This window comes from Lytechinus pictus, chromosome 5 (assembly GCF_037042905.1).
Source record: "Lytechinus pictus isolate F3 Inbred chromosome 5, Lp3.0, whole genome shotgun sequence".
NCBI classification, from domain to species: Eukaryota; Metazoa; Echinodermata; class Echinoidea; order Temnopleuroida; family Toxopneustidae; genus Lytechinus; species Lytechinus pictus.
In genome coordinates, this window is record NC_087249.1 from 25,512,984 (window position 1) to 25,578,709 (window position 65,726).

Consider the following 65,726-nt stretch of genomic DNA (forward strand, 5'->3'; position numbering starts at 1 on the left):
TCGCTCGCAACTTTTGATAAATTTTACGCTATACGCCATATCTAGCCCCCTCATTTTTTTGGCTCAGTATACACAACTGCTTATCATCCACTACTGGTAGGGGTCTACTAACTGTACAATGGTCAAGTGCCTTTATGGCCACATCCAAAAGAGACCCTTGGCCCCCCTTTGAATGATGTCAATAATTATTCATGAAACCACGGAATTAAAAAAAATATCAAATATACCCCTATCACCCCTCCCCACTCACCTCCTTCTGACGGCATTAAAGGATAATCTTGGAACCATTTCTTCGATTTGTCGCTAATTGATGGTTCGACTCTGGTTCGATGTCATTCACCATGTTAATCTCAAACTATTGTTGATTAACAAGTCAACCCACTAAAGTAAATCCCCAATATACAAAGGACTCTTTCGATATCATCTTCGATCTTGCTTCGATCATGCCCAATGATCTGCTTCCAATTTTACCCTGGGATCGGCGCGCCGTCCCATAACAACAATTGTTTACAAATTAATTGGGTTCCTATTTACAATGGGGTGCATAGAATAGTTCGAATAGTTAACCACAATACACCAATTATTGTTACAGACGCATTCATTTATCTGTTGAACACGTCTTCCCTATTAATGTAATGCGGGATGTAATGACAGGGGGGGGGGGCAAGCTATCCCTTGCCTGTATACCTGATTGCAGCAGTCACCCATGACCATCCTTTGACTCAAGAGAATCGATGAGTGGGTAAGATTTGTCCGAGGTTCATGCTCAGTCACAGCAACGAAACTGAATCCAAACCGAATGATCGTATGCCATTGGAAATAACCTCATAGCTTTGATTGATCCGCGTTATAGTGTCGCGATTGTGACTGTAGCATTACGTAACATGAAAGGCCCTTGATGATCATTCGAGGGTTCTTTTTACATGGTGTAACACCTGCACTAAATGTGATGCGTGCTAAAGGTCGTTGTTAGCAGTGACAGGCATATGGGACACCCAATCTTGATTTTTACCTCCAAGTTTAAATCTCGGAGTCATCGTGATATTTTGTCGGTATTGGAAGGAAGGTAGGTATGGGATTTACGTAATATAATTATCTATCTCATATTCATGTGAGATGATTTCCCGATTTGGCGTTAGTTTCAGTTTTAGGCAAATAATGAAAATAAAAAATTGAAAGACTATGGCTGTTATGTGAAAGAAGATTTTTTTTAAAGATGAAATCACTTGCTCACTGCAACCATCCTGCCTGTGTGGAATCTACAGGTAGGACTATGGTATTCCAATGCTGTACAGAGCACACACTATAAAAATAATTAAAATATCACTTTTGTGACCAAAAATTACTAATTTCAATACAGTTGCAATTCATTTTCCATTAATAACTTGGGAATAATTTTTGTATTCACCGAAGCGCTCAAAGACTTGAATTTTTGGGCATATTTTGGTGGAAAGTAATATGGCAAGAAAATTATCATTTTTCAATCTCTATTTTTAATTAAGAAAAAATAATTTAAAGAATCAAATTTACTTAAGAGCCAGGTTATATAATGAATAGCTGTAATAGAAACTGACAGTGTAAAAAAATCAAGCATTTGTCACAAAGAAAAAGAGAAGAATAAGCCAAACATTGCCAACCTTATTTTGCCACACATGGAGATGTAACAGAGAACAAGGTTATATCATAACCTTTTTCATTGAATGAGAGGTAGGAATTAATTACTTTCGCTTTAGAATTGGTAGATGATAAGTCTTTTTATACAGACATCAATTAGTTTTATGATATTTACATTATTATCTTGAGCTACATATTGAAGCATGGGTATATAAGGAAGTTTGTTGCTGCATTTTTATATCGACCTTTAAAGGAAAGAAACCATTATTTTGATTTAATTATTCAAAGCATTTCTCATGTCTTTCGAGTTTTCTTTTAATATCTGTACATTGGATCATGTTTCATCTATTTAGTTTATATATTATTATTTTAAATAAAAAGTATGCACATTATATACATGTAGATAACACCTGTCATTAGGGTAGCTTTCATATTCTTTATTTTTCTCCCTCATTTTCCCTCTCTGCATGATGCCACTGAAAGGATTTAATTTTGCCATGTTTAATCTAATTGACTATTACACTTTGCTTCCCATTCTTCTCTTCATTTTCCATTTCTATGCCATTGTCACTCTTGTTTCTATTTGTTTCTATGTCAGACATTTCCATTACCATTCTAACTCCATCCAGCTCAAATTAAAATGTTTCTAATGTCTCGTTCTCATTTTATATCCAGAATAGTTCCCTTCACTCACATTATCCTATATCATCATTATTTTTTTTCACCTTTCACTCTTGGTATTTCCACCTTTTCGCGTTCTTCTCTATTCCCTCTTTCTCTATTGTTTAGATTGATCATGTGACACAATTTGTGAATATACAGGTATTTGAACATATAATGTTTAAAACCAATGCCAAGTGAGGTATGGATTTCAGGCCAATAGATCAGAGCATCACTGGACTTCATTTTTGTCGACATCTTTATTTTGAATTCTTCAGTTCAGCCGCAATTACCTTCTCCATATTAATTGGTGTTTTTGTTTTCCATATAGCTGTTTAATTTGATTTGAGTTTGCTTGTTTATGGATGATTTTTGCGAGGTGTATCTATACGAACATTCGGCCACCCTGCACTACTCTTTTTAATTAACTTGATCTTTTTGCCGACCATTGCTTGAAATTAGGGATGGATGATTATATAAGACCAGTAAAAGTCAATCCAGGCGGAACAGAAATCACTAGTCATAGAATAGAGTAGTGCTTATAGCCCAAACAAACCCGCATATTTTGTCTACACCTGGAGAATCTCTTTACTACTGCTCTTCCACGAAAAACGTATTTTGTCATGGCTACCTTTTCGAATACCAACATGTAACGCTACTAGAATTTGTTAGAAATATGAATGACAGCCTTCCAGTATACAGAATAATTTAGAAAGTGCATATTTTCAGCGAAAAAAAGTGATAACCCTCTATGCATACATGCTTTTTAACACTGGACTTGGACGTCTTGTTGTTTCTAAAAAGAGAATGGGTCAAGTATTTTGTCCCCATTGTCGTAACAACTGATTAACTTTACACAAAGTGATATGTGTGATGAAAGAATTCGAATACTCTTGATATAAATATTTTTTTCATAGGCTATTAATAAAGGTGAAATGCAAACTGTAGAAATATATACAGCATAAAACATAAGATAAAAAGAAAAAGAGCTCTAATTCTGAAAGCAAAAACATACATTGTGTTCGACCCCCCCCAAAAAAAAAAACAAGAAAGGTAGCATGAATATGTTATTAAATTCAGAATAAAACATTGGTGAATAACGAGAAAGTGGGGCTTGGATAATATAAAGCGCACTGCAATGATAATTTTTCATATCGCTTTAATCGCGCTTTAATAGTTGTCAAAGCACCCACTCTTGAATTTATTTACTTTCGATGTTCTGTAGCGAAACCATTAATGGCTTTATGTGCAGCTCTATAGTGAAAGGGTCAGGTGCACTTTCTGATTTCGTCAAGGGATTTTATCATATCATTATCAATGGATTTGTATTCTATTTCAACATGCTTTTACGGATGCCCCCAAGAAATTTATCTTAATTATTTGTATGGATTTCTCACCCTCTTGCCGTCACGTCCAAAACAAAAATAAAGAGAATCTGAATTTTTATGCCCAGCCTGGTTGACCTACTCAAGCATTGTCTGAGTAGAACTTTCCGGACTATGTCGAACAATATTGCACAGTGCAATGATTTATTTCATGCGAATGAAATAAACAAAGGACACATGCAGAAATAAACAATAACACTTGACTAAAAGTTTGCTGACCCCAACGAAATACCATGGCCTCTCGCCAGACAAGCTTGAACAAGGGACTGCAAAATGCTTAGTGTGTAGTACGTGCAGTAGTACCCACCGTACGAAGCAATCTAGCCCATCGTGAGAATTTAATTGTTGCATCAGACGTTCTTGAATGGGGGAGAGCGATGGAACGTTCATTATAGAAATAGGGGTAACAAAGGAACATTTTAGCCGGTCCCAAAAGCAAAATAAGGTTGGATAGATAATATAGAGGATTGGTATTCATTTACATACCCACTTTTCAAATGCAAATTATCATGAATAGGTGATACAAGTTGTATATTCGCAGCCGATTATGAAAATCATATTTCCCCTTTCACAATAGACGCGTCCAGCGTAGGCGGAGCGAATGCAAATGAGCCGGTTTCTCTGCGACGTTGGCTGACCCAGTCAATGGAATGGGTGTAAATAATAACAAATGATAGTACGCACTATACTACTACAAATTTCACCGGTAAAATTCCGCCGGTTCTCGTGGTGCTTCAAAACAAAACATTTCGATCACGCCGAGAAGACGTATTGATTTGGTATCCACGTTTCTGTAAATCTCTCTGATTTTCTCACAGACCATCATCAATCTCTCTTCTGTCCATATTTTTTTATCATAAAAAGTTGTTTTAAGGGAAATTAGATTGTCTACAGATTGTTCTTTTATTAACCCTCTTCTATACTACAGGGAGACAAGAGCAGACAAGATACGGATAACATTTCCAGTGCCTTGCCGAGGGACAGAATACATTACAGGTAAGAATAAAATTCGCATTTATTGTGAAGTTTGTTTAGGAAATGTTGCTATAATTTATAATTAGTCAAACAATTATGAATGCTGTTAAATTATGGACAAAGTTCTCATAAGGCATGTTGTTAAGCAATTCGTAGAACATCTGGACAGACGCAGGCCTATGTTTTGGCATTCAACATATTTTAATCACATTCTAATATTTATTCATTTTTTTTCTCGATTTTTCTATCTATTTCTCTATTTGTTTTTTTTTAGGGGGAAGGGGTGGGGGCAAGTAGGGCCTTCAACTTATTGATATATTCGGAACAATAACATAGCCCAAACGGGAAAATTTGGATCGAAAATTAGAAGTGTGGAAAGAAAAGCAAATAGATCTAAAGGAAACGTTCCTCTCCACAGAGAACTAATTATTTTATTGTCATTAAGTTTCGTAATTCAATGTTTCCCCAATTTGTCACAATTCATGGCTTCATTCATCACCGAGATAATTTGAACCATTTCCCAACACTTGAGGACCATCAATAATAATTTTCTATTTCAGAATTCCAATACAATTCGAAGTACAATATGAAAAAAGTAAGATAAAAATTCTTATGACAATGATATTTATTTTCCCTTTTTTTCAGTGGCTTGCAGTGTGGAGGAGAGCTTTTAACATGGCGTTGCTATTTCATAGGGCAAGTTTTGTAACAGGAATACTAACAATCATTGGGATTTTAGGAGAATTCGAGATGACACAATGCGCTGGTAAGTTTTTCTTCATCAAAACTTCAAATATAATCATGTGAACACCACAAAATCCCAGTTAAACCATTATCTTGGTAAACTCTTCGTCGCCGACCAAAAACATCCGAGAAAAAAACCCTCATTCGATGCTACAAAAAAACATAATTATTGTATCCTGTGCGGATACGGATAAATAAATTGACAAAATAATATTCTACTATGCAGGGGGAAGCATAGAATTATTCCTTTCATATTCGAATTCACATCCTAAAGTTTATTAAAAGCCACGTGGTTTGCATCCTGGTTTTGTGAAGTTGGCGCGGAAACTTACCCCCCCCCCCCCTCCGGACGTTGCCATGCCTCTGCTTTGGCTTGACTTTCAAGATGAGAAGGTCGTTTTTGTATACAAACAATCGAACTGCCACACACAAGCGTGTCGTCTGCAATTTTCCACGAAGGTACTTCGCGCGCGAAGCGAGCTTGGCGCGTAAATAAATGCATCAAAACGAAACTAGCTCGAGATGCACCAGCGCCAAATATGTCTATGTGGTCGTCCCCTGTCGTGCAAGCGACTGAATAGCGAATACATACCATCCGGAAAATGCTTTGTTAATCGTAACCACAAGTATGTCTAGCTGTCTATACCGCCTGAGAATGTACGACTACAATGGGATAGTTGCATCATGTTCGATTTTACCTTAGAGCATGCTTCGGATCAAATAGTTCGGTCAATACATTGATCATATTATAATCCCCGATGACCGCTTGTTCCCCCTTTTCATTGATTATTTGAGATTTTGGAACGATAAATTCTTGTGGAAACGGACAATTATATTATATTTCATTTAGATGAGTATTGATGAGTGGGGTTGATAGGCCTACACAATGGGTTATGATATCTCATTGTCATCTCAGTGGAATATTCGCGCCATTTCTGCACGCAGATGAGAATTAAAAAAGAGAAATAATTTTCAGATAAACTCACAATATCTTAGCCAAGGTAGTAAAAGTCCCCCTTTTATAAGTAGATAGTATCGGGAAATAAGATTATTATAACTGATGATAATATTCATTCCATGATTATAATAAAATCGGCTTTACTATAATAAACTGAATCTGAGTATTGGTTTCAAACTCATGACCCAATCCTGATTACTTGTAGTATATCTTTTCTTTTTATTCCACCATGACATTAGATCAGAACGGCGGTTGCCATGGGTACTATACGGATTTAAGAGCTTATATGGAAAGCAAAAATATCACAAGATCTCGGAAAACGTTATTTCTCGAACCTATATATGGTTCACTATTTCAATGATAATAGTGAGAGAGAGAGAGAGATAGATCTAGGTAGAAATAGATGTTCATTATATGAAGTTATAGACAGAGAGAGACAGGCAGAAAAAAAGAGGAAAAAAAAGAAAGAGAGGTAGAGAGGGGAGGGGGAAAATTACGAAGGCAAGTAGATGAGAAATGGTTAAGAAATTATGCCCTCCCGAATCGAGTGACTTTTCTAAAACAGAGAGTCAAATAAAGAATCTTAATTATTTTCAAATGCTTGTATACATACTGACATGCTTAAATGTTGTGCTAATTTAAATTAGAAATAATTCATAATGCTACATGTACGTATAATATAAACAAAAGAAAAGAACAGAAATCATTTAACAAAGTACAATGCACTTTCCCTACTTGGCAACACTTGAGTTTATGATGTAAATGGTGTACATCTAGTTTGAAGGGAGTCGTCCAAGATAAGGGACTCTCCGAAGAGATTGGGGGGGGGGGTGGCTTACAATCTTTAAAGGGGAATGAAACCTTTTGAATAAGTAGGCTTGTGTCGAAACAGAAAAATCTAAGAATAAGAACAAAGAAAGTTTGAGAAAAATCGGACAAATAATGAGAAAGTTATGAGCATTTGAATATTGCAATCACTAATGCTATGGAGATCCTCCCATTGGCAATGCGACTAGGATGTGTGATGTCACACATGAACAACTTTCCCTTTGATGGACTATAAAATACCCTCAAAATGTCTCTGTTTGCTTTTTCTTATGCTGATACAAACTCTTTATCCATGATGTATTCTTTAAAAATCTATATTACATGCCCTCCTATAGAAAGAACACATGATCTACTGATAGATGTGATAAAAGAGGCAATTTAAGTGAATTATATACTAAAGTAATGGGGAAAGTTGTTCACAGGTGACATCACACATCTTTGTCGCATTGCCAATTTGAGGATCTCCATAGCATTAGTGATCGCAATATTCAAATGCTCATAACTTTCTCATTATTTGTCCGATTTTTCTCAAACTTTCGTTGATCTGTTTCTTTGATTTTTCTGTTTTCACACAAGCTATCTTGTTCTAAAGGTTTCATTCTCCTTTAATGGTGAACAGAGTGACGGGGTATATGGGTTGTCTGCGCAACGTCATCACATTTGCATGTGCGTCATCGGTCCTGCATCATTCTAAAACGAGAGGGAGAGAGGGAGAGAGAAATACAATTGCATTATGCGAGCTGTGAATGTGCCAAAGGAAACGTAGCCTTGTGAAGACATTGGAATATTATCTCCGTTCTGTTGATTGGAAACATAATCAAACATTGTCACTTCATCCTCAAATCAAGTGCAATTCAGGGTGTGGTCGTTTAGAATTAAAGTAAATGCAAGTGCATACTCGGGCCAGTGGTAAAGCACCTAAACATGAATCTTGATAGTAGTTTCCCTCATCCAACCTAGACAGCTCCGTTCGATATAAAACAAAACATTACGAGGCCCTATTCGTCTCATATACAGCAAGTGCGTCTTGCCTTACCCCCATCCAACGGTAAATAGGACACATATGCTGACGATTTCTCGTCGCCCACGTTCTATCATGGGTAGATGTAAACATAGTAGATGAGGCCATACTATACGCCTGATGGACGAGGATGTTTCGAGGATGTGATGCGAATGATGAGGTGGGTGGGAGAGAGAGGGGAAAAGAATAACCGGGGTTGTGTGTTTGTATGTGTGTGTGTGTGTGTTTGAGAGAAATGGATAGATAGATAGATGATTATATAGAGAGGCATCGTTGGTTGTTACTGGAGTAAAAACAATAAATTGTATAACGGGCGTCTGATTTTCCAAATGAAAATTGTAGAATTTAGATTCATTATCATTTTCTTTCAAATCTAATTAAAAAAAGTAACGTCTTCCTATAGTGCTATACATTTTGCTTCTGTGGAAGATATTGACCATAATTGATACGTTACATTGTTCCTTTTTTACAATGAAGTATTGATATAGCATATCGATATTATTTTTGGCTATAATAAGCTGACGTGGTGGCTGACGTGGGCACGATTCTCTGAAAAGGTCCCTTTGCAGTCCATTATCAAAATCCCCTAGCAACGCTTGCAACTTGTGTCTAGTCTCAGACGATATCAAAGAAAATTCAAAACATGACGAGTGAACAGAGGATGACATAAAACACTATTCATTCCTTATTCCATTCCTTGTTTCATCTGTATAATGCTGGAGTGAAAATGGCGCCTTATAGTATAAAGTTGTCAGCTCACGTAGTACATTGCCATTATTTTTTCGTGCCATTACAACTCCCTGAGAAAAGGAAGTTTTATCATCACAATCATAATGATAATAAAAGTGATAAACAGTTCTTGTATAGCGTATATCACATTATCATTATAACGTCTCTATCGCTTCCAAAGGATTATTATGATTATGATAAACATAGAAAATCATCAAAAAAAATTGTTATTTATCGTGATTCCGTTTTCTTTTTTATTCACCATTCCTTTTTTTTTAATGAAAATGTTACTTCATTTCAGCATTATATTGATTTAATTATTAATGTATTAATAATCAAATCAATCATATATTCCAGTTCGATCAATCATCTGTCATATTTGTTAGAGATTATTTTATTTTTTCAACGTTATTAATAATATGTCCTACATTATGGAAACATCGCAAAGAAAACCTTTTCCTAAATATCCCATGATGTGCGTCACCAACTTGTAATTACAGCTCACGAGATGATTTAGGAGTAGATAGAGAGGGAAGAAGAGGGGGAGAGAAAGAGATAATGGAAAAGAGAGGGGGAAGAAAGAAATAGAGAGAGAGAGAGAGAGAGAGATAAAGAGAAAGTTGGATTGTGGGATTATGCAAATGAAATGCTTGCTGTTAACCTGACGATCGTCTTGTCTGGAATTGGGCTTCTGAGTTCGACCCATCTTATACATGTATTTCATCAATTAATATCGAATTATGCTGATAATAATCAATTTCTTACCAACACAGATAAAAAATGTGAAACATTTATATTTTTTATCTATATCGCTTGACAATTTTTTTTAAGTATTTATGTTTTTATTCAAGAATCGTACAATACATTAAACTTGACAATTTTTGACCAATCATACACTAGGATTATATGGATATAAAACATTTTAACAGACATAGTACTGCCAAACCTAGGTAATAATAATAACTGATTCTTTTGTATGGGTTTTAATGATACAGTTACAAGAAGAGGAGCTTCATCGCACTGCCCAGACGAGAAACCATTCATGGAATCTGGACATTGTACCCCAGACTGCAGTCCAGGCTTGTATGGTGATGATGTCACAAGAATGTGTGAAGCTTGTGACCCTTCTTGCAAGACGTGTCTTGAAAGTGCAGACAGGTGCACAAGTTGTCCTGATCCATTTTATTTGCTCGGGAACAAGTAAGTGATTAATAAATATTAAGCTCAAAATCACATTATTGAAGTTAATTTGTGATGTATATACAAATGCAGGAAAATTAAGCAGAACATTACGTCACTTCTGGAAGGACAGAAAGTGCATATCAATTTGAGAAAAGTATATATGGATTGATATAGTTAATATATTTTGACTTCAATTTCTTGTATTTTTATAAAAAAAAACATTAGTTTAATGGTAATGGTAATTAAATTACAATGATGTACTTGAGCTTGCACCTGAAACATTGATTTTTCGTCTCAACTGTTTACATTGAGTTTGCATTACTATAAATAAGACACAACATCGAGTACACATAAATCCCACTTTAGGTAGACGGGTAGTGCATGTAGACGATTTTGTATCTGCTTGAAGTGTCATGGAGAGGCACGTGAACCATGTAAACATGATGAAGAGGAGGAACATACCGTAGAAGATGGTGGTGTGGGTGGTTATTCTGAAGATAACGATGATAGAATACATGTATGTTCTTGTTGATGATAAGTAGGATGATGATTGTATGTTTGTATATAGGCGTATCCCGCCAGAAGCCTCAGCTTTTAGGGTATACGCCTTCTTCTTTAAACCCAACATGTGCATATTTGTATTCTTCATAACAAATTGATTTTTGTATGAATTAATGTTTACGAAAAATGTAATAAAATGGAAGAAAATGTTTATTTGAATTGAATGATAATGATGATGACGACGATGATGATGGTGACGAGGATGATAATGGTGACGATGATGACGATGATGACGATGATGATGATGATGGTGGTGACGATGATGATGGTGACGATGATTACGATGATGACGATGTTGATGGTGACGGTGAAAACGGAAAAAGAGAAATACATAAATAGAAATACATAAATAATAAAGGGTTATCATGCGTATAGACCTTTATAGTGAGAAAGGCAGAGGGATGGAAGAGGGAGAGAGAAAAAGTGGGAAGGGGTGCACATAGGTGATAAATCGAGATGTACTTAAAAAAAAACCCTCGAATGTTGAGCGGTTAAAATTGTTTAGCAAAATCAGAAGGTCAAGCAAAACTAGCAAAGTTGATATAAAACATTCTATGAAAGAATAGGGAAATTAAGTTGATTTACATAACTTTTAATCACGTTTTTGACCTAGAAATATAGCATCCGTCCTTGAACCCCCAAGTCTTTGTAAATCCGTATTGTCGAAGAGCTGTTATTTTAACCCCAAACTTCCGTTGTATATGATATCCCGCAGCGTGTGTTCGTTTTAGATTATATCTACACCATGCAACAAATGACCTATTTATTACAAGAATAAGGCTTGGACTATTCTATTTTGTAATAAAAATATCCTCCCATGGTTTTGATCGGTGGGTGCACTTGATCTACCAGAGGGTGCGAAGTTTCTTTTATGAACGCTGTTTAATCCAGACTGGATTCTGGATAAAAGAAATTCGGTCAAATTCTTTTCAGCTATCTTGGTGGGAAAATATTTTTCCCCAGTCGTTCAAGAGCCTTCACCAGAGGCGTCGATCCTGGGGGGGGGGGGCGATTGCCCCACCAATGAAAATATTGGGGGGGGGGGCAAACATATCATTTTGCCCCCCCCAATAATTTCGCATGTGCAAGAAATAAAATAAGATTGTAATGTTACAGAAAAATCAGCAAGCGAGATTGAGATACACAACTTGTTCTTTATCTAAAATCGTGCTCATGGGCGGAAATCTGTCCCGAAAGGTAGGGGGGACAACAGGGGCTGATCCAGCCTTCGCCAATAGGGGGGGGGGGCGAAAAATGTTTTCAGCCATATGTTAATCCCCGAACGGCCGCTTAAAGGTAATTTTTGTCTGTTTCATTGAAGGAGTAGTCCTCATTGTCACTTTTTAGCTTTATTCTTATAAATCAACATAAATATATAATATCATCGTCCCTATTTTTATAATGCGAGCGCGAAGCGCGAGCAAAATTTTTTGGGCAAATTTATGTATTTTTTTCTAAAATTTGAACATTCTGGGCAATGTTTGTTATCCTGAAAAAGATGTATATACAACTAAATATTTACTACGAACGCAAAGTGCGAGCAGAGGTTAACTGATGGAAAAGGTACCTGTTAAAGACTGCTTGCAATTAGCCATGAAGACGTTCCATATTTCAACAATAAAATAATGCGAGCGCGAAGCGCGAGCTGAAATTTTTTGAAATTTTTACCCAAAGACTGGAAATTCTAAGCACTTTTTGTAACTTAAACATATAATAGGTACATAACTAAACAATTGTTGCGAAGCGCGAGCGGAAAATTTTGAGATTTATAGACCTAAGAACGAGACACTCTATTCATGTTTTGTAAATCATGAAAAGGATGAGTAATTGGGGGTCTTCCTTACACCCGGTCCTTACATTAATAATGCGAGTGCAAAATGCAGCCAGAAAACATTCATATACGTTTAATTTGAATCGATCGAAAAGGTACTTGTTAAGGACTGCTTGCACTTAGCCATGAAGACAATCAAAAAATGCTAGCACAAATTGCGAGCTGAACATTTTTGACATTTCTACAAAAAGAATAAAAAATTGTAATCAATTTTTGTAATCGTGAACGGGGTAGCTATATAACTAAACAATTGATGCAAGCGAAGCGGGAGCAGAAAAATTCGAGATTTAGACCTAAAAACGGGACACTCTACTCATGTTTTGTAAATCATGAAAAGGGTGAGTAATAGGGGATCTTTCTACATTAATAATGCGAGCAGAAAATTTGTGATATTGTGATCTGAAACTGGATTTTGATCTAAATAAAGAACAAGTTGAATATCTGAATAAACATGCGCGTGTTTCAGATTTAGACCTAGAATCTCGGCATTCTACACATTTATCAGCGAGCGCGAAGCGCGAGCTTAAACTATTTGATATTCCGATCTGAAAAAAGAGTCAATTTCAGCTATATATTTCAAGCACTTTGTAGGAAAATTGTGAGGTGGATATGGATCATTAAATTAATATCTTATTTATTAATGCCTAATGAGGGCGAGAAATCTGATGATATCATGGCCTGAAAACTGGACATTTCAAGCACTTTAGTAATTATGAATAGAATGCATCAGTTGAAATATTTTTTAACCATTAATGCGAGCGCAAATCTCATGAAAATCAATATTGAGACGTACATAAATCGCCAATCAAAATGCGGGTAGCGCTATCTGCTACGTTTTGACAATCAGACTTGAAAAGGGATATTTTTCAAAACTAAATGGAATACACAAAAATAATAGGTTCTGAATAAATCGAATTTTGCAAGCGCTCAGTGCGAGTAGAAAATGTCAATAATCAGACCATAAAGCTGTCTCTTTTACAGAGCACTTTGAAAAATCAGTTTGTAAATCACACAAAATAATGAAAGTTCGATTTCCGAGGTAAACTGTCTAATGTATATTGACTTCCAAACTTGATATTTAAGCTCCATATTGAAAAATCATCTAACAGGCAATGCGAGCGCGAAGTGTGGGCGAAAATTTTATATAGTGACATGAAAGATTCTTTTATTTTCCAAGTCTTCCTCTAATCTTATTTTATTCACTCTGGAACACTTGACAAGCAAAAAAACCCCAAAGGTTTTCACTCAAACTGTAAGGTCATTTAGTCCAAAATACACGTATTATTTCGAATGTGAATGATGCAATTTTATCCATCATAAAAGACCAAAAATAGTAGGGGGGACATTTGATATTGTGTCCCCCCTACTATTTTTGGTAGGGGGGACACGTCCCCCCTGTCCCCCCTGGGATTTCCGCCCATGATCGTGCTCAAAATTTTCAGCTCGCGCTTCGCGCTCGCATCATTTCTGTAGCAAAACCCATACTTTTCATGATCAAATAGCTGAATAGAATGTCCCATTTTCAGTTCTAAACCTCAAAAGAACTCCCACTTCGATTTGCAATAATCTTTTGTTGGATCTATATCTCGTTCTTTATTAAAAACGTCTATTAAACTCAATTTTTCTCAGATCGAAATATCAAAATTTTCAGCTCGCGCTTCGCGCTCGCATCTATATTGTTTTTTTAGATACCCATCTTAATCATTGGTACCAAAAATGCTTAGAATATCAAGCTTTCAGGTCAGAATATAAAGAAATTTCAGCTCGCGCTTCGCGCTCGCATTAATTTGTTGGTGAGATATGTGCCTCTATATCATGAGTCATATATATATATATATATATATAGGCATATGTGTGTGTGTTTGTGTGAGTTTGTTTGTTTTGTGTGATCGAGCGCCTTTTGGAAGTTGATTCATGATTTTGCCCCCCCCCCCAATCTGAAAAATGGATCGACGCCCCTGGCCTTCACCTATTGGATTGATTGGATATTTGGTCGTATACGACAGTTAAAAGAATAAAGATATTAAGGAAATGGGGGAAATGTCAACAGAATTTTGTTAATTAGTGAAGTTTATGATGTGAAATTTGTCTCACATAATAGACTTGTAATAAAATAACAATCGGTTTTTTTAATTTAAAAAAGGATAACCATTTTCAATTTTGTATCATAACCATCACCCATGCATTTTCTATAATTGCGACAAATATTTATTTCGTCTTTGTCTTTATTTGCTTTCCCTGAATATCATGAGTGGCACTTTTCTAGCGAAGGAATTATGAATTCAATTATCTGAGAAATGTTATTTTTGTCATGAAGAAAAGTTTATTTGCGATTCAGAGACGTCAACGTTCTGAAAATCGTTGACTGCGTTCCGCTGTTCTTAATTTAGATTGATGTTGCTTTATCGTCGCTCATCGATCCGTCTATCTGTGGTTTACATGGGAACAAAATATATTTGACAGCCACAATGAATCCCAAATAAGAAATATCATAAGAATGATGTTAGAAGTAAGAATAAAAAATCACATTTTACAACAACTTTGACAACTCGGTGGCGCAATGAGTAAGGGGGGGGGGGGCAGAAAGTGGCGTATCTGGCAAAATCTATTCTAAAGTTGCCTGCGAGTGAGCAAAAATTTAGACATTTTTTAATTACAAAACTCAAATTTTTGTGATAGATTTGACATATTGAATTATAATATTCAGAAAATAATATCATATTTCGATATATTTCACAATATTATGACCCTGGAATCCTTACATATTTTACCACCAATCCATCCCTATTTTAGATGTGAAGAGAGCTGTGGTTCTCTGCTCTCCCGAGGTCCAGCGCGTGGTCGAATTCGATTGACTGGTGGTCGTAACGATTTCGAAGGTTTGGTCCAAATCCTGCACGATGGCGTCTTTGGAACTGTCTGTGACGATGAGTGGAATATGAATGCAGCGAGGGTGATTTGTCGAGAGCTCCAACTTGGTATGTCCATAAATAATCACCAATTACTATCTAATGTTCAATTTGAGCGGGAGAGGGGTGCATGGGCGGCCCATATTCTCGTGTACACATCTTAAACAGATGTCAGCGGTTCATAGGAGGAGGAGGAGGAAGAGGAGTGTGGCATGCATAATTTGTCTCATATGTTCACACTGAATATAATCTAGTCATGATTGTTATTATTTTATATTGTTCATTCAGGTGATGCTACAGAAGCTGTAAATGCTGCTGATGCTGGTTTCACCCCTGTTTCTCTTCGCACTCCAATCTTGCTGGATGGCATCGCTTGTCGCGGAGATGAGAGCAGCATCCAATCTTGTAGTCATGGCAGCTGGTATACCAGCGGATGCGGTCATTTTGAAGATGCAGGTAATCATGATGCATTCAATTTTGTTAACCTTTTCATTATAATATTTTGCATTTATTTTTATTGATAAGATCATCCATCCATCCATCTTAAAATGAAAATGCTTCTTTTTAAGTTATTTTTCACTGACAAATTACTACTCTTCTTATTCTGATAATCCTTCAAAAATTATTTTTGTAGGAGTTCGTTGTTCTGGTCCAGATGTTTCCCGTCTTTGTGTGAGCGAATGCGGTGATGGTTTCTACCAAGTACCTGGTACATCGGAATGTCAACTTTGTGACGTAACTTGTAAAACGTGCTCGGAGCGCTCCGACAGGTGTCTGAGCTGCGACGCGCCACGCTTTCTCCGCTCCAACCAATGTCTGGAGGACTGTGGATTTGGCTTCTATGGCGATATTCGAACGCGCACCTGTCAGCCGTGCAGCCCATACTGCAAGAACTGCATGGATGGGGATACGGATGACGCATGCTCCAGCTGTATGGACGGGACTTTTTTACAGAACGGAAGGTGTGTGACGACTTGTACGGAGCCGCTGCTTTCCAAGCATTTGCCGATCAGAATTGTGGATGGAACGACGCCTTTTGAAGGAAGAGTTGAGGTAAGTTGCAATGCTGATTATTTCAGCAATATGCATTTTCATTTTAAATGTCATTCAAGTAAAAACCCCACTCATTTCATGGATGTGGCCGTACGTAGCAGACATGATAATTTGTAAAAACACTACAGTCCCATTCATTGCAAATCATGTTTGTTTTTCTTTTCCTATGCCAGGTTTATATCAATGGAGATTGGGGAACGGTATGTGATGACCAGTTTGATATTCATGATGCAGAAGTTGTCTGCAGGCAACTTGGTTTTGGAGAGGCTGTGGCTGCAGTTAGATCTCCAGGATTTGGACCAGGCCAAGGTATGTTGATTTCTCTTTGTTTTGTAATCTCATATCATCAGACCCGAGGCATTTTTTTAATCTGAGCAGTTAATCTTTTCAATTGATTAATGAACTTAAAAGTTAAATCATTTAATTTTGATACAGTAAATTAGAGGAGATATATTTCCTTTTAAGTGTTTTGACTTGATTTGTGTATTAATCTACTAATGGGCAATTTATGCATATGATTTTTGAAGAATATATTTTTGTCGTAATTTTTATACCAATCTCCTTTCTTCCATGTTAGTATGGTTTTAAATTTAAACATTTGACCATAAGATGAAGTATAAGTAATATAAAACCAAATTTATGTACAAGTTTACTGGTAAAAATTTACATGAAAGTATGGCATTGTTGTGGATTTATAGAGCATCCCAAAAGCTGAAAACACTAGCAATTAAATTGCAATCCAAAATACATGAATTGTGGTATTGTTTTTGTATTTAAGTTAACATATCAAGGTGTATGGAGATTTTTTCATATTTCTTGCTGGGCTGAGTGCATTAAACATTTCATTATTTCTGATATTGGAATTAGGTAAAATCTTGATGTCTGACTTAAGATGCAATGGTACAGAGGATGAGTTGGTAAACTGTGCTCAAAGTCCCTTCAGTCAAAACAATTGCTACCACCACGAAGATGCAGGTGTCGAGTGCTCTGGGTCGTTATCTATTGGTGAGTACAGAAAGAGATTATTCGATATTTCATTCGTTTGTTAGATGATGGAGAAGGTAGTGCGTTGATGCATGGATGGTAAAGATGGAGGATTTGATGTAGGTGATAATGGAGAATGGAATGATGGATACGGTGTTGATGAAGGTGGGGATGGTCGATGGTAGTGGTGGCAACAGTGATCAGGTTTAGGACGGTTGTGGAGATGATGATTGTGGTTGTGATGGGGATAATTAGGATAGTGGTGGTGATGATAATGATGATGATAGTGGTGGTACTTGTATCAATGATGAGGATGGTGATGGTTGAGGGGGTTACGATCATGGTGGTGATTAGGATGGTCATGATGGTGGGGATGTTGATGGTGATGACGACAATGATGATGATTGTGTTTGTGGTGAAGATGTTTTCTGTTGTTGATGGTAAAAAATATGAGGATGGTGATGAGTGTCATTGTGGTGGAGAAGGAGTTGGTAAATGGTGATTTTTTTTTATAGTGATTGTGGTGGTGGTTGTGATAATATGTTGATGATGCCAGTGATGGTAATGGTAATGTAACAGTTATCACACACAGAACTATAGCCATTGAGGCACATGTAGCTGGTGTGCAATCCGATTTCTGTATCGCCGAAGTATGATATCCCTTTGTATACAACATGTGTGCATAATAGATCTACATGCACAGCTAACAGTAATGGTTAGTGAGTCAATAGGGATAGGTAGTGGTGATACTTTAGTTATAAAAAAAGGTGATTGGTGTTCATGATAATAGTGATTGTTTCCATGTATGATATGATGAAGATGATGATCAGATCATGATGATGATCTTGACTCTTTACATTTGCATGACACTAATTTGGTGTTTAAATTGATCCATATTTGATATCTTTGTGGTGATTGAAATTCGTTGTATAATTATTCCACTTTATTGATTTCAATTGTTATGGAATGGATTTCAATTGGGAGTTTCGCTTATTTGAATATTCCTTTTGTAGCCTTGTTGCTGATTTTCTTCTGTTTGATTAATCCTGGGTTTATGCGATGCACATGATTTCTAATCAATTTCCAATGTTTGCATGGAAAAAAAAGTGAACATGATATTGATGTGCTTCACTAACATGGGGTTGGCAAGGAATTTACACGTAACCTTGTAGAATTTCAATTCCATTATCAAGAAGCTGAAGCTTGAACTTTCTATCAAATTACCCTAGGCCTAAACATGAAAATATCCAAATATTTGCCTTTGCCTCATGGAATTTTCAGGGCTGATACAAATTCATTACCACATTGTACTTATTTTTTTCTTGAAAATTTGTAAATGAAAGTACCGATTGAGTACATTTGATAATAGTATGATTGAAAAAGCTTTGCTTATCCCCTGCAGCCTGCCCAATTATTCAGTGGAGTAGTACAGCTTTAGTGTTCTATTTATTTAATGAAGGCAATTGATTTGAGGATCTTAGATTTGGCTCCTTTACAATAATAGAGTAAACCACTTAAATGTTTTCCCCATTATTCTTTGGTTGCAAAATACCCCATCTATAAATGTTGAATCACTTGATAGAGCATTGTGCAGTCATTACTTTACTAAGTTTACTTTCCCGAAACCAACAATCCAGGGTCCTTAGATTATGATATTTAACTATGAGACATGTGAGGTGCCGAATTCATTTGAACTCCAATGCTTAAAGGTGTCTATTATTTCCATAAAATTATCTGTGTGCTTTTGAAACCCTTGCCTGTTCTCGTGCAGTTTTAAATTATGGCTCTTCTACAAGAACTATTGTTCACCCTGGTAAGTCTGCATGTGTTTCCTTCCATTTTCAATTTCTCACACATCCTCCTTCGCTTGTCGTTCTTTTGCTTCATTTAACCCATAGTCCTCGGGCATGCATTGGGGCATCTTTTATTTTTAAAATTAATGTGCACTATTCTATCATGTCTCATTTTTGCATATTGTTGCATACATATGGGGGAAATGATTTTTTATAACTTTTATAGACTGCATCATTTGATTTCATTGCACCATAAATTTTGCATTTATTTATTTATTTTTTTTTTTTTTGGGGGGGGGGGGTTAGGGATTAAGCAGCAGCAGAAGTAATTGTAGTATTTTATAAAAATGATAATATTTGTATTTTATATAAAAGTTATTATTATTATTTTCATTGTTATTATTATTATTATCATTATTATTGTTGTTATTATTATTATCATTATTATTATCATTATTATTATCATTAGTAGTAGTAGTAGTAGAAGTAATAGTTCAGCAAGAGTAATTGTGCCTATGATAATAATAGTTCTGAAAGTAGTTATTTTAGTATTTAGCTACAACTGTAGGATTTTGAATAGTATGGTACAAATGAAGAAATACAAGAATAACATCAATAATAACAACAATGGTAAGCTAGTAACTCCCTAGCCAAATTTTTATAGACCCAGATATGAACCCAAATAGATACTTTTATAATGATGGGAGGTCAGCCATGAGAGCAACTATTTAGGACTCTGCTCATGGTCTAGTGGAGCAGAAAGTTAGAAAGGGTGAGATCTTTTATCAAACAGATCAGACAGCTTAAATATAGATTTTTTAATCCTTTCTATAACTATATATTCTTCTTGGGCCATGTGATAGATTTTTAAAAGCAAGTTTTGACAATTACAAATCATTTTTTAGAAACCCAGTGAAATATTAACTGCAGAACTTTGAGTTTATCTTAATGTGTTTTTTGTCTGTGACCTGGGCTTGTCAGAAAAGTAATCACAAGATGAATATTTAAAATGCCATTGCATTCATCGTTTCTTTCCATGCATGCACAGCTTGGCAGTATTCCAAAGTAATGCCGCCCCTCTGCAGGGTTGTAATTAAACCTGAAAAGGTTCTGGTATGCCGTTCTATAGCGATCCAAATAGTATGGGCATATATATTACATTTTTCTTCACCTCAAAATAAATATCCGTGCCACCAGAGCAATTAATGAGAGTGATGATAAAATAATGTGTTGAAACTGCAACAAAGCAATATCCTGAAACTCCCTGAATTCTTATGCGAAAGATTGATTTCTGTGTGGCAAGGTTTGGAAAGGGAACTTCCCGTGAAACATTCCTCTTCCATATTAAAGTTTAATTGCAGTTTTTGCAATCAAGATGATGAAACCCAGGATAGTAATTGAAATATTAAAAGCAAAAAGACTTTGCTCTTTAACAGTGTATGGAAATTTGATTCAAAATATGACTTTGAATTTATAAAATATTCCCAATAATATTTTGAATTCTCTTATATTGCAAATAAAATATACAATTATGAAGATTTTCATTTCATTTCTTATTATGTCTACATTTGTAGTAAAACTTTAATATTTACTTGCTCCCATGACATCATTGGTCACAACAAAAACTTGTCAAGGAAATGCAGTATATGGGATAATACTTTTCTTTGGTTAAAACGAGGAAGTGGAAAAAAAAGGGCTTTTGTGGTGCTTCACAGGAGGTCCATAAGACCCAGACAGAAGGGAGGGGTGGAAACACAAGACCATTTATTGTTTACAAAGCATTCCAAGATGTGTGAGAACTCGCCTTAATGGTTCAGCCATTAGCTTGTGGCTGGCGGGAAAGGCATTCTTTTATAGAATTTTCCATCCAGTCTCCAATTCAAATACCTCAGTTACCACACGGTTTTTGTGGGTTCATCATCTAGAACTGGTTTCGCAGAAATATGAAATTAGGACTGGGTGGAGCATATATTAGCATATATATTATACACAATGAAACACAAAAGGACTGTACACTACCCATATTCATCAGACTGTTTAAATATGCCCAGATATTATATATATTAATTATTGCATTGTTATTTTTTGTGATTTATGCACTACCATTCACCAATTGTAAATAGACCTATTTTTAGAATGAATGGTGTGGTATTATGAGGGTTTTGTATTATCTATTTCTTGGAAATAATAGATTGATTATTAATTGTTGCCTCAATGATTTATTATTAGTATTCCTTTAAAGGAGCATATAGACACAATTATATATAGATACAATTCATTATACATGTAGTATAAATCACGACAATTGTCGTTGTTTATATAGTTTATTTACGTTTATTTACGTTTTATTTGTTTGGTTTTGTTCCACACTCACTCTGAAAAATTGCAAACTCATGCACGCTTTCAGCAAAAAAAGCTGCACAGTCATATATTCAAACAGGAAATGAAAAACTTTTTAACACCACTTCTTTATTGGTTAGTACTAATGATTGAGATGTTATTTACTTTAGAAAAGCTGTGAAAAGTTTCAAATCTCAAGGACTCTTCATCATCCACTCTCACTTTAGCAGGATGTCCTTTCATTTGAGGGTTCTAAACTATAGAATGTGGTTAACCCAAAATGTAAGGTAGAATATTGTGTCTAAAGGCAAAAAGAGTTATACTTTCAATACTTCATTGAAATACATTCAAAGATCGAGGCCCAGGCAAATGCTTGGAAACTAATAAGGAAACTATAATGTTTATTTTCATGAGAAATTGACAATAATACATGCATACTCTGTACCATTTTATGCACTTTAAATATGTCCTCATATGCTCCTTTAACATTAGAATTACATTTAGGCCTTAGTGTAGAAATAAGGGCACTGTTATGAGTCAGCCTGGTATTTTTTCCAGTCAAATTATCATTTCACCATTCAGACTTTTTCATCCCATTTGCATGCAAGCATGTACATGTATGTTCTAACAGTCTTCTGGTACTCCTCAAGATCTCTTTAGGAGAAAAAAAATGAAGAGTAATCACTATCGCAGGAGCATGATGTAGTTATACTATCGGGGTGCATTTTCTTTTCTGTTTTCTTGTCTGTGAAAGAGAGAAAAAAAATGGAAGGTTCACTTGCAGTTCAATTTGAGCACACACTCATGCACCAGTGAAATTCACCTTGTAATAATGTGACGACTATTCGGGAGGGAGAGAGCAATATCTGCAGTAGTAGTGAAGTACTGTTTGTATACAAACTACCCATTCATTTTCACATCGGGCTATTCCATTCATAATGAGGGGGCCCCATGCTATTGGATGATGAAACACCCGCAATAGACACACCTTAAACTCTATACATGTACGAAACCATGTTTTGTGCAGACAATATACAAAATAGCTACAAAAAGAACAATCACAGATATGCTTCATTCATTCATTGTTTGATTAGTTTTCTTTCAATAACTCCTTTTAATCAAATAATTTTCAAATAATGTAAATTGTCTTTGAACTTTAATCAGACTTCTTTAGGCTTTTTTTTAATATCTGACTGAGGATTACTTTTTCATTGACTCAATAAAAAGGGAGAAATGGAAACTTTGATATTGTGCTGCTTTTCTGCAAAACTTGACTATTATTTCTCTTCTATCTTAGATGAGTGTGTAATTGTTGAAATATTTCCTGTGATGCGAGTATGTCTTATTTCTTGTCTGTAATCATTTCCATGCAAAGGCAATGGTAAATTTGTTAAGTCATACAGTGACTTTGTTTTAATATGCATCAAATTCTCATTCAGTTATTTGATTTTTATTTGTTTCTCCAGAGAGAAAAAAATTGATAGATAATCTAGGATAGACTGATGTACTCAATTTTGATCTTGTGTTTTGCTGATATCAGTGCAATTAAATCTGGGGTGTGGTATCCTAATTTTATGTGTTTAATGCTTACACATCAGGGCTTTATATCCCCTGGAAAAAAGCGCTTTATAAATCCCATTATTATTGTTATAAGACTATCTATCATTCGAACTGGTAAATTGAGAGAAACAATCTTCTCAACCTAGTATCAGGCTTGCTCAAAACTACCATTAGAATGAGATATTTGAAATTTTGAATGATAATAATAATGATAATGATAATAATGATAATAATAATAATAATAATTATGATAGTAATAATAATAACAATAATGATAATAATGATAATGATAACAAATTATAATAATGATAATAATAATAATAATAATGATAATAATAATAATAATGTTATTTATAAAGTGCTAAGTCCAATTTGAAGAGTGCTGAAGTAGAGAGAATAAAGTAGTAAATAGAAAGGCTTTTAGAATATTTTTGAAGCACAGATAAAAGTTTTTGAGAAGAGAAATTTCCATTTTACATTTATACCCAAAACTAAGAATAACAAAAATTCAATTTCTGACATGTCACAAATGGAAAACTTTAGTAAGAGTATGGGAGGTTTGGTTACATTTCTGCAATATACTTCAACACATACTTTGTAAGTAATATCATATGTTAAGGTATTGGAATTATAATGTTTTCTTTCTTTTCACGTCAACAGGAGCAACAGGTGCGTGTAAAGACAGCTGCGAAGTGGGATATTACGCCATCGGCCCACAATGCCTTGCATGTGACGCTGACTGTCTAGAGTGTGTGGGTGCACCAAACCAATGTACAGCTTGTAAAGCGCCCTCTTTCCTTCAGGTAAACGGAAAGTTTATGGAAAGTGTAAAATTCTCTATCCAACGTTCAAAATGCACAATATACTATTTTTTTTTAAAAGGATAATCTGTTCCACTATCTAACAGTAAAATATTTAGGTACAGTGTGCATTCTATTTTTAAAGAATGGCCTATTTTTTCTCACGTTTCTATTGAAAATGTCATTTCTATATGAAAAATAATATTTTTACACATTTATTACTAAATTTTAAGAGTAATTTTGCTAAATTGAACGTCACGTCATTTATGCATACTACTCAAATTCTGAGTTGTAGACTCTTAGCACAATTAACAAAGGATATTGATAGATTGAGCTCTTCTTGACCTTTTAAAGCTGAATAAATGAATAAAATGCCCTTCACCATTATTAATCAATGAACCAGCTGATGTCATATTGGGTTGCAGACAGATCAATGGCAAACATATGCTAATTTCCATCAAATTAAGACTTTTCTTCTCATATGGATGATTTTGGTGCAGGTTGCAGTTGAAAGTGTGATTCATGACACTATGGGGGTTAAGCAGTGAACAATCCAAACCATCTGTTGTATTTGTTTTGGTGCTGATTGTAATTTGCGTCTGCAGTTTCCCAGAAAGAGTTTAGACGGAGGATGTAAAAGTGTTAGCGGACTGTTCGCGAGGAATATTTGTCACCAACGCCCTATCTGAGGGTTGTTTTGTTGATAAATATTGTCTGAAGTATGGTTGCCAACACCCAAATTGGCAGACAAACTTGGAACGCTTGACGTCATTGAAATCATTTATCGTGAAGAAAAGAACCAATGGAATGAAAGGAATTCAATTATGTTTTGACTGGCAAGATTTGGAACCAAGATTGGCGATTAGATAGATACCAGAACAGTTTTAATATTTGTTTTGTTGTATGTATTATGAGAAAATTTTGTTCTTTGTCAAGGCAGGTAGATAGATTGAAATGTAAACGTAGCATTACTAATCAGGCATGAGGAAATGTCCTTGTTGAAAAAAAAAAACGAGTGACACAAAATCTTTTGTCAAATGACAAAATTTGAGGTCAGCATTGTTGGGTCCCATATGTCAATGGGATGCATGTATGAATTTGAACTGACATTAGATCTCCTTGTCTGTTTTCCTCTACTTTATAGATTCGCTTTTCTCTTCCATTATTTTTTTTTCTCTTTGTCTCTGACTGTCGATTCTCTTGTTTTCTGTTATTTTCTTTTTGTCTGAACCTCTCTTTCCCCCTTTTATTTGTTTCCTTATTTATTTTAATCCTATATGTTTCTATTTATTCTATCTAATGCTAATATCAAGCTATATATCAGTTTAACTATCTATCTTGATCTATCTTGATCTATCTATCTATCTATCTATTCATTATCTATCTGTCTGTCTGTCTGCCTTTCTTTTATTTTTCTTTCTTTCTTAATTTCTTTATTCCTTCTTATTACTTGTTTTTTCTTTGTCAATGTCTTTGTCTTCTTTCCCAGATTTTAGAGAGTATAAAATATGCTGATTTTCCTTTGTTTTAATAGCCAAGCCAACATTTGTAAAAAAACCCAAAACTTTCTAATCCATCAGCCAATTGATATTCAGATATAAAATAGTCACAGCTACAATCTCTTCCTCCACAGGGTTCATCTTGCGTCAGTCAATGCGGTAGTGGTCAGTTTGGCAACACGTTGACCTCTCGATGTGAGGCTTGCGACAGAGATGTTTGTGATTCTTGTGCCGATGGTGATAGGAACAACATCTGTACATCCTGTCCACAGGGCAGATATATGAAGGTAATTATCTCATGATGCTTCAAAAACATTTCAATTCAATTCAATTCAATTCTTTATTTCATTTCCATTCAAAACATAATACAAGGTAATATAAAGTAATACAAATCAAGTACAATTTTACAGAAGGGCATTCTTACTTCGTAAAAAAAAACACAGAAAAAACAGTATAATATAGAGCATAAATGGAAATGGAAATGAGGGGGATCCACTAAAAAGCAAAGCTTGTAAATTGTGGATCCCCCTTGGAAAGGAAGTATAGTAGACTTATTCTCATATGCGTACATATATGTATTACAGGAAAGAAAAAGAGAACAAAAGAAATCATACGGATGCAAATATAATTACTGAACAAATGCAAAGCTTTTCACACAAATGCAAAGCTTTTCACACATTCCAGGGCCCCATTGCATAAAAGTTACTATTTATGGTAACAATGGTAACTACCATGGTTACAAGGCTCAACAGCCAATCAAAATCAAGAATTCCATGCAAGATACCATTGGAAGGCAAAGTTACCATAATGGTAACTTTTATGCAAAAGGGCCCAGAACATATTACTTCGTGTTGATCAGACAAATAATGAGGATTTTTTTTAGATTGGAAAAAGTGTCAATTTGAGAGTTAAAGACAATCATGTTTGTATGTAAGTAATAGCCAGTTGATATCTGCAGGTGATCCAACTAGCATATGATAAAGTGATATGTTTGTTTAAAACTTGTACATGGCCCTGATGAATATACAAGATATAAAAATCAAATAGCAATAAATTTATCAAAACATATTTGCAATTGCAACATCATAACCTTCATGAAAATATTCAATGTCCAAAAGTTTTATTCAAGGAAAAGATTATGGGCATTATGATTATGTTCATTATTATGAGCATTATGTTCAATTTTTTTAGATATGTCACTTTATGGTAACAGTGATCTAAAATGTATTTTCATTTTTTTTATAACTCGGAAGTCAATTATGAGTTCTTGTTATTCATATTTAGGTACAACCTTTCATCTTTCATCTATAATAGAAATATATATATTTTTTATCCACATAGAGTTCAGAATGTGTTTTGAATTGTGGACCAGACATGTACCTACAAGATAACATGTGTGTTGAAGACTGTGGTCTAGGAAACTACTCCAATCCTAACATGTTTACCTGTCAACCATGTGAATCTCAGTGCCTGTCCTGCGGTTATATGGACACACCTAATGTCCAGTGCATCACCTGCAAACCCCTAAAGGTAGGTTACCAGTTACAGAGTAGAGATGGGTTCAAGACGGGTCATGGTCTTGGTCCTGGTCTAGTTCCAAATCGTGTGTGCAAAGTCTATAGGGATTTTGAAGATAAAATATTACCCCTGCAGGCTTAATACTCATATCTGTCTGTCTCAAGTACCATCGCTACTTTACAATGGTTCTCTTGGAAAATAGTTCAAATATATACTTATTTGCAGTGAAATAGTAAAAACTATCACTGTGGCATGTAACAAGCAGGGTAATAATTATCATCTCACAAATTTTATCATAAAATTTGTCATATGTATGGTACACTGTATATTATATATTTTTTAAAATTATTTTTGAATGACAACTGAATGTCAAGTACATAAAAGTTGCACTTAAATAACTCAATGTAAAGTACTTAAGTTTTGACTTAGTATTGTAATGCCGAACACTCTGTTTTCATTGATAATTTTATATTCAATTTTATGTAAAAAGTTTTTGCACTCAACTTTGAAGAATAAATTATATGTACAGCCTTCTGCCATAAATAATAAGAGGTAAAAATTGCAGTAAATCCTTTGTTTCTCATCAGATCTTGGACCCGACATCAGGAGACTGTGTTGATCAATGTCCAGCTGGCCAGTATTCTTTCATCTTAGACCCATCATCTGTCATGCCACATCAAACTCTCCGTCTGGTTGGGGGACATACCCATCTACGAGGCAGAGTAGAGGTCAGTTCTCACCACTGGGATTCTATGTTGTCTACTTGAGTTTTGATGATATTGTGATTGATTCTTCCAAAATAGGAAATAAGGAAGAGGTGATTTGTAAGGAGGATGATTTGCAAGCATTTGAGGTTTAAAGTGATTGGTTAACATTGTTTTGACTTTTAAAAAATCTGAGCTAGAAGGTCACACTTGTCACCTGTGTCTGTGATATGTTACAAAAATGAAGCCCAGAAAAAATTGCGTTCGAAAATAATTATTTAGTGCTTCAAAAATTGAAATATAAAGTGACCGAAAACACCATCTTAATTTCATCCCATACACTTATGTGTACTATTTAGGCGTCTATTAGACACCCATTTACAAAATTGGGGTTTGCCTTGTAGTTTTAGCTTTTCATTCTCAATAATGGTTGTATTCAGGGTTTATTAGTTCTAATACATGCACTTGTACACATGTTTCGTCTTGGTTTGAGAATTTTTTTAATCGGCTGCTCACAAAGTTAAACAATACCTTTAAAGTACTAGCAAATGCTATTCAAAGGATTGATGACAAAGATGTTTTCTCATTGTTGTTGTCATGGATACATAGAAGCCAAGAAAACTATGAAGTTGTATGATTTCAGGTCCATATAAACATGATAATAATGCCAAATGCTTAAAGTAGAATTAATATTTCTTTTGAAAGACTGATAGTAAAAATTGATAGTTCTGAGTTTTTGAAAAATGTGGATTCAGTGACGTTTTTGGGAGTTCTTTTCACAAAACATCAAGCCAAGTGCACTGCCATCTTATCAAAATACATTTCATTTTTATGCATTTCAATGAGAGGTTGGTGAGCGTATGGTAACAAGGGTTTTGTGAAGGTTGTTCTGATATTGTTGTAACACAGTATCATTATATGATAATAACAAAGTATATAGTAATATTATATTAAAAATAACAGAAAATTTTACAGGCTACTGTTGCTGCTGCTAAAAAATGTATATTCTCAGAGTTGCTAATGTTGATTCTAGAAGATGAACAACTTGAGATGGTGAATGATTGGTGTTTTTTATTTTTGTTCAATAGATTTTTCATGATAACCAATGGGGAACTATCTGTGGAGAAGTCTTCAACAAAAATGCAGCCAATATTACTTGCCAGAGTCTAGGATTAGGTAAGTATTTTTTTCTGGAAGATATAATTGCTTTTATCACAAACACTCTAGATTCCTTAATAAATCCCTTTCAGTAACCACATACACTATTGTTTAATTCAGTTTTTCATATCTGTTTTTTGGAATAATAATACCAAAGCAAACATGAAAAAGAAGGGATAAAAACTGACTGCAGCTTGTCTAAAGTTGCATTCACACCATGTTCAATGCCTCTTCAATGAGGAGCAGTGTAGCTAATAACTTGATGGATGCAAATAAAAAAAAAGTTTAGCAACCCACAAATTCCTTTGAATGTAAAACATTCTTTGTGTAAACAATATTAAACATAGAAAAAATGGTATGAATGATTTTGTTTGCATTAACTTGTTGAGCACTGAGTGTCTGAATTCCAATAGGCTTCTACGGGGACAATGGAAACCTTATTGGTATTGGGTAAAATGCACGAGCATCTGCTTAAAAATGTAAATGAAGGCATTTATGATATTCTTTTTATTTGGCATTCAGGAAATGCTGAAGGCCTGTTGGCGGTTGGTCCCGAATCTGGCATACCCTCCAGTGATGGATTGATCTGGCTTGATAACCTTCTATGTGATGGCACAGAAGATAGACTAGAAGATTGTCTCCATACAGAATGGGGTAAACATAACTGTGATCACACTCTAGATGCTGCCATACAGTGCTCAGGTAAGTGTGAATTTGTCTGTGGAGTGCTCTTTAATACCATGGAGCAAATAAGTATGAATAATTTTATCTGTTTATTTCTTTTAGCATGTAAGTCTGTAATCATGTACATAATGGTAAAAATAAGTACTACCATGAGGAATAATTGCTAGGCTGACCTTTTAAAAGTCATTCCTAATCTCATGCAATGCATATCATTGAAGAAATTATGTTGTATTCTATACCGTGTACTCAACACCTATGATGTTGAATAAAGTGTGGTATATATATATATATATATATATATATATATATATATATATATATATATATATATATATATATATAGATATAGATATATATAGATATATACATGTTTTGTCAAGGATATGTTTTTTGTGTTTTATAAAGCAATCTGGCTTTGAAAATAGAGATGAGAGTCTCAAGAGTGATGATATCAAGAAAAGACTGGACTTTGAAACAAATGATTTCACACAGGATAAAAATATAATGTAAATAACAATATCTTGTGATTATGTTAATTTCCTGTATTTAATTCTATTCATTCCAAGTTAATTCTAAGTGGCATGTTAATGACATGATAGATTCAGGTTGATCAAGGTTTTTATTATAACACCTCAATTTCTTTGGCCACAATCTTTCTGACAGGTCCTGGAATTCGTGAGTGCACATCAGAATGTCCCGAGGGTTTCTATACCAGCCAATCAGACTGGTCTTGCCAACCTTGTAGGGTCCACTGCCAGACCTGTGAGGCTAGTCCAGACTATTCCTGTACTGCCTGTATACCAGGAACCCACCTCCTAGGGATAGAGTGCGTAGAGGACTGTGGATCAGGGTACTTTACCAGTAACGGGGTGTGTGTTCCCTGCAGCGATAACTGCGCTACCTGTGACATGGATTCCACACACTGCACAAGTTGTATCGGCTCACAGTTTTTGGAAGGTACTTAATTTACAACTCCCTTTGCACTTAATTGGCATTCTATAAATTGTGAAATTGACACAATAGTCTGTATGAAGTTTCTTTTGTTTGAAATAGGTATTGTTTTTTTTTTCCATTTTAGAACTAGAATTGTATGGACATAATTTATATTTTCATTTAATCACAGCACTTCTTCTAGGCTTATCATCTCTTTGTATTCTTTTGGGCATCATATTGTAAAGATATGTAGACTACTCGATCGAAGTAGAAACCTAACATTGTTTATGCTTTACAGGCTTTGTAAAATTCTGTCGTATAGCTTCCCGTTTGTGGCCCTTGATTCTTGCCAAAGCCTCTTCTAGGTTACCGATTTAAATTCATCAAGCAACCATCTTGGTAATCCTACGACTTCTTTTAAGGCATTGGGTTGAACTACACGTCTACAAGAAAAATTGTCATATTAGGTTGTATATGCTACAAATGGTATGCATTAGTAATGAATAAAGTAATAAAATTACCTTCACACCTCTTATACTCATCAACTTTCAGGAAACACATGTGTTGATACCTGTAGTGGCTACAAGCTTGAGAAGACTGACACCATCCGGCTGGTAGGGGGCGCCACTGCTCTTGCAGGACGTGTTGAGGTCAAAATCGATGGCGGCTATGGGACAGTGTGTGATGATGAATGGGATATCGTCGATGCTCATGTTGTCTGCAAGCAGCTTGGACTAGGAGTAGCGTTAGAAGCCAGCATCGAAGCAAAGTAAGAATGGCTGTACTATATAACTATCATGTACCTTGTACCGTGTTATTGGTCCCCGAAGTCCTCCACTAGGAAGGGTAAATCAGGGCTGCTATGTAATAGTCTTTTTAGAATACATCAGAATGGTGTTTCATAAAGCTGTTCTATTACAAGTAATTTTATTGATATTGTGGCAAATATCATGCTGTTCAAGTAATATTCCTGTTTGGTTAATTAGCTACTGTTTTTATTGAATTTCAGGTTTGGATCTGGGCAGGGTACCATAGCTCTGGACAATCTTTCCTGTACTGGTGAAGAATCTAATCTCTTGGCCTGTCAGCATACTACAGATAATGATTGTACACACAGGGAAGATGCAGGTACAGTATTTAAATGATAACAACCAATTCTGTTATGATTGATAGGTACCGGATGTCTCTTTTGCATAGGAGGTATTTCTAACGAAAGGGTGACATTTACATTTGATTATACATAAAAACTTACTGGAGAAAGCCTTAGCATGGCTGAAAGAAAGTATTATTATGTTATTAAAAACACATATAATGCAATGTTTTGCAACCCTCTTGTATGCATATCCAGATCACAAGTTTAGGAAAGAAAGGATATTATTGGTTGACAGGTCATCTATACACATGTCTCGTAAAGGGGCAAAGGGGATTGGAAAGGGGATCAAGAGAAATTGATTCCATATTATGAACAAAGGTAAAAATCAAATAAAAGGTATCTTTGCAGTTGAATGATTAAATACACACTCCAGAACTGAAAATAATGTTGCACCCGAAAAGAAGTTTGTGTCTTGGAATGAATTCATAGAAGGCTCAACTTCATAAAATATCATTTAGACCCAACTGAAAGGAACTTTTCCCTTGTGTTTAGGATACTTCTAAACTTAAAGTGAATTTTCTTATTCTTTTTAGGAGTTGTATGCTCTGGTCCTGACGCTTCCAACATGTGTATTAGCAGGGCTCAGTGTAACAACGGAAAGTATGTGACCACCGGTGGAATCAGCTGCGGAGTATGTGATATCAACTGTGCCTCTTGCTCTCAGACCTCTACCCATTGCACTTCCTGTCCTCCTGGGCGTGTCCTCAGGGGTGACTTTACCTGTGCTGATGAATGCGAAGAAGGCAGCTATGCAGATGAGGACAATATATGTCAGAAATGCAGGTAATGTACACAGTGATCTTGAATATATCTACGCTATATACAGTATATATAAACCCTGCTTTGCTTTATTGCATTGCATTTAGTTTGTAGTTGAGTTGTTATAGTAAAGGACGTAATAATAATGATTAAAGATATGGTTTGAAATGCCCTAAAATCCATTATCCAGAGTAATCAAGGCACAAGGAAAGAAACATTGTTATTTACACAAGAAATGAAATGAATAAGGATTCAAGTAATTCATTGTTATTACAGGGTATAATTTTTTACCTGAATGCAAAGTGGTAAATGTAAAATATCTTTCCAATATACAGTGATTGGTGAAACACTTTAATTAGGAAAATATTCCATGTAATTCTTGAACAGTAAAATGATGATCTTTGCAATTTTGGAGTTATAGTCATCTGACTTTATCTTATCAATTTGTGAAAACTAAATGGATCTCCAAAGAAAAAAAAAGAAGGCTGTTCATGGTGAGTGTCCAGTTGGAATATTGCAAAGTCCTATAATTTTCCCTATTTTTCTCCCTTTTCTTTTTTGTAGTGAGCAGTGTTTTGAATGTACTGGCCATGCCTCTCAGTGCACAAAATGCCCTCCTTTATTTTACCTTAACACCGAGACCCAAACCTGTGATTCATCTTGTACCAGTGGGCTCGTCATGCGAGGAAACCGTAACATCCGTCTCCGTGATGGTGCAACACCATTGGAAGGCAGGGTTGAGGTAATAATAGAATCATTGTTTCAGTTGATTATTGGGCGATTCCATAAATCATGTTTGTTCAACCTCCTTATTAGTTGAACTTTCATGAAGTGATTTGTCTCTGTTTTCCAGTTCATATTAAAGGATGGAGTGCCAGACCTGCCAACCAGTACATTTTAGCCGTATTTAGTACGTTTTTGCAACCAAAATACAGCAGTATATTTTTTCTTTGAAAAATACGTTTTTTATTATTTACTAAATCGTAATTTATTGAGAAAAATAATCTCTATATGTCTCTATTTCATAAAACGTGCACAAATATGGTTATTAGATCAATGTAATTTCAGGTAACTTGTTTTTTTTTTCCATCATTTTGTTCAAACCAGGGTGAAGATATACACATGTTTTAATGTTTTTTTTTTCATCTGCAAGAGCAGTGCGCATTTTAGCTTGCATGCAGCTTGAGCGCCGCGATGAGCGAGTGCGCCAAGCATTTTATTATGAAATACACTTTTTTGGGGAAAAATAGTTTTTTTATCACAGAATACAGTTTTTCATTCCCAGAGGTTGGCAGGTCTGAAAAAGTGCTCTCAGATTACAGTGGCTTGAGCCATTCATGAAGTGAAGTAAAAATGAGGGGAAATGACTGTCAGAAGTGCATAAGGGTTGAATACTGTATTGAATTGCCAATCAAGGAGTCAGAACCTATGAACAGATTTAGTGACAAGGGAGACAGTTGTCGATGGTGTAGTTCTATAATGTAACCAATTGAATGTTTAGTGTTTTGCTGGATAGCTGTGATCACAATGGTACTGATTTATATTCATAGGCTCTCATTGATACAAACTGTGGCAATCAACCATTAGATGGGGATGGCTTATCTAGATTAATGTTACGTGCATATTTTGTTCAAAGCACTGACCAGAAGCCAATCAGAAGTGTTCTTTAATATTTACTATTCATCAAAACCGTCTTGTACCGGGACCCAACTTGGCCAATGTTTGTGGGGCTGATTTTTACGATTGATTATACACAAGAATGAATGCAATCAATCATAGAAATGGGTCTTACAATTAATCACTAGGTCAAGCTTTATATGTTTACGGGGCCCACGATTTAACTTGCTTCTGAATGAATTGCTCTTATCGTATTAACGATCCTGTGTTAAATTGTTTTTCTTTTGTTAAACCCAGATTTTTCACAACAATGAGTGGGGGACCGTCTGTGATGATGAATTTGACGATCTGGATGCTCAAGTGGTTTGCCGTCAGCTTGACCTTGGCAACGCGGTGGGTTTCTTCCTTGGTTCTAATCCCGGATCTGGTCCTATCTTTCTTGATGAACTCCAGTGCACCGGTGAAGAAGCCAACCTATTTGAGTGTATGCATGGTGGTATCAAGAGACATGACTGTAGTCATAACGAGGACATAGGTGTGACTTGCACTGGACCAGATACATCCCTTAAGTGTGTGTCTAGCTGTGAAGATGGGTAAGTTTCAGGAATATCTGTATCTTTTCATTTCTTGGTTATTAGAAAAGTCGTGTATTTGTTCTATTGTAGGATTTGACAGCAATATCTCTTGCAAGATTGACAAATTATTTAATAGAAGATTTTCCCTGCACTCACTCTTAATCTGACGAAAATCCTAATGTGGTTGAACGTTTAAGAGGACCCCACTGGAATAAGATTTCAATCTTTGTGCGTTATCTTGTTCAAGTTTGATCTGTTGTTCTTTGATCAGTTGATTTAATCAAACCTGTACCTGAGAACAATAAGTATATGATAACGCTGATGAAGCATACTGATTTTTATTCAACTTTCGCATTTTTCCCCTTCTCAATCATAATCAGCTTCTTTGCTAATGCTGATTCCGAGTGTGAGATGTGTAGCGATGCCTGCCCAACCTGTGAAGGTACTGCCGATACATGTACCAGTTGTGTTGCTCCTTACTTCCTCAATGGGACCAAGTGTGTTGACTCCTGTCCTAGGGGCGAGTATGGGAACATCAACACCCATACCTGTGAACCTTGTCATGATGCTTGTGAGGAATGCTTCGATGGACAAACCAATGATATGTGCAAGATGTGCAAGTCTGACTTCTTCCTTCAAGGTAATGTCTAGCTTTTTCTAACATTTCATTCTTGTGAATGTGTGTTTGCTTGTTGTTGAGCTTTTACCGACATGGAACAACTGAATATTACATCTGGGACTGACCTTTAATGTCACCATCCGAAAAACATGACCAGGGTTCAAGCTTTAATCTGCATCAATTCTTAACTCCCCCATGTACATGTAGTTTGGATTATTACAGGTGCACACCACTATGCCCAGTTTAGTATTTAATTGCTGTCAATTCAAGTACATTTAAATTGTTAGAAAGAAATACTCTTCAGTGATAATGATGATAGTAGAGAGTATTCATTCTGCAAATAATAAATGATGAATCTAAACTTCTTCTATGATCTGTGGTTTAAGGCTCTTTCAGTCATTGTTGATAACCAATCTGTAATTTTTTTATTTTATGTTCCAGGTTGGTCCTGCGTTTCTGAATGTTCTGATGGCTACCAGCCGTTGAGTGATGTCCTTCTCATGCTAGGACAGAGTGAAGCTGTCCGTCTGGTGGGAGGATCCAACCCCAGGGAGGGGCGTGTTGAAATCTCCCATGATGGCCAATGGGGAACCATCTGTAACAACAACTGGGACTTGGTCGATGCAAATGTAAGTAATGTGTTAATTCTTTTCCCATCAATTTCAAAGAGCAGACTAATTTGTTTCCCATGCTTGAGCTACAGAAGAATTTATGGAATTTTCTGGAAAAAAGGCAATAAGGCAACCCATTAAGCAATGTTTTTCCTGATCTGTGCTCTATTAAAAAAAGTTACTCTTGTAACCTTTCGATCCGATGGTATTTCATGGAATCCTTTATTTTCATTGGCTATTTAACATTGTTACCATATTATTTGCCATGAGATGGAAAACTTACTAACAGGCCAAGGTGTATGTAGTAGTACTAGCTTCAGATATCATGAAAGGGAGCCAAGATGAAACTTATAAATGATTAGTTGTCCCAATTAATCAAATGGGTATGTGGTCATGTCATAAATGAAATAAAAATATCCTTCCATCATTACTTATTGATTCTAATTTTTTTCCCATATTTCAGGTCGTATGTCATCAGCTTGGCCAGGGAAGTGCGGTAGAGATCATCACAGGAAGTGTCTTTGGCCAGGCTTCCTCAGACATGCCAATCTGGTTGACTGGAGTGGACTGTAAAGGTTGGGAGCTGGGTCTATCCCAGTGCATCAACAGTGGATGGGGCAACACTGGCTGCTCACATTATAGTGATGTTGGTATGTCTAGTCTACTGTCAGTCTTAATGTTTCTTGATGATTCATTAAAAGGAAAGTCCCAGAGGTCAGAATCATCTGTTTTAGCAGTTGCTGTAGGAACCTCGTGAAGGTGCATATGTTATCACCAAAATGTCTGTATAATATATCAGATGTTAGAGAATGTGTTGGATATTGAGTATGCTTACTCATGGCAAATGTAGAAGATAGGATATGAGGAAGAATATCAGGCCTTAGAATTTGCTATTTTTATGGCAAAGTCACTTTTTCATAGGGCATATTTCTTTATTACAGCACAAATGGGGAAAAAGGACACAAAAATCTCAAGGTTAACAAGAGGGTCATCAAGACCAGTCAACATGACATCCTCAGCCATGGCCTTCAATGGCCTTGTATTACTTTAAGGCCTGGAAAATGCATGTTCTTTGCTATATAGAACTTAGCAGTTGAATATCTACACTCTTTTCTTATTTTTCATTTCAAAAGTGTATCTTATGCTTTTTGTTCTGCTCATAGCCATTCGATGCAGTGGAGTGAATGACCAACAAAGAGGCAACATTTGCAGACAGGTTACCTCAGCTTCATGTGACAGCATGCCTTGTAGCAGAGGGGTAGACTGTGTAGCTATGAGTGATGACCAATCTGTTTGCTTAGAATGCCCAGAGGGACAGGTTGGCAGTGGGAATGAATGCACAGGTTAGTTTGAAATGTACAAAACGTAAAGCATTGATAACATAGTGTCACACAGTACAGTGTGGCTTGAGAATTTCTCTATGTTCTCTTGCCAGATATTGATCTGATATACTTTTACCTTGAATTTACGTTTTCCTGGCTCATAGAGAAATTATTATATTTGAAAATAACATATTGTAGTATAACTTTGAATTGGGATGCCTATTTATAACAATTCTATTCATTTATAGTTATTCCCAAGAAGCAGTTGATAAGATTTATGCGTATTCTGTGTCTTGGTGATTGGCATTCTTATAAAACTCATTGATGTTTCTTTTTGTTTCAAATTCTCAGTGGTGTCCAGTTACCCACCATCATTCTCTGATGAACCAAAGAACCGGACTGTCAATGCTGGCTCAGGGGCCATCTTCCGTTGTAGAGCCGATGGTCGACCTTCTCCAAGGGTTACAGTCAGCAGCTGGCTCAAGGATGGTCAACCGTTGTCCCAGCTAGATTTAAATAGCGGACGTCTCAAGGTCTACACCTCCTCCGGCTCTCTCCAGTTTGTCAGGACTCACCGACAGGATTCTGGGAACTATACATGTGTTATCAAGAACACACAGGGTGTGAACTCATCAAGTGCTTTCCTTGTTGTTAAAGGTGTGTTAAAATTACTGAGATTTTAATTGAGAAGCATAAAGAGACTTACCAAAATGTGATATTGCTTTTAGGTCTTGTACCAAAACTTATCATTAAGTTATTTTATTCTTCCTATCAATTCCACCTGTTCGATAAATGTTTAAAGCATCAATTTGAATGTGAGTGAATTAATTATTTAAGTCATATACCATTGATATGATAGTTCGTAGTTGATATTAGATCTTCAGATTGATAATCCTTTTTAAATTCTATTCTCTCTCCAATATGATCATTTGTAAAGTGGCATCATATTATTTGTATGAACTTTGTTTGCATTAATACTCAATCTCATTTTTAGACATTTACTTTAGAAATGTGTAATCAATATAATATATTTCTCCTACCGATGTTCATGTATGAGGCCCACTCAGAATAGAGATGTTTGGTAATGTTATCACAATGACTACTCAAACACAGTATATAAATTGCCTTTTTTATGTATGCCTGTTTTATTTAAAATTCTATTTATATCTTTGTACATTTTGAAATATGAAACCTACTTTGTTTTTTGGTTTCCATTATTGTTTTGTTTAACCTTGTATATACATTGATACAAATATTTAAGAATATATATTTCATGATTGTTGATAAATTACTGATTTCTTTCCTTCTTTTTTATACTCTTAATCAGAACGACCCCACATCATGTCCACTAAGCCTGATGAGCGCGTCCTCGGCGAGACTGCCGAGCTACGATGCACAGTGGTGGGTCTCCCAGAATCTAGCGTTTCCTGGAGATACAATGGACAACCTGCAATGGGTGATAGATTCCAGAGTTTCAGTGACAACGGAACGCTATTCATCAGGGATGTACGACACGAGGATAATGGGATGTATGATTGTGTGGCTGTAAATCAACTCGGTAATGATACAGCATCGGTGAAGCTGACTGTTTATGGTGAGTTGAGGATCTATCCAACCATAAAGACATTGAATCAGTTATACTTTATCTTGAATGAGATAATCTGGTACAGTCTGAGTTACTTGTAGATGTGGCTTTTAGTGAGGATTAGGGCCAGCCCTGTTCTCTTTTCTGATCCTGGATTTTGTGTTTGTTCAAAACATTGGGAGATTGGGAAGCCTCTATGAAACAAACAGAAAAGGCTCCTATGTTGATGTATTTTTTTTTTTTTTGGGGGGGGGGGAGTAAATTGTACAAAATATGTTCCCCACACAATTTGATGGTGTTTTCATGCGTCTTTGAACTATTATAAATGTTAGAAAGCTAATTATGTGAATGCGTAAATGCCTCGTGTCAGATCATTTGCACCAGTGGTTCACATATTTTGGTAGGTTAGGAGTAATCTTGTTGGATGATATCAATCTGATAATGTGTGCAGTGGTTTCATACATGAAAACATCTTAACAAGATTATATTTCTCTTGTGCCTGTCCTGTAGAAGTACCAACATTCTTGGAAGGTCCTGAAGAGATGGAAATCAGGATGGGTTCTGATGTCCGGATACCCTGCGTGGTGTCTGGCGTCCCCAAGCCTAGTATAACATGGAAGAAAGATGGTCAGATGATATCTCTTAATGGGAGGTAGGTTTGGGTTACCTTATGTAGTTTGAATCAAATAAATAGCACTGAAAGCTTCAAGATGTAATGAAATAAAGTTTATGAAGAGACTGTTGTGTGGTACGTGGTAGTCTTTATCCTTTCTACAAGCCTAATAAGGTCTCAAAGAGGATAAATATACATGTTTACTTCAAAGGTGAAACCTTAAACATGTTTACTTCAAAGGTGAAACCTTATACATGTTTACTTCAAAGGTGAAACCTTATACATGTTAACTTCAAAGGTGAAACCTTATACATGTTTACTTCAAAGGTGAAACCTTATACATGTTAACTTCAAAGGTTAAACCTTATACATGTTTACTTCAAATGTTAAACCTTATACATGTTTACTTCAAAGGTGAAACCTTATACATGTTTACTTCAAAGGTGAAACCTTATACATGTTTACTTCAAAGGTGAAACCTTATACACGTTTACTTCAAAGGTGAAACCTTATACATTTTGCAATTATCAAAATATAAAAAAACTTTTCCCAAAAGGCATAAAACCCATATAAAACACTATCCATATACTACAATATGGAATATTATAAAGTTTGTATTACCTTGATATATCATGAGAAGTAGGTACCTCAATGTGGATTTAGGTTTTAGATAGTGCTGACTGTCAACTTTTTTTGTTGTAAAATTTAATGTGTAAAAGTTTGAGACTTGTGTGTGGAAAACAGATCCTTCTGTGATTAAGGTCTTTTCTTGGACTTGTACAGTATTGTCAAGAATTTTGGGGAAAATTTAGACAACAGTGGTATTTTTTTAAGGACCACAATCATCTAGAGCCTCTTGCAGTATACGTAACAGAGATGTAGTATCCAAAAATTATATAGTTTGAGAAAGATACAACTGATATATATTCTAGATCTTAATTGACACTAATTGAAACTTTTTTTTCTTTTTCAGGGTTGCCATTCATGAAGACAAGACGCTTGTGATTCATGAGAGTCAAAAAGAAGATATGGCTGAGTATGCATGCATAGCATCTAACAAGGTTCAGACTAGTACTAGATTGGCTAGACTACTTATTATAGGTGAGTTGTCATGTGATTAAATTTAGCAAGTTATTAAGTTCAGTTATTCACACCACTTCCAAGGTTCCTCACGAGCAATCTGAGGGATTTGAGTACTATTAACATTATTCAAGAGCAATAACTTCTGTGTATTTTTTTATTATAAAGAAATGTAACATTTTTAAAGCTAAATAAAATAAAATTGGCTGGTATTTTCTATTTGTAATGAATTTTAAATAGGGTACAATTGTATATTTGTTTGTTGTAAATGTTTTTTTTTTTTGGGGGGGGGGGCAGATTATTTATTTCCCCCAAACATGTGGAATTCTATATTCAGTATTAGGCATAGAACGATTGTGGTAGCTCCCATTATACGACAGCAGCATCATAATAATGAGAAGTTTATGATTAAATCCAGTCAAATTGACTTCTATAGAGGTAATTACTTAACACAACCTTCAAAGATTAGAACTTAATTCTTGCAGTTCGGATCTTTGTCACAAATTCTAATACAAAGTATTTATTTGAAAAAAAAATTATTTCCTAGGACCCCCTCATATAACAGAAAGACCTACAAATCAGACACTGGTCACTGGTGAGACGGTGGTATTACCATGTACGGTGATCGGTGCCTTCAATCCCACTGTGACATGGCAACACAATGGAGAAGATGTTGTAATTGATGAGCGCCATCTAGTGGCTGATGGCACCCTAACAGTGACTGATATTGACCCTGCTGACGGTGGGGAGTATGAATGCACAGCTACCAACAAAGAGGGAGCTGTTTCTGCTAGCGCATATGTATCTATTACCGGTAAGAAATTGTCCTATCATCAGCCAAATAGACTACTTTAAATATTATGCATCATAGGAAAATATACAACTGGTACTGTATAGCCCTACAAATATGCCATATTTAAAGCCAGTCCTCTGAAGTATTTATTGCTGAATAAGTTCAGGCCTGCTTTTCAGTCAGACCGCAGGTCCCTATGCTAATGAGCAAAAAGGCCAGATTTATCCAAATCATCTCGCGGCTGAATCCTCCTCCATGCAAAATCTCGTGATTCGTGAGATTTTCTTTCTCTAAGAATTTACCTGTTTTAACCTCAAGTTAAATGAAATATTATTGCACCATCAGATAGAGTAAAAGTTACTCTTTCATATATTGGTCATTTATTTTGTATACAATATTTTGTTAAATAAGTAAATTTCTGGCCTGAAAATGTGCCTCAAAACTGAATTTTCTTCCTTTGTTTTCTTTTGCAAATTGTGCAAAACTTTTTATTTTGAGCCTCAATGATATCTATATCACCATAAAGGTGAACTTCTGTACTTTCTCACAATGCCACTCTTGATATGCGGCACCTTTTAATCGGGTCAAGATCACACTTTTCCCACCAAGGTACAAGACGAGATTTCTAAAATTTTGTACTTGCATGAAATCCAGAGTTCTGATTGGCTGGATAAGGTTCACAGAACAACAGGCGCGGGGTATTTGAGGAGATTACCACATGGGAAGTGTGACCTTCCCACGAACCCAGGCACTGGGACCGTTGGAATTTGCCATTGTGTGGTCTCTTTGACCAATGAGAGTGCAGTATTCTTGTTTTCAAACTGCTTTATGTACTTGGCAAATGAAAAGTGTGATCTTGACCCGATTAAACCAATTCTTATTTTGAAACCTATTTCATTTCAAAGCATACAAATTCAGCTTTATCATGATATAAAAATCATTTGGGCTCAAACAAAAATAAAGTGTGAAAATAGCAGCTTTTGTCAGGTGAAAATATTTATTTTGTAGCATATTTTAGATCAAAATTTTAACCTATATTACAAAATCTTTGAATAAATCCAAACACATGACCTAAAAGAATGATTCTTCTTCTTTACAATGGTACCAAATTCATGAAATTCGATGCACAATTAGAGCAGCATTGACCGAATGAAAAGAGGTGTTTTGGTCCGCATCAAGCTCATTAAATATGCAAAACATCTCAAGTCATGAATATCACTTGGATGAAAGAAGCCACTTTCTTGGGACCTGCAGTCTGACTGTTTTGAAAGAAGGAATATGTGTATTAACAGTAATGATGATAAAGATGATAAAAATGATGATGAAGATGATGATAAGAAGACAAAGAATCAGACAGAGACTTAAAAGGAGACAAATAAAAAGGAGGAGGAAGAAGAACGCTTATGATGATTTTGGAAAGTCATTTGATAATTATTACCATACTAAAATTAATTTCTTAGTAAATTATCAAGCCTTAGGGGTATACATCTTACTGCTCCAAAAGAGCTCCTGTTTTGCTTGAATTAAATTTAAAGTATTCATCAATGATAAATTCTGGACTTTTAATGATTGTTATTATTTTCATATTGTTTATTCATAGGTCCTGTTCGTTTAGGCCAACATAAACATGTAGGCTCTAATACAACTCTCATCGCCATCCTGATCGTTGTCATAATCATCGCTGTCATTGGGGTTGCAATCTATGTACGACGTAGACGTCGACAGGGCCAGAAGAACATAACTGCCAATTCTATATTCAAGGGGACAACCAGTCCTCACAGCATTGTGTTTTCAAGCAATGGAGCTTATCGTCAGTTCAGTGATGATGGCGATGTTGAAAGTAGTGGTGAAGAAGTCAAAAAGAGCAGAAGTAAATTAAAATTTTCTCCAAAGAAAAGCAAACAGGGTATACTCCTTGAAGATGAATTAGAAGAGCAACTATGAGCTACTATCAAAGTCTGAGAAAATATAAGTAAAACTTTGTATTTTCTTCAAGTATTGTTTCTTTAGATTTAATTACTGGCTTTGGACAAAGTTTCTTCATGTTTGTGTATGGGACAAAGATTTAATATTTTTGTTAGTCTTATTACAAAGGAGATGGACAAGAAATTTAGCCAATATTTTGAACTCCAATTGAACATTTAACAGGCTGGTTTCATTTGCTGCTTAACTATGGTTGCTATATAATGTCACAAATATTTGTAATGGATTCTTTATCAGCCATTTCATTTCTCAAAATATTGTGCAACTTTGGAAATGATTAGTACAATAGTTTTTTAATTAATAAAGCATGAACAAGTCCGATAGACATTAGGAGTATTCCAGTATTCCATTAGGAGTATTCCAATATTTTACCTGTCCTTTGTTAAATCTTAATTTAAACCTCGGTTTATATCAAACTGGAGTAAAAATATATGCTATATTGCTTGTTCTTTTTATACCAAAATCTTTATATAGCACAAAATACATGTAAATTGCTTGTGTAGTATTCATGTGCCTTGGGCACTATTGTGAATGTTCAAATGTGATTTTCATGTCATGTAATATACTTATATCATGCCTTTGGGGCATGTATAATTATTTAAAAGAATAAAATGGTGTGTTGATTGAATTATATTGTTTGAACTGAGTGCCAATTTTGAATAACACTTTGGACATAATTTTCAAAAGTATGTATATTATTCTTAATGCATAATTATTGATTAGTGTGTCTGAATGAGCTGTAATAGTAGGGGTACTTGAGATTAAAGAATGCTGTCAATTTTGACACGGAAATATTAGAATATAAATCTGATAAAATGAAACAGGAAAGGAAAATGTGAAACATAGATGTCATGATGCAGTTTGACCTTTGAAATGTGTTCTTCACCCACAAACTGTTTATATTATATTTGAGAGAGATGTACACATACAATTATCAAGACCTTTTCCAAATACTGAAATCAATTATCTGGAGAGTATTCTTCGGCAGCTTCCTGAATGTTTTTTTCTTTTCTTCAAATTCCACTAAGTATGGGTACTAATTATCTGTACGTTGCAATGGACTTTATACTTCAGAAGTTATCGAAGATCGAGTGATATGTTATTCATAACATGCATGTGTCGCATTTCAGTAATTTGCATTGGTGCCTGTTTATATAAATCTCTCTCATGGCCTTCCATAATAGTTAGATACACAAACAGTATTGTAAAATTACATTTTAAGGTTACACCCTTTTTGGCATTCCATAGGAATATCAGTGCTTCACAATTTATGTAAATCTTTTCATGGCCTTCCATAAGAATTCACAAACATCATTATCAAAGGCATGATGAGAGAATATATTTATTTAAATGTAATCATTATTTATTTATCTGTTTAAAGGAAAGTTAGCATTCATGATGATAATTGTATGTGTGTCTTTGTATGTGATGACGTTCTTCCTGCCCATAAGAGCAATAAATTTACTCATTGGCTGTGAGCCAATATTGATTTGAAGATAAGTTTTAAAATCAAACTATGGAACATGAAGTTGTAAATGACTAGTTAGTAAATTGCCTCATGGATATCACTGACCGACCTTATGGGAAGATAGAGGAGATCAACAAAACTTTAACAAGGGGAGAGAAGATGGGGGGGGGGGAGGCTGGCTTGGTCATTATTTAATTTGAATTGTACCATTATGAGCTATGCTGAATGCCTTGGTTTTACATGTCTTAGACTTTTGATATGTTGCATTATAAAAGAAAAGGATGAGTAAAATAGAGTAGGACGATATGCATGATTCTTGCTAGGTTTATCAGCACTTGTATATTGATACAAAATTTTGCTAAAACTGATCATAAAGTGTACAGTACATGTGCAATAGCCTCAATTTCATGTAAAAATGATATTTTCCTTCCCTTCCTTTGCTTCATCTATCTTTTCTATTTGTACTTTCTCTTTTTCTTTTTTTCTTCAAATTCAATATGAATGCTATGTGGAAGATGAAATATAAAGTATCAAACTGAAATGTTTGGTTCATCATTCTTGTCCTTGAACCATATTTTCTTACTTGAAATGATTTTGGAATTAAATATATTTTGTTACATTATGAATATTGCTCTCAATTGATGCCAATGGATAACTGTCAGTGTAAATTATGTGAATATTGTATATAGATATTTCAATGCAATGCAAGGCATGAGGGACATATATTGTATTAATATGTAAATAAAATGTGTCATACATGGCTGTAATATAAAGAATGAAGAATTATTGATATTAAATTGGTGGGTAGGTAAGATTAATTGCACATTATTATATATCAATGAAACCGATCCAAGCACCAAAAATCATTTCACTTATACATTTTGCTGACGTAAGTACTGATCTCCTGAAAAATGGCAAGTAATAAGTGATCTTGTAATGTTTGGTTGAATACTCATCAATTTGAAGATGATGTTATTTTATGGCTGAATTGTTCATTCACCTTGTGACTGTTATGTTTCTGGGTTTTTTCCTATCAACTCAGTAATGAACGTTGTAATGGCTTTATTAAGGCTTGATTTTTGTCAATACCTTTGTAATAAAATTTGGAGAATATCACACTTGAAACAATTTTACATTGTTAATTGTTGGTATTCACATTGCTGCTGCACATCAAGTGTATTCTTAAAAATAAACCGGGGGGGGGGGGGGGCACTCAACTTTATTGCTGTACACACACACACACACAGACCACAGGTTTCACAAAACCAAAATAATTCTTATCCAAATTTCTATCCCATTCAAGTATATTTACATGCTTTTTCAACAATGCACCCTAAACAAGTATAACCCCAACAATTTTTTTTTTTACTCCACAAACATACCCTTTTCCCCTAAATACGTCATGTGCATGATGCGCCATGATCGATGTTGTGTTTTTTGTTTGTACATGTGTATAGCAATATAGTCGAAGGCCCCTCCCCCTCCCTCCTGGAGCGTAAGTAATCAAATGACTTGGAATTTTGGAGCAATGTGTTATCAAGGGCTAAAGTGTGTTAATTAGATTTTGAACATCCATCTTTATAGATGCAATTTCCCATTACTGTTCTCTGAAATGTATTGAGTTGTACTGAATGTAGTAATATTGTCTCACCCACTTACAAATTATCTTACTAGTACCATGAAAGCTTGTCACTGAAATTGATAAAAAAATAAATGGTGTGCAATCATCACATATCGTGACAAATTTTGTCCTCGCTGTATTATTTATTGTTGAGATATATATGATATTGTTTTCTTATATGTGCATGAATGCAGTTTGTGTGAATATAGAATCAAGTTGGATGATTTTTTTGCTTGTTAAATCATTGTATGGAAAGAATGCCTAAGATCATTGAAATATAAATTTGTACATGCAGTGTTTTGAACTAAATGATTTTTTTTAATTTATAGATAAGAAAATAAATAATTCCTACTTACAATATTGGAGTGAATATCATAAATCTGAAATGTTTAATGATATGAAGGTCAAAAGATTACTGAGACTTACCAACCATTTCCCTTTACACGTGGATACCGCAAAACTGCTAATTTTATGATTAAATACTATAATAATGATTAGTTTTCTCCACCAACATTATGCCAGAGAAACAAAGCAATCACTTTAGACACATCTCAAGAATAATACCTGATGAAAGCTAGACTCAAATACTTTTTTTTAATGCAATCAAATTTCTCGTCAGAATTCGTAATTTCACCAAGTCAAATAAATATAAGCCTTCAAAAGAGAATCTTGGGAGGATTACCACCTTTACAGACACCAAAAGACTAGTTTTGGTGAATTGTTATATCCTTTTCTGGTTGGAATAGGTAATTACAAGAGAAATTCACCTGTTTTTCAAAATGATCAAAGTGGCACCTTCAAAGGGGACCTATTACTATTACTATGGAAGGAAACAAATATAATTTCCTAATGAACAAATGGCTTTCAGAAGTAATGAGAAATTGAAGACACATCCCCACCTATTGCTGGAGTGATTATATTCTGTATGATTGAATCGAGTGACCAGGCATGATCAACCTATGCCCAAAGGATTGGTAAAACTAAGTTATCTACTGACCCTTCGTATCATAAAATCTATCACAATAGCTACATTTTTTGAATATAAATGAAGAGAGAAAGAATGACAAAAATAGTTACAAAGAAAAGTATCAAAGTATTATTCAGGGTGTTGATGAGGAAAAAAATAATGAAATTTAGATCAAGTTCTTAAACGATTACGTAATCATATTTACCAAATCGGATATAAACTTCAGTCTTTATGACAACCTCCCCCTCCAATAATCCTTAGCATTAATCAGAGGGAAAGTGGATGATTTTTATATTTCGCCATCGATTCCCCTCCCTAAAACAATTTTTTCCCCTGTGAGGGAGTTTATTTTTGTTTAAGTTTTGAGATGGAGGGGTTGGGTGTCATGAATTTGAGGTGGCCAAATTTACTCTTTAAAAATGTAAGCAAGCGAAGCAAGCGAGTACAAATTTTGACCCTTTTTACAACAAAAGTCTAATTTTGTAAAATTGTGACATAATATCGAAAAATAATGTATTACATAATTCTCTTTTCCCTTCCTTACCTTTTCCTCTCCTTTCTCACCTTTCTCTTAGTCGTAAGACTTTTGGATGGTCGATATATTTCTTTTCATTTCTCCATCCTCTTTCTAACAGTTTCCTAAAGGGAATGGTTTCAATAAAGAGCAATACATATAATAAAATTACGGGAAAAGTAATCGATGGTCATCTCGTGTACAATCATCAGTATGCATGCATCATCATGATCGTCATAATTATTATGATGTAATAATTAATGGGGCGTGGCCGGGGGATAGCACAGGTCACCCCCATGCACATGAAATACAGGGAGGGGGTATATTTTCATAATGGGGGCCTGATATCCCTATCCCCCGCGGGTTGACACCCATGGCTATAATGCTGAATCCGCCCGGCCTTCATTTCCTCACATTTCTCCGAATAAAACTATTTTCTTAACACATTATTATATCAACAAAATATAAATATTAAAACATTAACCCATACCCGGTTGGAATTAGAGGAGAAAATTCTCCTCGTGTAGGCCCTACGTCTTGAAAGATGCCGATGATGTCGAAACAGAGGAAGAAGTCTTTGAATGATTGGGCCATAGACAGCTCCCCTAGCTGCTAAAAGAACAAGTCCACTCCACCAAAAAGTTTATTTGAATAAAAAGATAAAAATCGATCTAACAAGCACTGCACTGAAAATTACATCAGAATCGGATAAAAAATAATCTAAAGTTTCGCTCAATTTCACAAAACAGTTATACATCCTTGTCAGTATGCAAATGAGGAGACAAATGACGTCATCCACTCGCTATTTCTTTTGTATTTTATTATCTGAAATATGAAATATTCTAATTAGTATTGGTTAATACTATATAGTTCAGTCAAGTTGGTCCTTATTTTGAAATCTGTAAAAAAAAAAAGTGAAATATTGTATAATTCAAACAATCAAAAGCAAAAGAAATAGTGAGTGATGGACATCATCGACTGTCTCATTTTCCTGTCACTGAGTTGTGCATATCAATGTTTTGTGAAAAATAAGCGAAATTTTAAAATGTCACAACTTTCTTATTTAACATCCGTTTTTGATGAAATTTTCAGTGTTATTTTTTATATTATGCTAGTTTATTCAAATCAACATTTTTTCTGGGGTGGACTTGATCTTTAAATTAATAATCACCAAAACAACAGTAACTATTGACGAAACCATGCCCAGACTCATTTGCTCCGCACCTTGATGTGTGCTTAATTGTAATAGGCCTATGTAGTCCAAAGTGACTGAAACAACCTTTGTAAATATGTTGAATTACAGTTTATATTGGAATATGTTGCGATTTGCATCATCTTTCTATCGTTTCTTATATACAAAAATTAATGTCGCATTTCATTAGCGAAATGTTATTCAATCAGAACATGTTATTTGTTCCATAATGAGCTCAAATCTATCCACACATTATGACACAAGTCCTATATAAGACGGTACGTAGTCTAAAATACTAGAAAGGGCATGTAAGCGCGGATCGAGGGGGGGGGGGGGGTGCGAGCAGGGCCTATTTTAGCCTGTCCTTTGGGGTCAGTTTCATAAAAGACTTAAAATGATCATTACTTGTCATTATGGTACTGAGCTATGCCCTCGCAACAGACCCAATAGTCATTACAAACGTTTCCAAAACTAGTTGTAGTCGGGTAGATAATTTTATGATCAAAATTATTGCATGATCGTCAAATTGGGTATGACTGTGATTTTTTTTGCTGGAAGTTGTAGTATGGGGTGTCTACTTCAACAATCCGACGGGTGCCGTCTGGTCACCCTCGGGCATTTTTTTATTGAGTCATAGGCCGAGCCTCCTTTTTCACATACCTCTTACATATGAATTTCATATTTTAAGGAATAAACATGTCACGTTTGGTATCAAATTAAAGCTAATGAATAATCAAATGTATATTCATGGGTCACTGGGCATTGGTCAGTTAAAGGTCATAAAAGGTAAAATTGCCTTAGTGATACATATGATGTGGAACACATCCTGTTTTACAAGCAAGTTGGATATTATGAGAATTTATTGACAAAGGTTAAACTGAGGGTGTGCATATTAAGAATCCGACCGGTACTAATTTGGCATCTGGAGGATTTTTTTTAATTTCTGTGACGTCATAAAACACACCAGCTTCTACATTCCTCTTAAATATTTAACGGAATAAACATATCATATTTGATATCGATTCAAATTAAATTCAAATAGAATTCACATATATGAATCACTAGGCATTTAAAACTTTTCCAGGGCAATTAAAGGTCGTTTTAAGGTTATAAAAGGTCAAACTAGGCTACAAATGCAATGCAATAATGCAACATATAATGTGGAATATCTCATGTTTGGTTGAGGGTGTATACATAATTATGTGACGGGTTATACATCCTCACCCTTTGGCAATTTCTATTTTCTGACGTCATGAACCCCGCCCACTTTACTTTTCACATATATAGGCCTATAACTAATTATCACAATGTGACACTTTATAGAATAAAGCTATCGTGGTTGGATAATATAAGCCTGTGACAAGTAAAATGCAAATACAAAAGTTACAAGAGATTGAATACATGACAAGATCACCTAAAGTACAGTTATGTTAATGGTAGGGGAAATGATGCCATGTAATGTAACAAGACTTTAATCAAAACATGTTACATAAGCTTGGTATCATATCACCCATTTTGCTACATGAAATAAAACTGCACAGTGTTTTATATATTTATTTTTTTAGTTTTCTGTAAAAAAAACATATTAATAATCAAGGACAGAGTCATACACGGTTAATAATGTATTACACACAATTTAAGGTTTACGATCAATCATGTTGCATAGGCGGATCCAGGCGGAGCAAAAAAAGGGAAAAAAGGAAAGATAGAAAAAAAAAAGGAGGGAAAAGAGAGGAGAAAAAAAGAGGAGGAAGACGAGTGAATGAAATAAGATGAGGGGAAGACTTGGAAAATAAAAAGAATCTTTCATGTCACTATATAAAATTTTCGCTCGCATTGCCTGTTAGGTGACTTTCATATCTTGTTCAATATGGAGTTTAAATATCAAGTTTGGAAGTCAATATACAAAACATAACTCACCGCGGAAATCGAACTTTCATTATTTTTTGTGATTTACAAATTGATTGCTCTGTAAAATTGTCAGTTTTATGGTCTGAATATTAACATTTTCTGCTCGCGCTGCGCGCTCGCAAATTTTTATTTATCAGGTATCATCTATTATCACCTATTGTTTTCGTGTATTCCATAAAGTTTTCAAAATATCCCTTTTCAGGTCTGATTGTCAAAACGAATCAGCTAGTGCTGCACGCTCGCATTTTGATTGGCGAGTTATGTATGTCTCAATATTGAATTATACAACAAACTACTTAAAATCCCCTTTTCATGACAGTTTATAAAAAAATTATAAAAATTTATTAAAATTTTCCAGTCTTTTGGTAGGAATGTCAAAATTTTTCTGCTCGCGCTTCGCGCTCGCATTATTGGATTGTTGAAATATGTATCGTCTTCATGGCTAAGTGCAAGCAGTCCTTAACAGGTACCTTTTCGATCAGTTTAAAAGGTATATAAACATTTTCTGCTCTCGCTTTGCGCTCGCATTATTAATGTAAGGAAGATCCCCATCCCAATTACTCATCCTTTTCATGATTTACAAAACATGAATAGAGTGTCTCGTTCAGTAGGTCTAAATCTCGAAATTTTTCTGCTCGCGCTTGATTTAGTTATATACCTATTCTGTTTAAGTTACAAAAAGTGCTTAGAATTTCCATTCTTTAGGTAAAAATGTCAAAAAATTTCAGCTCTCGCTTCGTGCTCGCATTATTTGATTTTTAAAAATATTTAACGTCTTCGTGGCTAACTGGGGGCTAACTGCATGCAGTCTTTAACAGGTACCTTTTCCATCAGTTCATTTCTACTCGCGCTTCGCGTTCGTAGTAATTATTTAGCTGCATACACATCTTTTTCAGGATAACAAACATTGCCCAGAATGTTCAAATTTTAGGAAAAAATACATAAAATTTCCCAAAATAATTTTTAGCTCGCATAATATAAATAAGGATTATAATATTATTAATTCATGTTGATTTATAATATAAATTTATGTTGATAAAGCTAAGAAGTGACTATTAGGACTACCCCTTCAAAGAAACCAAAAATCATCTTCGAGCGGCCGATCGGGGCAAATGTGGCTGAAAAAAAATCCGGGCCCTCCCTATTGGCGAAGGTTGGATCCGCCCCTGTGTTGGAGTCACCTAAGAACATGGCTTCTACAACACAAATTCACATTTTTAGACAAGTATAGACAAATTTGACATTTTACATCATCTTAGCTCCACTACATTTTATTCTCTCATTCATCTTCCAGACTGATTTCCCCCTCTTTAGTCTCAACTGTATGTTCAGTTTTCCTAATTCCATTTAAAATGATACAATGTTATTTTCATACAATACACGATAAGTGGCAAATGCTTATACCCTAGAGCATGGTGGACCCGATTTAAATCCACATGGAACAAGTTCGGGAACAAGTTCTGATAATTCCTTGGGAGTAACTAAGTGCATAGGCGGCGGAAGCGGGGGGGGGGGGGACGGTCCTGTGTTTCCTGCGTCCCCCCTAAATTGACGTGGGCCCCTCCTGAAATGTTTGTGGTCCCCCCTAAAATTTAGGTTGATGACCTTTTTTTTTTTTTTTTTTTTTTGCTTGTCAAACATTTTCGCGATCCCCTCCTAACATTTAGGTTGATTACCTTTTTTTTTGAGGGGGGGGGGGGCTTGTCAAATTTTTTCCGTGTCCATCCAAACATTTCAGGTGGGCCCCCTAAATTTTTTGGCTTCCGCCGCCAATGACTAAGTGTGCTATGAACAGGTACAGGGGTGACCTCCTAACATATACTTCCCATCCATACATGCACTGTAAAAATATTGGGTAGCATTTTTACCACCACGAAGGTAATTATGTGTCCAACCAATTGCCCAAAAGAAATGCCCAATGTTGGTTGGACACATAATTACCCTCACGGAGCACTTTTACCCAATATTTTTTTAGAGTGTGGGGGCAAGTTGCAGGGGAGTCATTCTGATCAGTTGCTCTCCAGGTAAAGCTCCTGCATGAGGAAGAGCACCTTTGATAATCATGCTCTTTTGCTGACTTGTCAGTTCGGGGTAGGCTCATGATCTTTGAAGCATCTGTCTTTTTGCTAAATAATGTGAAGTAGTGCTAAGTAATAACATTGATTTTTTTGTTATATTAGTTAAGAAAGATGAAAAGTATAAATATGACACCTTTAATTGATCCAGTCCACTTCTTCTAAATCAACCTCCACAGATTAGGATCTTATTCGAGCAGCAACTTTCGGGTGGAAAACTTTCCCTTGCCAAATTGACACAACATGGTACCACAACCTGATAGGGAATGTGCAAAGCTAGCATTTTCTCCAAACTTCAATGCCACACCTTATATGTCAATTACTTTTCCATCTGTATGTAAAAGACTTGTAGACCCAAAATGAGAACACTGGTAGAACAGAAATGTCAGTGTCGTCAGAGAAAAATTATACGCTTCAATACTGCCATTACATCTTCAGAAGATAGCTGAAAGTACATGGAACAGGACATTGGGCCTACCCGTACTTGTTCATGACGCAGTGGTTCTTCCTTGTCGATACAAGTCAGCGTCACCCTGTTCTTTAACTTTTTAAGGATTAATGCAGTTGCTGGTCGGCAGTCCAGTCATAAAATTATATTTCATAGTTCATATTACAAGTGTGAAGTAACACAGCTCTGGCAGAGGCATGTAGTTGAGATTGTTGGTGAAGGAGAATCATAATTATGAGCATATGGTCGAAGAGGTATAGTAGTTGTGAGAGGAATATAACAGGACATGGTGTAAAATGTTAAATTGATGTATATTATTACATTCCATTATCCACAAGCTTTAATTTGATACCAATTGATATGTTTATTTTGTTCAATAGATAAGTCATAATTAAGATTTTGACCTATGTGAAAAGGATGGTGAGGTATATAACGTCAGAAAATGACGTTGCCCAAGATTGCCAAAGTAGCCTTTGTCAGATCTTTAATCTGCACATCCTCAACATATAACTCTCAGCCCCCCCCAAAAAAAAACCTACATAAATAATGCCCAACTTGTTTGTATTCCAAACATCATATATTCCACATTATATGTTGCATTACTTACATTTGTGACCCAATTTGACCTTTTATGAAATGTAATAGCCCTTCTGGAAACGTCTTAAATGTGTAGCGATTCATATTATATACGTGGATTTTATTTTGCATGTTATTTAATGTGATTTCAAACATGATATGCTTATTCCCTTAAATAAAAAAAAATCATATTCAAGAGGAATTTAACCGTCGGAAAGTTGATGTGGTTTATGACGTCAGAAAAAATACAAATCCTCAAGATGCCAAGGTAGCATCCATCTGATTCTCATGCACACTCTCAAACTTAACCATGTTAACCTGTGCAAAAATGCATACAATACCTAACTTTTGTATTTATTAAAGCATGGTGTGTTCCGCATGTTATGTGTTACCTTAAAAAAAAATTGCAGTCATACCCAACTTGACGGTTATGTTGGGGTTCTATACTTGACTATTGTAAGAGTCCGGCCCTTCCAAAATCAAAAAGGTCCTTGTTAAAGGGCCTATAACAAAAAACAAGTTGAAATCATATAGTGCTATTTGTGCAGTTTTGTTTATTTATCATGCGGGGCGCTTCTCTTTGCAGAAACCGTTAAACATTCCCTTTTGTTTTGGTTTTGGTTGGGGCACCCAAAATTCCACTTAGGATATGATAAAGGGTTTAAAGGAAAGGTAAAGTATCGATCCTAAATCATCAAAGAAGAACACCAAGTGACGGGGTCATTATAAGTGGTCTTGTCTCTCCGTTGACCATAAGAAAAAAATGGATTGTTGTGGGCAAAGTTGGGAAACATGAAACAAACAAAGAATGACTTGAACTTGTCTACGATGTGCCGATGTGCTCCCGCACAGTTGTTTGAGGATGTACATGTATTGCATAATATATAGATAAAGCTAGCCTAAAAGCACAAACTGTAACTGTTATGTCTGTAAACAATTAATGCCCCAAGAAACAATGATTTTTTTTCTCTCTCTCTCTCTAATATATATATATATATATAATATATATATATTCCTCTTGATTTTGATGTTAAACTTTGGCGCCCTCTGGCGATGAGGAAAGATAGAAAAAAGAATTTAACAGGTCGGGCGGAAGAAAACCGAGTGGAGAGAATCACAACATAGCGTATTTATTTTTGTCTTTCCACTTGAGCCAGCTCATTTACAGAATTATGCAGGTAAGTTTACAATTAGCATAATAACAAGCTATCGTATGGTGTGTATTGCATTAGTGTTTGCAGATGAGAAATAGTCGAAACATCCATGCAAGCTGCGACTTCTTCTTTAGTTGCCTTTCTCTGATTGCTATTTCTAACACACGCGAGTGGTGAACGTCGGTTCTTTGTATATTGTGAAGGAGAAGAGGGCCTATGTCAAGTGAGCCAACAATAAGCTAGCCAACAGCAAGCCAGCCAACAGTTCCAGCCAACAATATCGCGATATAAGATAGATCAGATACAGGAATTTGCGCACGAAGAGAAGCGTGCATTCTTGTACAAATCAAACAAACGCGTCAGGGCTACACGGGCCTAATCACTAGTGGCAGGCCATAGATATTCATTCGAGCCAACCCATTGCTATTTTTTTTTATTTTGATATGGCTGATTGACAAAGTGAATGCATATGATTTTCCATCTAACACTGATTCTATTTTTGGTAATTACTGAACTTCCTTTTCCCAAATTGGGAAGAAATATCACCAATTTTGGAGTATATTTTGACTGGTGGAAGGATTAGGGCTATTTTGCTGTTTGAAGTGATTAATCTGCTCCCCCCGACGATGTCTACAAACACGCCAATTTATTTTTAAAATGAGCCGGTCGAGGGACCCTTTTCTGGTCAAATATGGATTGCCAGATATATATCCTATCCACTGGTAGTAAACATTCGACCACCGAATTTCATCCTTATTTTTTATGAATTTTTTAAAGTGCAAATTTAACACACGAGTCTATGGGGAATGAATTAGGCATGTGAGACCTCAGGTGGGGTTTCCCTTCTTTCAATTTGTAAAGAAAAACAACGGGCTAGTGCTTTAGTTTTAGTAGCCCACACCCCTATATACTCTATGTTTTTTCGTATATTGAGGAGTAAATTTCAACTAAAAGTCCTCTTTATAAAATACAATTGGAAGATTGCTCCTGAAACATATTTTGGGTGTGTGTAGGGGGGTTTCCCTTCTTTCAATTTGTAAAGAAAAACAACGGGCTAGTGCTTTAGTTTTAGTAGCCCACACCCCTATATACTCTATGTTTTTTCGTATATTGAGGAGTTCATTTCAACTAAAAGTCCTCTTTATAAAATACAATTGGAAGATTGCTCCTGAAACATATTTTGGGTGTGTGTAGGGGGGTTTCCCTTCTTTCAATTTGTAAAGAAAAACAACGGGCTAGTGCTTTAGTTTTAGTAGCCCACACCCCTATATACTCTATGTTTTTCGTATATTGAGGAGTACATTTCAACTAAAAGTCCTCTTTATAAAATACAATTGGAAGATTGCTCCTGAAACATATTTTGGGTGTGTGTAGGGGGGTTTCCCTTCTTTCAATTTGTAAAGAAAAACAACGGGCTAGTGCTTTAGTTTTAGTAGCCCACACCCCTATATACTCTATGTTTTTTCGTATATTGAGGAGTTCATTTCAACTAAAAGTCCTCTTTATAAAATACAATTGGAAGATTGCTCCTGAAACATATTTTGGGTGTGTGTAGGGGGGTTTCCCTTCTTTCAATTTGTAAAGAAAAACAACGGGCTAGTGCTTTAGTTTTAGTAGCCCACACCCCTATATACTCTATGTTTTTCGTATATTGAGGAGTACATTTCAACTAAAAGTCCTCTTTATAAAATACAATTGGAAGATTGCTCCTGAAACATATTTTGGGTGTGTGTAGGGGGGTTTCCCTTCTTTCAATTTGTAAAGAAAAACAACGGGCTAGTGCTTTAGTTTTAGTAGCCCACACCCCTATATACTCTATGTTTTTTCGTATATTGAGGAGTAAATTTCAACTAAAAGTCCTCTTTATAAAATACAATTGGAAGATTGCTCCTGAAACATATTTTGGGTGTGTGTAGGGGGGTTTCCCTTCTTTCAATTTGTAAAGAAAAACAACGGGCTAGTGCTTTAGTTTTAGTAGCCCACACCCCTATATACTCTATGTTTTTTCGTATATTGAGGAGTTCATTTCAACTAAAAGTCCTCTTTATAAAATACAATTGGAAGATTGCTCCTGAAACATATTTTGGGTGTGTGTAGGGGGGTTTCCCTTCTTTCAATTTGTAAAGAAAAACAACGGGCTAGTGCTTTAGTTTTAGTAGCCCACACCCCTATATACTCTATGTTTTTCGTATATTGAGGAGTACATTTCAACTAAAAGTCCTCTTTATAAAATACAATTGGAAGATTGCTCCTGAAACATATTTTGGGTGTGTGTAGGGGGGTTTCCCTTCTTTCAATTTGTAAAGAAAAACAACGGGCTAGTGCTTTAGTTTTAGTAGCCCACACCCCTATATACTCTATGTTTTTTCGTATATTGAGGAGTTCATTTCAACTAAAAGTCCTCTTTATAAAATACAATTGGAAGATTGCTCCTGAAACATATTTTGGGTGTGTGTAGGGGGGTTTCCCTTCTTTCAATTTGTAAAGAAAAACAACGGGCTAGTGCTTTAGTTTTAGTAGCCCACACCCCTATATACTCTATGTTTTTCGTATATTGAGGAGTACATTTCAACTAAAAGTCCTCTTTATAAAATACAATTGGAAGATTGCTCCTGAAACATATTTTGGGTGTGTGTAGGGGGGTTTCCCTTCTTTCAATTTGTAAAGAAAAACAACGGGCTAGTGCTTTAGTTTTAGTAGCCCACACCCCTATATACTCTATGTTTTTTCGTATATTGAGGAGTAAATTTCAACTAAAAGTCCTCTTTATAAAATACAATTGGAAGATTGCTCCTGAAACATATTTTGGGTGTGTGTAGGGGGGTTTCCCTTCTTTCAATTTGTAAAGAAAAACAACGGGCTAGTGCTTTAGTTTTAGTAGCCCACACCCCTATATACTCTATGTTTTTTCGTATATTGAGGAGTTCATTTCAACTAAAAGTCCTCTTTATAAAATACAATTGGAAGATTGCTCCTGAAACATATTTTGGGTGTGTGTAGGGGGGTTTCCCTTCTTTCAATTTGTAAAGAAAAACAACGGGCTAGTGCTTTAGTTTTAGTAGCCCACACCCCTATATACTCTATGTTTTTCGTATATTGAGGAGTACATTTCAACTAAAAGTCCTCTTTATAAAATACAATTGGAAGATTGCTCCTGAAACATATTTTGGGTGTGTGTAGGGGGGTTTCCCTTCTTTCAATTTGTAAAGAAAAACAACGGGCTAGTGCTTTAGTTTTAGTAGCCCACACCCCTATATACTCTATGTTTTTTCGTATATTGAGGAGTTCATTTCAACTAAAAGTCCTCTTTATAAAATACAATTGGAAGATTGCTCCTGAAACATATTTTGGGTGTGTGTAGGGGGGTTTCCCTTCTTTCAATTTGTAAAGAAAAACAACGGGCTAGTGCTTTAGTTTTAGTAGCCCACACCCCTATATACTCTATGTTTTTCGTATATTGAGGAGTACATTTCAACTAAAAGTCCTCTTTATAAAATACAATTGGAAGATTGCTCCTGAAACATATTTTGGGTGTGTGTAGGGGGGTTTCCCTTCTTTCAATTTGTAAAGAAAAACAACGGGCTAGTGCTTTAGTTTTAGTAGCCCACACCCCTATATACTCTATGTTTTTTCGTATATTGAGGAGTAAATTTCAACTAAAAGTCCTCTTTATAAAATACAATTGGAAGATTGCTCCTGAAACATATTTTGGGTGTGTGTAGGGGGGTTTCCCTTCTTTCAATTTGTAAAGAAAAACAACGGGCTAGTGCTTTAGTTTTAGTAGCCCACACCCCTATATACTCTATGTTTTTTCGTATATTGAGGAGTTCATTTCAACTAAAAGTCCTCTTTATAAAATACAATTGGAAGATTGCTCCTGAAACATATTTTGGGTGTGTGTAGGGGGGTTTCCCTTCTTTCAATTTGTAAAGAAAAACAACGGGCTAGTGCTTTAGTTTTAGTAGCCCACACCCCTATATACTCTATGTTTTTCGTATATTGAGGAGTACATTTCAACTAAAAGTCCTCTTTATAAAATACAATTGGAAGATTGCTCCTGAAACATATTTTGGGTGTGTGTAGGGGGGTTTCCCTTCTTTCAATTTGTAAAGAAAAACAACGGGCTAGTGCTTTAGTTTTAGTAGCCCACACCCCTATATACTCTATGTTTTTCGTATATTGAGGAGTACATTTCAACTAAAAGTCCTCTTTATAAAATACAATTGGAAGATTGCTCCTGAAACATATTTTGGGTGTGTGTAGGGGGGTTTCCCTTCTTTCAATTTGTAAAGAAAAACAACGGGCTAGTGCTTTAGTTTTAGTAGCCCACACCCCTATATACTCTATGTTTTTTCGTATATTGAGGAGTAAATTTCAACTAAAAGTCCTCTTTATAAAATACAATTGGAAGATTGCTCCTGAAACATATTTTGGGTGTGTGTAGGGGGGTTTCCCTTCTTTCAATTTGTAAAGAAAAACAACGGGCTAGTGCTTTAGTTTTAGTAGCCCACACCCCTATATACTCTATGTTTTTTCGTATATTGAGGAGTTCATTTCAACTAAAAGTCCTCTTTATAAAATACAATTGGAAGATTGCTCCTGAAACATATTTTGGGTGTGTGTAGGGGGGTTTCCCTTCTTTCAATTTGTAAAGAAAAACAACGGGCTAGTGCTTTAGTTTTAGTAGCCCACACCCCTATATACTCTATGTTTTTCGTATATTGAGGAGTACATTTCAACTAAAAGTCCTCTTTATAAAATACAATTGGAAGATTGCTCCTGAAACATATTTTGGGTGTGTGTAGGGGGGTTTCCCTTCTTTCAATTTGTAAAGAAAAACAACGGGCTAGTGCTTTAGTTTTAGTAGCCCACACCCCTATATACTCTATGTTTTTTCGTATATTGAGGAGTAAATTTCAACTAAAAGTCCTCTTTATAAAATACAATTGGAAGATTGCTCCTGAAACATATTTTGGGTGTGTGTAGGGGGGTTTCCCTTCTTTCAATTTGTAAAGAAAAACAACGGGCTAGTGCTTTAGTTTTAGTAGCCCACACCCCTATATACTCTATGTTTTTTCGTATATTGAGGAGTTCATTTCAACTAAAAGTCCTCTTTATAAAATACAATTGGAAGATTGCTCCTGAAACATATTTTGGGTGTGTGTAGGGGGGTTTCCCTTCTTTCAATTTGTAAAGAAAAACAACGGGCTAGTGCTTTAGTTTTAGTAGCCCACACCCCTATATACTCTATGTTTTTCGTATATTGAGGAGTACATTTCAACTAAAAGTCCTCTTTATAAAATACAATTGGAAGATTGCTCCTGAAACATATTTTGGGTGTGTGTAGGGGGGTTTCCCTTCTTTCAATTTGTAAAGAAAAACAACGGGCTAGTGCTTTAGTTTTAGTAGCCCACACCCCTATATACTCTATGTTTTTTCGTATATTGAGGAGTAAATTTCAACTAAAAGTCCTCTTTATAAAATACAATTGGAAGATTGCTCCTGAAACATATTTTGGGTGTGTGTAGGGGGGTTTCCCTTCTTTCAATTTGTAAAGAAAAACAACGGGCTAGTGCTTTAGTTTTAGTAGCCCACACCCCTATATACTCTATGTTTTTTCGTATATTGAGGAGTTCATTTCAACTAAAAGTCCTCTTTATAAAATACAATTGGAAGATTGCTCCTGAAACATATTTTGGGTGTGTGTAGGGGGGTTTCCCTTCTTTCAATTTGTAAAGAAAAACAACGGGCTAGTGCTTTAGTTTTAGTAGCCCACACCCCTATATACTCTATGTTTTTCGTATATTGAGGAGTACATTTCAACTAAAAGTCCTCTTTATAAAATACAATTGGAAGATTGCTCCTGAAACATATTTTGGGTGTGTGTAGGGGGGTTTCCCTTCTTTCAATTTGTAAAGAAAAAACAACGGGCTAGTGCTTTAGTTTTAGTAGCCCACACCCCTATATACTCTATGTTTTTTCGTATATTGAGGAGTAAATTTCAACTAAAAGTCCTCTTTATAAAATACAATTGGAAGATTGCTCCTGAAACATATTTTGGGTGTGTGTAGGGGGGTTTCCCTTCTTTCAATTTGTAAAGAAAAACAACGGGCTAGTGCTTTAGTTTTAGTAGCCCACACCCCTATATACTCTATGTTTTTTCGTATATTGAGGAGTTCATTTCAACTAAAAGTCCTCTTTATAAAATACAATTGGAAGATTGCTCCTGAAACATATTTTGGGTGTGTGTAGGGGGGTTTCCCTTCTTTCAATTTGTAAAGAAAAACAACGGGCTAGTGCTTTAGTTTTAGTAGCCCACACCCCTATATACTCTATGTTTTTCGTATATTGAGGAGTACATTTCAACTAAAAGTCCTCTTTATAAAATACAATTGGAAGATTGCTCCTGAAACATATTTTGGGTGTGTGTAGGGGGGTTTCCCTTCTTTCAATTTGTAAAGAAAAACAACGGGCTAGTGCTTTAGTTTTAGTAGCCCACACCCCTATATACTCTATGTTTTTTCGTATATTGAGGAGTAAATTTCAACTAAAAGTCCTCTTTATAAAATACAATTGGAAGATTGCTCCTGAAACATATTTTGGGTGTGTGTAGGGGGGTTTCCCTTCTTTCAATTTGTAAAGAAAAACAACGGGCTAGTGCTTTAGTTTTAGTAGCCCACACCCCTATATACTCTATGTTTTTTCGTATATTGAGGAGTTCATTTCAACTAAAAGTCCTCTTTATAAAATACAATTGGAAGATTGCTCCTGAAACATATTTTGGGTGTGTGTAGGGGGGTTTCCCTTCTTTCAATTTGTAAAGAAAAACAACGGGCTAGTGCTTTAGTTTTAGTAGCCCACACCCCTATATACTCTATGTTTTTCGTATATTGAGGAGTACATTTCAACTAAAAGTCCTCTTTATAAAATACAATTGGAAGATTGCTCCTGAAACATATTTTGGGTGTGTGTAGGGGGGTTTCCCTTCTTTCAATTTGTAAAGAAAAACAACGGGCTAGTGCTTTAGTTTTAGTAGCCCACACCCCTATATACTCTATGTTTTTTCGTATATTGAGGAGTAAATTTCAACTAAAAGTCCTCTTTATAAAATACAATTGGAAGATTGCTCCTGAAACATATTTTGGGTGTGTGTAGGGGGGTTTCCCTTCTTTCAATTTGTAAAGAAAAACAACGGGCTAGTGCTTTAGTTTTAGTAGCCCACACCCCTATATACTCTATGTTTTTCGTATATTGAGGAGTACATTTCAACTAAAAGTCCTCTTTATAAAATACAATTGGAAGATTGCTCCTGAAACATATTTTGGGTGTGTGTAGGGGGGTTTCCCTTCTTTCAATTTGTAAAGAAAAACAACGGGCTAGTGCTTTAGTTTTAGTAGCCCACACCCCTATATACTCTATGTTTTTTCGTATATTGAGGAGTAAATTTCAACTAAAAGTCCTCTTTATAAAATACAATTGGAAGATTGCTCCTGAAACATATTTTGGGTGTGTGTAGGGGGGTTTCCCTTCTTTCAATTTGTAAAGAAAAACAACGGGCTAGTGCTTTAGTTTTAGTAGCCCACACCCCTATATACTCTATGTTTTTCGTATATTGAGGAGTAAATTTCAACTAAAAGTCCTCTTTATAAAATACAATTGGAAGATTGCTCCTGAAACATATTTTGGGTGTGTGTAGGGGGGTTTCCCTTCTTTCAATTTGTAAAGAAAAACAACGGGCTAGTGCTTTAGTTTTAGTAGCCCACACCCCTATATACTCTATGTTTTTTCGTATATTGAGGAGTAAATTTCAACTAAAAGTCCTCTTTATAAAATACAATTGGAAGATTGCTCCTGAAACATATTTTGGGTGTGTGTAGGGGGGTTTCCCTTCTTTCAATTTGTAAAGAAAAACAACGGGCTAGTGCTTTAGTTTTAGTAGCCCACACCCCTATATACTCTATGTTTTTCGTATATTGAGGAGTAAATTTCAACTAAAAGTCCTCTTTATAAAATACAATTGGAAGATTGCTCCTGAAACATATTTTGGGTGTGTGTAGGGGGGTTTCCCTTCTTTCAATTTGTAAAGAAAAACAACGGGCTAGTGCTTTAGTTTTAGTAGCCCACACCCCTATATACTCTATGTTTTTTCGTATATTGAGGAGTAAATTTCAACTAAAAGTCCTCTTTATAAAATACAATTGGAAGATTGCTCCTGAAACATATTTTGGGTGTGTGTAGGGGGGTTTCCCTTCTTTCAATTTGTAAAGAAAAACAACGGGCTAGTGCTTTAGTTTTAGTAGCCCACACCCCTATATACTCTATGTTTTTCGTATATTGAGGAGTAAATTTCAACTAAAAGTCCTCTTTATAAAATACAATTGGAAGATTGCTCCTGAAACATATTTTGGGTGTGTGTAGGGGGGTTTCCCTTCTTTCAATTTGTAAAGAAAAACAACGGGCTAGTGCTTTAGTTTTAGTAGCCCACACCCCTATATACTCTATGTTTTTTCGTATATTGAGGAGTTCATTTCAACTAAAAGTCCTCTTTATAAAATACAATTGGAAGATTGCTCCTTAAATATATTTTGGGTGTGTGGAGGGGGGTTTACCTTCTTTCAATTTGTTAACAAAAGCAACTGGCTACTTTCTTAGTTTTAGTATTTTTTTGTAGTATATTTTGGGTGTGTGGAGGGGGTTTCCCTTCTTTCAATTTGTAAACAAAAACAACGAGTTAGTACCTTCGTTTTAGTAGCCCACAATCACATACATTCTTATATATTCCATTTTTTATAGATATTGAGGACTCAATTTCAACCAGAAGTCCTTCTGATGAAAGACAATTGGAAGATTGCTCCTGAAATATATTTTGGGTTTGTGGAGGGGGGGGGGGTTAATATCTCTCAATTTGTAAACAAAAAGAAAGGGCTAGTGCTTTAGTATTAGTAGCCCACACTCCTATATACTCCAGTTTTAAGAATATTGAGGAGTATGTAAAAAAAAAGTTCCTAATAAATGAAGAGAGCTATCATATTTTTGAAGGGGGTGACCCTTTTTATTCCATTTTACAGTGCGTATCAATAAAAACGGGACAGTTATGAAACGTCTATCAAAATACCCTTTTGAATTATGATGTCTATATTTTCATGTTCATAGATGCTCTGAAATCTTATCGATCAAATTCAAAATGCTTTTTTTTTTAATTTGTTCATGTTTGAGTGCACACGAGATGGTTTTGTCGGGGGTTCAAATATAGGATTGCGCTAAGTGGTAGGAAATGAAGTGTATGGTTATAAGACTTCTTGCCAATCAGCAGATTATTTTTGCCATAGTTTTCAGATTTTGGTCGCAAATGTCACGTACAAAGCTGTATATTTACTTTACTTTTTCATTTCAATAAATTATTTTTTTAGCAATGAATATTCTTTCATACTAACATTTTTTGTCAACCAAGAATGACCCAATTTGTAATTAGGAATTTGAGAGCTTGTAATCAATTCAAACCATTTTATTTTATGCAACAAGCAGATGAATCCTTTTCTGTTAGAATTGATAATTTGATATCCTATCTAACACACAATTATAATGATTTGAATAAAGTACAGCAAATTCACCCTATTAACAACTAACAATTAACAATTAGGGGTTTGGTGAATGATAACATCTGTTCTCGTTGTGAAGTAGAGGAAGATATTCATCACGCTTTCATTTCTTGTGATTTGAACAAACCATTCTTTGAATTTTTGAAAAAAATAATCCAGCAAATATTTCATAAAGATTTAGAAATCAATCATTAAAATTTTGTTTAAACATGAAGTAGACGAAAAATTAGTTTTACTTCTGACTATCGCACTTTGGTGCATTCACAAAGTCATCGTTTTAAGAAACATGAGTGGAAACGAAAAGAGAGGCAATCTGAAATTCATATTTTTAAGAGCAATAGAAAGAAGAATAGAAATGAAACCTCGGTACAGGAAAAGATATGTTCATCTACCCAAAGAAATTATGGAATATATTTGAAACACTGTGAATTTCATGTTTCCATTTAATGTTTTTTTTTATTTATGTTAAAGATTACGTAAGATTATTGCACAATTACATTATTATGTAAATTTTTGTTTTAATTTCTGAAATTTCCTGTAATGTCATGTATGCTCATTTTCATAATGTGTTATGGTGTTTTGTTGTAAATAAAATCCTCTAATTGAGGCCAAAAAAAAATGCAATTAGGCATTTCTTGGGTTGACTTTTATTAATTATTAAATATGCAATCCTAAAAAATAACTTTTTTTAAAAGTAACTAAATAAGTTTGTGAGTGAATTTTGAAACATAATTTTAAAAACAATGGCAAAGATAATGAAAACGTTAAGAGGAAGTTTACTGCTTAGCAGGAAGTCTAATGACCATATATTTTGTTTCCTCTCATTTCTGCACAAACCTATTTTTGAACCCTTGAAAAATCTCGTGTTCGTTCAAGCATGAACAAAATTAATTTCTTAAAATTGCATTTAAAATACAAGGTTTCAGAGCATCTATAAACATCAAAATATAGACATCATAATTTGAAAAGAATTTTTGATAGACTTTTCAAAACTGTCCAGTTTTTATTGATACGCACTGTATTGATAGAATGAAGGGGCTTGTCCTTTGATAAGGTTCACTGGCCCTC

At 35.2% G+C, this 65,726-nt stretch overlaps 1 protein-coding gene across 2 annotated transcripts; it reads left to right on the forward strand.

Moving 5' to 3' along the window:
* The first annotated feature begins 768 nt into the window (after positions 1–768).
* Positions 769–46,347, forward strand: LOC129262213 (deleted in malignant brain tumors 1 protein-like). 2 transcript variants are annotated; one of them, XM_064100105.1, is made up of 32 exons: positions 769–1,066; positions 4,588–4,655; positions 5,280–5,400; positions 9,910–10,114; positions 15,282–15,466; positions 15,686–15,853; positions 16,032–16,450; positions 16,624–16,759; positions 17,318–17,455; positions 19,206–19,247; positions 23,788–23,930; positions 25,561–25,713; positions 26,768–26,956; positions 27,532–27,672; positions 28,737–28,824; positions 29,329–29,508; positions 30,154–30,447; positions 30,976–31,192; positions 31,433–31,551; positions 32,110–32,359; positions 32,900–33,077; positions 34,250–34,545; positions 34,908–35,167; positions 35,588–35,775; positions 36,221–36,407; positions 36,921–37,100; positions 37,431–37,736; positions 38,407–38,673; positions 39,175–39,316; positions 40,251–40,378; positions 40,905–41,171; positions 42,751–46,347. In XM_064100105.1, exons 3-32 carry the CDS (start codon positions 5,310–5,312, stop codon positions 43,092–43,094), a joined length of 5,901 nt encoding a protein of 1,966 aa, XP_063956175.1. In that variant the 5' UTR covers positions 769–1,066; positions 4,588–4,655; positions 5,280–5,309; the 3' UTR covers positions 43,095–46,347. The 2 variants fall into 2 exon arrangements, with proteins under 2 accessions (XP_063956175.1, XP_063956176.1); XM_064100106.1 differs by lacking the exon at positions 19,206–19,247.
* Positions 46,348–65,726: the final 19,379 nt, after the last annotated feature.

Bases quoted from the DNA above. Each gene is read 5' to 3' on its own strand.
- LOC129262213 (XM_064100105.1), top strand. From the start codon at position 5,310: ATGGCGTTGCTATTTCATAGGGCAAGTTTTGTAACAGGAATACTAACA. The intron at 15,467-15,685 runs GTATGTCCATAA...TTGTTCATTCAG, and splicing joins TTGTCGAGAGCTCCAACTTG to GTGATGCTACAGAAGCTGTA. The intron at 34,546-34,907 runs GTAAGTTTCAGG...AATCATAATCAG, and splicing joins GTGTCTAGCTGTGAAGATGG to CTTCTTTGCTAATGCTGATT.